Genomic DNA, 53,114 nt, shown 5'->3' on the forward strand with positions numbered 1-53,114 from the left:
GACAAAGTCAACATACGACGGTCAACAAAAATGAATGACTTCTCGTCTTCTCGTCCACAAGAAATTTCTTCCTGGCAATTAAGGGAATCAAACCACAACCAATCATGTCCGCGCGCCGTGAATCTTGATGAACAGAAATGGTAAAATTCGTCTCAATTTTTTTTTTATTGTTTTTCTTTCTACTTCCTCACCATTTTTTTCACGTATAATTGAATGCTATTGAACTAGCAAGTTTCGGGAATCCATTCAAGGGGCAACACAATCGCGTTTCCTATGCGGAGGGGTTATTTCATTAAGAAATTGAATATGTATTCATATTTTTTAGTTGGGTGAGGAGAACACATATGATATGTACGTTCTCACTAAAATTACTAAAATAATAGTTTTTTCTCCATTTGTTTAAGAATTAATATACATGAAACTATAGCGGCCAACAGTAGATTTCAGCGAAATCCGATGATTAGAGGCAAATTTTGGTGAATTCCAATAAACTTGGACAGTGGCCAGCAGTGGATTCCGATCCAGAGAAAAAAAAATTTTAAAAATTGTATGACTATTCCTTAAGTTAAAGAATAACCATTTTCATGGAATGACTACTCAAATGCTAAAAATCTTATCAAAGTTAGAAATAATTATTTCATTTCATGAGTTTAATCCTTATACCAAACCTACGTTAAGTATCTTTTTCTTTTTCTTTTTTTCCTTCCCATTTTTCTTCTTTTTGGACCAAAGAATAAATACTACTACAAGGACCAAATGGTTCCGCTATGAATATAGGAATTACGAAGGCTTCTTAATTGACTTAATTAATTAAGTTTAAGAGGTCAGAATCTCAAGTCTGCATTCAAGACTAGTTTACCAGTGTTTCAATCAAAGGTGACCTTCAAACCAAAAATATAAATAAAAGTAAAAAGTTAATGTTTGACCTTTACTCATTCGGATGGGTGAAAAAGACAAAGCACACAAGTAATTGAGTGCCAATAATCAAAATGTTGTGTTTTAATGAGAAATGATTTTCCTATAATTTTTGGTCCGAATTTCATTAGATTTTGGGCATAAATGTGAGAGAGAGAAGTCGAGGCCTAAAGTGCCTCGAGTATCATAGGATATAGGGTTCACTTGCTCGGAGTACCGGTCCATGGGCTCCCAAACAAACTTGAATGTATGGAGAGACCTTTGGTGGTAATTATTAGTTCCAAGCCTTTTTAATCTCCAACGCAAGGCCCCGTCCGGACAGGAAGATAGCCCGTCCGAACATGAATTCCAGCAAGTTAGTTTTATCCCCATCGCAAGGCCCCGTCTAGACGCCTTGTATGTTTTATGTACAAATTGTGTATTTTATGTGGGCCCAGGTCTAAGGTTTTGCAAATGATATAAATACATCTTTATAGAGAGAAATGTACGATATTTCACCCTAAGTTTTGTGAGAGGCTATGCTTAGAGAGAACATTTGTTGTGAGCTTAATTGTTCCTCTTAGAAAATTATTGTAAGTTTCATTTAGAAGTCTATTGGAAGGGTCTAGTAAATGAGAATCACATTAAAGGAGATTGTGAGTGAGGAGACGAGTTGGAGGCTTGTCGATCTTACAGAGTCAAGGACTTACATCGGGTAGTAAGTGTTCATCGTGTTTGTAATCTCTAAATATCTTTCTGATAGTGATTTCCTGAGTTTGATTGACTCGGAGAGATTTTACTTTTAAAACATTTTTTAAAAGATTTTCTCTTCGTTACCAAAATTCTTGTGTTTGATTTTACATATTTTAGTGATTATATACTTATAGTTAAATATCTATTAATTCCGCATATTGTGTGATATTTACCTGCGAAGCGTTTCTCAGTAATAATCACAAACTTGAAAGTTTTGGTAAAGAGAAATTAAAATATTGAGAGGTGGTGGTTTGTGTAAACAGTATGACCAAGATGTTCAGAAAAAGGTCCGGATCCAACCAAGTGACCCGGTTGCGGAGACAGAGAGGCCCGAACCGAAAAATAATCTTCAAGACGGCCCATTAATTTACGAGCCCAAAGCCAGACCAAATTAAAAAGTGGGCTCACCATATGAGGAGTACACTTTTTCAGTTTTGACCTACCCCCTCCGCGGCACGATGATGCTTCAGTTCAGTTCTTTGCAGTTGGACAAACGACAGATCACTCTTCCGCCTTCTTCCTCGCCAGTCGCATCTTTTCAGGCCTACAGCTCGCAGACTGCACTTCTTCTTTCATCACAGAGTAGTGACCAGCCAGAGATGGTCATACCAGTACGACCAATCAAATTGGAAATGAAAGTGTTTTAAGGTAAAATAACATGATTCTCCAAGCATTGCGAGGTTGCGACAAAATTACAAATATCTAACGCTCACATCACATGATTTAATTTGTGTATTGATATCTGAATGATTTTGCTCGCATGAATATTTGTCTCCAGTTCATACGAATTTAGACTTTGAAGTTCTCAAACGAGTACCTTAAATTTGGCTCAGAAAAAACAAAAAACAACCTTAAACATTTGATATCTGGTGTACCTTTTCATAAGTGGACTGGACGGTTAAATTGCAGGCCGTTCAACAAGATAACAGTGGTAGTGCAAAGAGTCAAAATTTCGAAAAGGCAGACAACAATAACATAACCTGCTGTTGGGCAATTAAAGACGTGAAATCTTAACTCATATGTATGTTTTTATCAAAAGATCATACCGAGAAAATGTAAGCTTACTTTTTGTTAGTCTATATCTAGCCATTCCTTCATCGAATTATTTATTTTTGTTGATTTTGAATCGAGTTGCTTGTAATCTATGTTGAGGTGAGAATTCTTATTAAGCGCATAAGTGGTGATGCTCCCACATATAACGTATGAGTATGATGTTGTAGACCATCTTGATGGCTTTCTTGGTTTTTAGAATTGCACGATCCAGTGTTGGTGCTCCCATCTATAATGTATGAGAAAATTACCCTCCGTGATATGCTGAAGATCACATAGTTCCAAAGTTCAGAAAATGTACAAACAGCTTGAAACAAATTAGCAATGAAAAGAGAATATATTGGCGGAGGAAATCAAGTCAAACATGGTTGGGTCATTCCTCTTTTTGATTTGTCAGTATAATGCAAACGGATTACATTAAGATGAGAGGCAATGGATATTGCTACCACAATTGACTTTGGTTTTGTAACCAATTATTAACCTTTTGAAGTCATTAGGCATAGATGAATTATTTTCTTCTTTCTTGGGCACTGTTAGGCGGATCATACTTGCTTCTTTTTTCTTTCTCCTTCTGTAAATTCAGTATGGGAAAGGATGGTGAGAGGAATCCCGATTTTTTCAGTATGTATGGCAACAGCTTTTAAAATATATTACAATGTAATACTTGTTTCAGCATGTCATTAATGCCGCTTGGTTTTCGTATTTCATGTTATTAACAATGCTGTTATGCGATACCCTGCTGATGAACAGCCTCCAAACCCTGTTACCAGTCAACCTTCTCAACTCCACAAGTCAAGGAGCATCCAGCTTTCACGTGATAGATGGAGACCCTGTGCTTCACAATCCTGCTATGGGAATTGGGATACCCTGCTCATGGACAGCTTCTAAACCATGTTACCAATCAACCTTATTTCAGCTCCACAAGTCAAGGAGCATCCAGCTTTCACAAGATAGAAAGCCCTGTGGTTGACAATTTCCATTCCTTGAATGCTGGAAACATGTGAGATTTTTTTTTTCTCTGTACTTTTTTTTTTTTTTCATTTGCATATTCTTTAATTGCAAAGTCATCACGCCCATTTGGTCCATGTTTGTGCAAGTGGTTACATATGCTTTTTATATTAGTATAACTTGTAAATGATACTTAGTTCATAATTCATTTATTTGATAGTCTTGTCGAATAGAAAAGGCCTTTCATTCTGATTCCAATATGAAAATCAGGCAACCTACTTTCCTATAGATGAAAAAACTCCGAGTAATATTTTTGGCTCCATTTGTTCAACCAACTAAATCATCGGTGTCCAGGATACTTGCAAATGCTTCATCATAATCAATGCCCTATGTCTTTCATTGAATTGGACGCATCACAAACTGGAGTAGACACATCTGAACTTGGGGTGACATCTACTTCTAATGGAGCAAGTTCACAAGAGCAGCAGCTTACACCGAATAGTCAGGAGGTAAGCATGGATGACATTTGGGATTATCTGTCAGGGGCGACATCTCAGCTTGCACCGAATAGCAAGGACAGCTTCTACGCTGATCTGCCACCGCTGATTGACATCTATGATTGGTGGGTTTTAATTATATCTTAGATAGAATTTGCATAATCATAACCTCTTGTTTTTATAACTAGAAGACCCCATTAAAGTTGATGGAATACCTCGTCTTTCGGAGTAGAAACTTGTACACCATTTTTCTTAAATATTTGAATATGTGGTTCTTTATTTTTTTGGTGGTAAATACCTTTCTATATGGTGCAAGTAGTTAAACAAACCATATACGAAAAAAAAATGAGAACCACTTTAGGAAGCCAAATTAATTTCATGTAGAATCAGTCAACTTGTAAGAGAGAATAGAGTTTTGATTGAGGGTAGTGTTAAAGACAAGAAATAGAATGACGGAATAGATAATTTTGGCATTGAATGTGGAGAAAGTGCATTTTCATTATTAAATTAGAGAATATATTAATTAAATCTTTAGCAGAATGTGCTACAAATATCTTTCTATTGATTCAGACTGAAAGTGTTTCTATTAGAATTTAGATCTATGCTACCAAGTGGAGCATTAGTTTTACTTATACTATTATATGACGCGGTGTATGTAATGCTTATTTGGTGTACTATTACATATTAAATTTAACTTACGAAGATTTGAAATAGTGAAATTGTCCCAAAAGTTATTGACTTTTGTCTCTTAAAATATGAGTTTCTAACATTACAATTAAAGTCTTGAGTTTTACTCGAGCGTGAAAAAGAAGTATTTTTGTCAAGTTTTCTATCCAATCTTTAGTGAAAAAATTGGCATCCATGAGCGTGGCTTCACTCCTAACCACCTCCACAGGGTTGGGGAATTATCCCCTCTCTTCATCCCTACCCCTTTGTGGGGTGGATCCTCACCCCTACCCTTCCCTTTGTGAGATTGGCGGGGTTAGAGCCACCTTCATTGCCTCTCTAAAGGGCCTTCCTCTGTGGTGGGGAGGGTGGCGGTGGGTGAATCTATGCCTCTTTTTTTTCGCAAAAAAAAAAAAAAAACTTTTTTGGCGTAGTTGGTAAAAAGATTTGACAAAGACCTATTTGTCATTTGAGCAGAACTTTTAATTTTTGGGACAAATTTTTTTTTTTTTTTTTTTGGATAATATTGTATAATAGAATGACTCCCCAATTAAATGCTGCCGATTTATAAAATAGATTGTGGTTGCTCGTATATTATATGAGTAAAAGATAGTTACCTATTGCTGAGCTTTGATTTCTTCATATTTGTTTTTTCATGAATCGTGAAGACAGTAACGAGGTATTGGATTTTTGGTGGATTTGCACATTTCAGTTTCCGACGTATGCGCGTGGACTCTCGCAAGACCGAGCCCACGTGAAAACCGGTTTTCTTTGAAATTTGGAAACAGTAATATTTTTCATGAAGACAGTAAAGATGCAGTTATTCATACATCTCACCTGCGAGTAGTGGAACTTTGGGAAGTGTGGTAATATTACAAGGTGTATTGTCACGCATTCATATAAATTAAAAACAACAAATAAAATGAAAAGAAATAAAGGCTTCTCGTCTATCACGCACTCATGGAGACAATAAGGCGTGGACTGGCCACCTCTCGTCTGTGAAAGACGCTTCCATTGAGCAAAATTGTCCTCCAGTGCCCCCCACTGTAACAGGGAACATGATCTTCCACATAAATATTCTATTGTCTAGATTATTTATTTATTTATTTATTTGATTAAGTAATGGTCTAAATTAAATTTTATAGCAGGTAATGGTGTACAAAATGTTAATAATATGAACAATGAACCATGAAATTGTTAATCAAGGATGCATTTCCACAATCAGAACTAAATTATTAATGGATGATTTAAGGAAATATTTGTGGGCTAAAAGGAGAGCAGATCACTTGTCTCCCTGTTTTAGGCTCTTGGTTTTTGGTAGTTAAATCAACTTCTCAGTTGGGGGGCCATTCTTTTAATGATGATAACGACGTCCTTTTTTTTTTTTTTTTTTCTGATGCTCCTGTATGCATTTTATATCAAATGCCAGCCGCTTAAATGATTATCTAATTAGTGGCTACTGGCTTTTTTTTCTTTGACTTGTGATCAATGGAGGCTTCCATTCAACTCTTTGTTAATCTTCGACTTCCATTTATCACGGCGTGCTGCCTACATGAAAGCCCTTTAAGTTTATGGCAACAAATAAATAAGTAAAAGTATATATATATATATATAGATAGTGGAAGATCAACTTCTCTAAAGAAATCTTGCATCCATATTGTAGTTGGTTTCAAATTGTTGTGCTTTAATCCATTGAGAATGTATATTATCTAAAAGTAAAAGTAAAAGTAAAAGTAAAAGTGATATTTTGACACGAAAGATGATTGTAAAACGGCTCCTATAATTTGCTCACCAGACACAGGATGAAGTTTAAATGGCGTCTAGTGGTTGTCAGATTCTGAATTAAAATGCAGAATTTTCAAACCAAAATCTACATTCGCATATATATATATATATGTATAATAATAACAACTCCTGTTGTATTGTCTGCATTTCTGTCAGAAGCATCCAAAAGGACAATGGTTTTATGACGACTTGTTTTTTTATTCTTTTGTTGAATGGTTGACAGCTCTATTAAATTTTCAATCCAAATGAGTTTTTTGAGTAATTAATTTGGAAGTAGACCCCCATATCTTTTTTGAAAGCTACTTTACCTTCAACTTCAATGATTCAAATGCTCTTACTTGTGCTCAGAAAAAATTACAAAAATTCTGTTTGGCTGTTTAATGCCAATTTTTAAGTCAGTAAAAACAAAAACCTTCGTCTCCTTTCTCTTTGGTAATTTTACCGACTTGAAATTAGAAACTAAATTCCCCGGCCGTTCCCGCAACTAATTTATTTCTCTTTGCATTGATAGACTAATATCAATCTGTATAGATGTTGACGTCATCAGCTCATTTCCCAATGCAAAAGCTTGTCCCATACGTTTTTTTTTTCTTTACTGTCCGTACATTCTCGGAATTATTGGGGGTATGATTGTTGGGTCTTTTTAGGGGAGGAACGAAGGAAGTTCTTTTTATTGTTGTTGGCAACCTCCCCGTTAAATGCTGTTGCTCCCTTTTCCCTCATACCAAATAAAATATGCACTCCAAAAGCCCCCAAGTTCCTGGAGCCTTCACTAATAAGTAATAATTTGTTAACATGAAAATTCACGTCACCTGTAAAAGTAAGGTTTTCCTATTTTTTATTTTCTATTTTCTATTTTCTACCAGAGGCGCTGTACACTTATTTAAGTTAAGAGGTAGAAAAGAAATATATAGGGGAATGAATATAAGATAAGATAAGATATTGATTGAAAATTAGTGTTGATTTGGTCAGGGGTTGAATATTAATTATTAGATTTTTTTTTATGTTTTTTTCCTCCTTGTCTCTTTCTTCCCATTGGTTGGGCGGAGATTACGATATTTTAGTGGCATTTTGTGGCCAACGGGGACAAGGAAGAGATAAGGAAACCATTACCTTTGTTCATCAAATCGATATATTCAATTAAAAATAATTAACCTGCAAGAATAAACAAATTAATACATTAAAATAAGGAAATATATATAATTGATCAGTACAAATGTACAATACCGGCCGGACAAATGTTTTTTAAAGTCCCACTAGTTTATAGGATAAAATGAAATACATTTCTGAAGATCTCTTCCGTAAGATGCTCAATAACTTACTTATGGACATAAATATCTTCCAAATTTAGAGAATTCTTTATAAAATTGTCAAGTGTATTCTTGAGCATGCTAAAAGTAAATAATTCTATTAAAAAAAAATCAAAGTCAACTTTGTATATTCAATTAATTAATCATAATTTGAAGAAATATTTTTGTCAAAGACCAATTACTACACGTCTTAGATACTACGAGTGTGAAAGGGGGTGATGTAATTTGGTGCCACGTCAACCACTCGATAAAATCCAGCTGGTACAATGAAACCATGCCAGCACATCTTATGAAACTCGATCATGAAATTAGACTAAAAAATTTCCTACGATGGACCCGAGCCCATGTTGACAAAACTCACTAATGGAAAAATGGATTGATTAGAAGATATTAAAAAAAGAAAAAAAAAAGGCACATATATGATATATGTCATATATATATATATATATATTATATATATGATGGCCCCGTATGACTAAATATCCCCAACTTCATTATAAAACGTCAACAACCGAGAAGAAATTGTAGAGACGAGTAAGATTGAAGGATATTGGGCGGGTAAACTAAGATCCGTCGAGGACGCCATGGGAGATGGTGAGGGTGGTATGACGGAGAGGGTGATGGTGAAGCCACACTTTGTGCTGGTGCATGGTATAAGTGGGGGAGCTTGGTGCTGGTACAAAATCCGGTGTCTCATGGAGAATTCCGGCTACAGGGTGTCATGTATTGACCTCAAAGGCTCCGGAATTGACCAAACCGATCCCACTACCCTTGTTTCTTTTGATGATTACAATAAGCCGCTCATGGACTTCATGTCCAATTTGCCCGACAATGAACAGGTGCTTGTCTTTCTTGATCGTGTTTTTTTTTTTTTTTTTAATTCACAATCTCTAATATTGATGGATGTTTTTGATTGTTTTACAAGTCAGGTAATATTAGTGGGGCATAGTGCCGGAGGACTGAGTGTAACTCAGGCGACTCATAAGTTTTCAAACAAAATTCGGCTAGCTGTGTATGTTGCAGCAACGATGCTAAAATTGGGTTGCTTGACAGATGAAGACCTCAAGGATGTAAAGTCTTTTATCTTTCCCATTAATTATATCACTCGATCTTTGTCTCTTTGGCTTTTTCTATATATATATATATATATATATCATCTACTTAAATGATGAAGCTGCTAATAATTAAGGCCTTCAGGCTTGGCTTTGGTTAATTTACTCTTTAAGAGTTGTAGCGATGGTGAGCAGAGTTTCATCTTAAGAGCAAGTTGGTTGTGGTTGTGGAGGCAATTCAGAATTCACAGTTACACTGTATCATTATCCACCTACTCTGCCGCAGAAGCGTAACGCCGTTACCCACCCCCCCACAAGAAAACAAAAATGAGTGGTTGTGTTGCCTTAACCACCTTTTACCAATTAGGAAAACTCCGTAAGGCGGCCAGGGTGTGAAATAATGTGAATGCTGTTCCCATAGGCACGTGGCTCGCATGCACCTCATATATAGGATTAGGGGATTCCAAAATACCAACGCCCCTGCCTCACCCCTATATCTATCCATCCGTAGAGTTAATTTTAATTGGATTCATTTAATTAAGTAAATTAATTTATTATTTTTACGTTAATTTTGTATCTAATTTATTATAAGTCGTGTCAAGATCATAACGGTGGTGTTGAACATGTAATAAGGCCTTACTCTAAAATTATTATTGTGTGTACAAAGAAAGTATGCTGTTGCAGGGAGTCGAGCTGTCAATTCAATGACTCAGATCTCCATCATGCCGACCCAGAGATACTAGTCACTGTTAACGAAAAATCAGTCAGTACGAAACTCGCTTTCTTTCTCCATTGAGTTTCGACCACCTTAATTACATTCCTCTCTTCAATTATTATTATGGCTAAGGCCGGGCATGTCTGATCCTCATCTCGTCCGATGATGACCACCAAATCTTAATTTAAGCTTTTTTGTTCTTTTCATTGCCTGCCCCTAGCTAGCCTAGTGGAAATGCAGAATCAGAATGGGTGTCAGCTGCTCGCTCGTGTGCTACTTTTGGTTTTTTATTTTTACCCCCTCTTCCCTTCCCTTAACTAAGTAATTGTTGCCTATATTTTTTTTCACTGTTCTTCAGGCTACGTACCTCCAATGATTGAGAGGAGACAAAATTCAAAAGTTAATTAAACTGATTTCAAAAAAGAAACATGAAATTTAATTAATCCCTTTATTTTTTATATATAAAACGTACAGGGAGTACCCGATTTATCTGAATTTGGCGATGTATATGAGCTTCAATTCGGATCGGGTCCTGATCAAGCTCCGACAACCGCCCTGGTCAAGAAAGAATTCCAACGCAAAATTATCTACCATATGAGCCCTCGAGAGGTAATTTTGTCACCCATTTATTTTGCTTCTTTTTTTTTTTTTTTTTTTTTTTATTATTATTTCCTGACATGGGTTTTTCAATTAATTAGGATTCCACACTAGCTAGCATGCTTTTAAGGCCAGGACCGATCAAAGCATTACTGGCTGCCCGTTTTGTGGACGATCATAACGTGGATAAGGTGCGGCGTATCTACATTAAGACTACCCATGATCGAGTGGTCAAACCGGAGCAACAAGATGCGATGATCAAGAGATGGCCTCCATCTGAAATCTATGTCTTGGATAGTGATCACAGCCCCTTCTTCTCCGCACCATTTCTGCTCTTCGGCTTCCTACTCAAGGCTGTCACTTCTTGTGGTATAAAGCTATAATTTAATTTAATTTTTTTTTTTTTTTTTTTTTCTCTTATTGGGGTATTGGCAAATTAGTGAAGCAGTTTGTGTGTGTGTTTTTTTTTTTTTTTTTTTTTTTAACTCTATTGACATTATATTGGAATCTAAATAATTAAATAACATTCTCATGTGTTGAGATAATACTAAAATTTCCAGTACAACAATGGCCGGATTGCAACTTGCAACAAAGATGGGCTTTTGTTAAGCATATCGACCTGATTCTAATATTTGGTTAATGTTCAAACGTGCCCAAGCAAAGTGGACTAGATGTTTGAAACTCATGAAAACAACTAGCTATTCAGATCCAACTCCCAAGGCAACAGCTTGATATGCAGCAGCCAAGCCTACACATATTGTTTATGTTGGCATCCAAATTGCCTACACATACAGCTACAAATTACTAGCTTGCTTTTCAGATTTGAGAATTAAATTAATAGTGAAATTGTTCTGATGGAAGTAATACTAATTAAGAATCTTAAAACAAGACTAGAATTGGACATTATTTCACGGTAACATGAATGCACAACATGTAGAAAGCCTTACCACAACATATATCCATATTGCCTTACAAATTAGATGAAAATAGCTCTAGATAATCAGTACCAAAACAGTCTTAGTTCCATGTAGCAGAATACTAGAAGCCTTCATGGGGTTTGCAAATTAGACTCGGATTCAGAAGATGGGCGGTTGGTCACCTCAGATTGCTGAACTTCCTCTATCATCTTGGCAACATCATCCATGTTGGGTCGCATGTCAGGCGACTTCGACACACATGCAAGTGAAATTTGAAGCATCTGCACCATCTGCTCTTCCACATGTTGGTGCCTCAGCAGCTCCACATCAAAAACCTCAGCTGTCCATTCCTCGCGGACAACAGACCGGACCCATCTTGGGAGATCAACAACCACATCATGGTGTCCTGGATATTGGAATGGGACTTTGCCTGTCAGCATCTCGAGGAGGAGCACACCAAAGCTATAAACATCAGCTTTCTGAGTGAACTTCCGTGTCTCGACCACCTCCGGCGCACAGTATCCTGTGGTTCGGGACATGGTAGCAGGAAAGTTCATTAGAGGAGTCAAGCCAACATCAGAGATGCAACCATCGAGGTCTTGAGTGAGTAGGACATTGCAGGACTTGATGTTGCCATGGCTACATTTACCGCCACTCTCAGAATGGATGTGGGCAATTCCCCTAGCGATTCCCAGGAATATCTTAACTCTTGAATCCCAATCCACGGGAGTCCTTCCTTCACCCCTGTTTCCTGTTTTATGTGTGGAAACATTAGAGTGTGACAAAAATATACAATATCTTTACCAATGATGGTAGACAAAGCATACACTTGACTGAACGTTTCATGTGTTTAGCCAAGTAATTGGAAGCTGCAAGTGCAAGTTTAAGCAGAGAACAACAAAACAAGCATAGGGTCTGCATATCATTATCTAATTGGGTGATCTTTCCCAATTTAGTTGGGCATTGATAATCTCACTTAAGCCAAGCTGCTCTACTAGTTTAATTCAATTTCACTATGAAAATGATGGGAAGAAATACGATAGTTCTTTGACTTTCACAAGTTGTTTCTGTAGTTTGTGTCAGAATTTTGTAGCTATACTTCACTTGGTTGGAGGAGGTCATATAATTTTCACAGAAAGCTAATCTTACATTTTGTGGAAAAGAAATGCAAAAAAAAAAAAAAAAGGGCTGACTAATAAAATGATAGGATTTAACAAGCATACCATGCAAGAGTGTAAACAAGCTGCCAGCAGGCATGTAGTTGGAAACCAAAAGCTTCTCATCCTTGGAATAGTAATAAGCGCGGAGTGGAACAACATTTGGGTGCTGCCCGAACCTCCCTACAACTTCCATCTGTTGCTCAAACTCTCTCTTTCCGGCAACAACTTCCTTCAACCTTTTCACTACCACTGTAGTCCCATCGTCCAAAACAGCTCTGTAGGCTGTTCCATAGCTCCCCTTTCCAAGAACTTCGGCTGATGCCCTCAATAAATCCTCAAGATCGAAGTTATAAGAGCATCCTTCAAAGAAGAACAGTTTGTTCTTCTCAGCTTCCTGAACCCCGCTCCCAAAGTCCATAGGCTTCTCATTCCTTCCACTATGAGAGGCCTTCCCTTTGAATACGCCATTGCCATCACCAGTATCACCAGCTTTCCTCTTCAGGCAGCACATGAAAATGATCAGAACTAGGAGAGAAAGCATTGCGGAGGCCCCAACAGCCACAGCAATAATAGAACCGAGGCCAAGTTTCTTGCTGGATATAGAATTATGGTTTTGTTGGGTCGGTGGAGAGGTTGATGAGTAATACGGATATGGGGAAGGAGTAGGAGAAAGTGAAGAGCAATGCTTGAGAGGCGGTCCACATAATAGAGAATTCCCAACAAATGAAGAAGATGGGAACTTTTGGAGGGACAACGGAATTGAGCCATTCAAGTTGTTATAGCTCAGATTCAGAAGCTTGAGGTTTGGGAGATTCAGGTTGGGGATGGCTCCAGAGATGAAATTTTTTTCGACATTCAGCACTGTGAGCCGTGTCAGATTCTGAATTGTGAGTGGCATGTTACCAGAGAAGGAGTTAAAGGAGATATCCAGCACACTGAGTTTTGGGGAGAGAGAGGCAGGAAATAGACCAGAGAAGTTGTTATGTTGGAGGTACAAGTATTGGAGGGAAGGAATGGAGGGGATATCAGGAGGAAGGTTTCCACTGAGGTAGTTGGATCGGAGGCTGAGGATTCTAAGTGCATCCAGCCTCCCCATGCTATTGGCTGGGATGGAGCCATACAGTCCAATTGCTGGAATATGGATGGCGATCACACGGGATCCATCTGCATTACAAGTAACGCCAATCCAAGAGCTGCAAATTGGAGCTGCAGAATTCCAGTTTAGTTTTCTGACATGAGGGACAGCTGCAGCAAAATCAAGGAGGGCTTGTCCGTCGGATTTGAGGTCGGCAATAATAATCGTGGGAAAGATAGCGAGTATGAAGAGAAAGAGCATAAGCATGGCAATGAAGGACAGGGACTTCATGGATATATATATTTATTCCGTTTGAAAATGAAGATATTATGCTGAGTCTTGACCTCAGCAATTCTTGATGTTCTCCTGATTCAGCAAGAGGAAAACCATTAGACAAAGTTAGCTGATCATGTTTTCGGGGTTGCTTGCCACCTTAAACAAAAGCAATGCCCAACAGTTTACTCTAAACATGCAAAGAACCACTCAAGGTGTGTTTGTTGGAGAAATTCACAGCTGATGTTGCCTTAATTTGAAAGCCTAGTAGTTACAGAGCAAATTATTCACTCTTTTCATACAGATACAGAAATCATAGCTTTCTATTCTATTAAAGGGAGAATAAAAGAAGCAGTACTAGGGTAATTTTTTCCTTACAAGGAACAAAATAAATAGAAGAAATCACCATGATATTTGAAAACACTTACAAGAGTCAGGTTCCATTTGAGTGAAGGATCCTCCTTAAGCTTATATGGAGAATGGGCTCATCAAATTGGAGTCCCTAATTACGTTTAAAGAATAGAACGCCTCATTCATGCTGTCCATATGAAATCAAATAATTGTCCAAAAATTTGAAAAGGAGTATCATCATGTACATGTACTGATCGAGGTTTTCTAGTTATTGGGATGGAACATTTCCAAAGCTTCTTTACATGGGGTGGATTTTTCTTTAAACAGCTTTCCAGCTCAACTCTTTTTTTTTAAAAAAAAAAAAAAAATGGGAAAAGCAAAGTGCACCTTTTTATAAAAAAGAAAAAAAAGAAAGAAAGAAAAGTTGCAACTCATATTCAGCACTTGGAACTTTGCAAAAAAATCTAAAAAATTAATCCACATACAAAAAGCAAAGTGACCGATCATAAAGAATCCAAGGAAAAAAAAATATATATATAAACAAGCAGGTCATGATAAAGAAAAAGCAAAAGCGTGATTCTTCTTTGTTGGGTAAAATGGGAAAGGCATCGTCTGCTAAAAATAGCCTGTTTTCTCCTAGCATTAAAGAGAAAAATGTCACTATAGTAGAATAAAAAATAAGGTTGTAAACAAGCTTATTGCACCTGCTAAAAAAGAAAAATCTGAGTGATCTATCAAAAACAAGTTTTTTTTTTTTCTTTTGTTGTTGTGCTGTGTGAAAAGTGACACTATAAAAGTCTTGATATAACAAGGTTTCCGGTCACTTTCCACACCTTTAAAAGGATTAGTCCTCCACTTTGTTTAAATCTTTCTTCCCAAAAACAAGACAGACCCCTGTTTTTATTAAGACTTGAAAAACACATGGCTGAGTCTCTCCGCTTGTAACTAAAAACATTCCCATGCATTCACAACAATATAGAGGTAAAAATTTGATCTCAAATTACTCACTTACTAATCAGTACGCCTGCATGCCCAGTTGAAGCTCACGGATTGACCACTATTCTTCCATCCTCAACAAGTAACCACGTTGCTTCTTCCACTATCAGCGAGAGAGAGAGAGAGAGTCTGGAAGGAAAACAAACCAAAACAAAAAAAAAAAGACAAATTTTCCTCTCTCAGCAACAATGTCGGCAAAGGTAAAAATATGGAAATGCGCCTTTAAAGCTGTTTACCTAACCAGCAAGCAGTAGTGTTTAAATGTCTTTGCCGTTGTAACCGAAAATAATAGGGTAGCATTATTATTTGATTGAAGAAGAAAAGAAAGCATAAGCATGCGTGGCTATCATTGTATTCCAGAGCATAGAGGAGTAGAAAGAAGAAAACGGACATGTGATGTGCTGCCTTTTAAGGTGACGGTTCTTTGTTGGTTGAACTACCTTATTATTGGCTGCTATTCACTCCCCATTTATTATTTATGAGAATGTTAAAAATAAAATAAAATAAAATAAAAACTCATCTGATTTAGGAAGATAATTGAAATATAGCTTGTGTTCCTTCTTGCCCTGTGCCTACGTGCCACCAACTCGAAGCAGAGAGAGAGAGAGAGCGAGAATGAGAGAGGTAACTTGTGCATACGTACGATGACATGAGCTAGTTAATTCTTTTACGTCTTCATCTGAACAAATCTTGATAGTACATAACCCTCTTCCCAATTTCTTTTACAAATACTCCAGAATTCAGAAAAATTCTTCAACATCATGATGAATTTAGACTTTTATTAAACGAATAATGGTTGATTAAAAACAGAGGAAAATTATTACGCATTATTCCTTGCTTTGACTTAATGCTCCACCAAAAAAAAAAAAACAAAAGCCTATAATCACGTTTTTAATAAAGACAAACTTATTTATTTTTTATTTTTTATAAAAATAATAATAAAGACAAAAGCTCACATGGTAGGACCCTTAAAAGTAATTTTAGCCAATTCCTTCATGCCTTAATTAATAGATTATACCTTGTCATAAAAAAAAATTAAAGGGGGGCAGCCAGAGCTCCCATATATATGTTAGTTTGTGAACTTTGTTGTCATGCATTTCATTTACTACTACGGAGTAGAGAAGTTAAGGATAGAGAGTTTTGAAACCTACCCGGAGAGGGATATTTAATTATTAAGCTCGTATTCGAGTGAGAGACTCAACGATAATGCGGCCAACCGCCATCTGTCTCTATAATAGAAGATGGTAGTTGGGTGTTGGCACCCAACCGGTTGTGACTGTGCTGTGAGAAGGGGTTCAGCATAAAGTACAAAAAGAGATCCATTCACGAAATTATTAAACCCTTTCCCTTCCATTTTTACCCACTTCCCAATTACAAAGCGAAGTTTTTTTTTAAAAAAAATAAATAAATAAATAAAACGAAACGAGTGTCTTCCTTCCTTGTCCTTCCCTCCTCCTCCCATTTCCATATAATCATATTGAAAAATAAATATCCTCTTCTGGAAAAGATGAAATAAGAATAAAAAATTGGGCCTGCCAATGAAGATGACTGACAACTACCGCGAGCTCTAAACTAAACAGACTCGGAACCTGAAACAAATACTTGCTGCAAGTAGTTCAACCTGTTTTTACCTCTTATCAACAGCTTCTATTAAGATCTTTAAAAAGTTAGCCTATAACAATTAGTCCCAAAATGAGAAATCACCTACTTTTGGGACTAGTAGAAGGATCGTTATGGAGGTATAACAATATGCTTCAGTTGGAGTAACAGTGTCTCTAACCTCACCTTCTCCCCCTACAAGACATCCGAAGAGGTTACTGGAAACCACTGCAGGACCTAGCTGCTATTATTCCTAAAAGTCATTTCCATAACTTTGTAGAGCAAAATGTTCACAAAATAAAAGAAATGTTCATACAATCAGTAAGATGATATCAGTAATTTCAAAAAATAATTTCCATGTCAGTTGTAGAGCGCGTTACCTCAACTGTAAGCTTTATTTGTCTCAGTCCATCTCAACTTAACACTAAAAAATGCATGAAATTTCCAAAAATGGAAATAGCAGCTCAAGGTAATGTAGACCTTGAAAACTCAACTCAATACAGATGCAAGGTACCCCTATACCATTCCCATTTATCTGTGATAGTCAAAACCTCAAGAATTCTTTAGAGAGCTCCAGCTGTAAAACAAAACAAAACAAAACAGAACAGAATGGAAAGCTAGGAAAATCTTAAGAAGCAATCACTGCGATCCCCCTTTTTCAAGCTTCTCAATTTCTTCACGGTGCTTCCTTTCTGCTTCCTGGAGTGCTCTTTCAGCGTCCTCCTCTTCTTCAATTTGGTCAAGATCATCAAACTCCTTGCTTGCTGCCATTGCTTTCACTACAGGATCTCTTAGCTCAGATACTAGCCCACCACCAACCTTGTACTCTTCTTCATCCCCAATCAAAAATAATCGCTGGTCAGGTCCTGATGCCATGGGAATGTCGACTGCTAGTAGCTTCATATCATGCTGCCAAAAAAAAGATGACACCAAATACTTACATAAGCATAATCAGAACATTCAAGTGCTTCCCCCTATATACATCCCTTTTCCTCTTTCTAAAACAAAATAAAACTGAATTTTTCAAGTTCCTGGCTCCATATCAGAAGAAAAAGACTGCAGATCCTAGTGATTTATGCAAAGACAGCTTCTAGACGTTTGTGAATGCGAGGATGCTGAAGAAAATTAGTTAAAAGTTCTAATTACAACATATATTTAAGTTGAATGTAATGAACCGTTATCTATCTTTGTCTATTGGTATGTCTGTCTAAGTGTGGTGGTGTGCACGTGTGTATGTTGTATCTCTGTGTGCGTTGCATGCCTTAGCCTGGTTATCAATCGGTTGGGCTCTCAAATATCCATCTCCTATTAACTAAAGCAGTAGTAATATGCAGGTTACAGTTTGAGAGAAGGCATTCAATATCTCTGCCTAAATCAAATGAAATATAGAATTAGCAGGGACAATTGAAGTTGCCAGTTGGTTCGACTAGTAAATCTCTTGCCATCATACCAAATGCTTGGGATCAAATACGCCATTCACTGGGATTGATTGGTTAAAATGAAGAGAGAGGGCTACCTCCCATTATATAGTCCATAGGATTAATGTACCCCTAATTGACCAAAAAAGGAATTAATAGCAGCAAGATTTGAGTAGAAGAATCTGTGGAACCTAACGCTTGCAACATGACATGAAACCATTCTAGCGGCTACATGTCTCAACAATTGGAACTTCAAGAAACACTCCCATTTGATGTTACAAGAAGATGTTGAGGCAGAACAAAAAGCACTAGCATATCTGATTTATACAAACACAGAATGTTCCACTGTCTCATCTGAGGTGAGAAATGAAGGGAGAGTGGCTAGCACAGAAGCAAACCTGGCCTTTTTTCTTCTTGACTTCAACGCTGACAAGACCTTTTCTCTCAGAACCACGTATTGGAAAGATGAGGAAACACCGCTTGCTCCTACGACTTGGCTTGAAGTTCTTTAGTGTAAGCCCACCTCCTGACATCACATAGGCTCTCAAGTCGCTTCCAGTAAGAGGGGCACCCATAACCTCAAGGATCCCAGCAGATGTATTAAGCCTCCTCATGGCCATTCGATAAACTTTATCAGGATTGATTGTGAATCTTGCGCGGATATAAAGGCCCTTCAAGTAACAAAAAAGAAAACTTATGATCTATAATAAAGGCATTCAACAGCAAGAATGCCAACAGTAGTTTATCCACTTTTTTTTTTTTTTTTTGCTGGTAACAGTTGATCCACATATATTGGCAAAGAAAAATTCAAATTTCAACTCCTACATATGGGAGTTACATGAGTGTTTGTGTCTGGACTATAAAGATGCACTTACAGATGAGACCCAAATGATGCAACGGAATGACCTACTGAATAATGTGGCTGGAGGTTTTGGATTCAAAACTTATTATTTGCAAAAAATGTCATTCAGTTTGCCTTTGGAGGTTAAGCATCCCATCAAGAGAGTTCAGCCAATCAGCCCCAACTGCTAGCATGCACACCATACTTAGAGATTTTCATTCATCTGTGAATGTTTGCAACCTATAGCCCAGAAAGTAAATATGAAATTGATTGCTGCGGTAAATTTCTGAAGTACTTCTATATCCAAAAAGTCCTAGCAAACCTTACAAAATTACATTTCAAAGTTTTAAAGCAAATCATTCATCACACAACTTGCAAGTTTTTGCGGCTTTTAATAAATTAAAAATGATAAGTAGACACTATTCAGTAGGAAATCAGAAACAAACCACAAGAGAGCGAGAGAGAAAGAGAGACCCTCTTCTCTTGTTTGACAAGACAATTTTCATTGATTGCTCAACTTCAAATAGTAGAAAACTGCAAAAAAGTTCATATATATCCCCTAACAAGTATTATGTGAATTCAGAGATCAATTTACGAGATTATAGTGCCCATTGCATAACAAAATAAATCGAAGTCGCGATACTGAAAACCGTAAAAGCAAGACAAGAACAGAACTTGCATTGAAGCCTAAAGCTTGTTTCTAAGGGAGCTAGGTTGCCAACGGAGATGGAGAACCATAGGTAGCAAACGCAGCAAAACATACCATCCGTTAATCATTTCTCTTAAGAGAATGGGAGTTAAAAATTTATATTTGCAGACTGATTGAAGATACTAATAATAGCAACAAGAAGTCAACAATAATAACAGGAGTGCTTTGAATTAAAAAGAACTTACGGCAAAAGCGACGATAGCAGAAGAGAGGGCGAGAAAGCCATACTTGGCCATGCCTTCGGAGAAGCCAACGAAGGTGCTCGCTACGCCGAACATAATCCGCCAGAGCAAAGCACAAACTAAGACTCCTCCAGCCCCAACCAGAAACAGAGAGTTCCTCTTAAAGAAAGCCTCAATTTGCAACCCAATTGCCTCGCGGTAGCGGGAAAAGGTGGAAGAAAGAGCTGTGGCGGGCTTATCGAAGAATGCCCTTTTGCCCCACTTTGGTGAATCCACGGAGAAGAACCTAAACCCGATCCCATTTCTAAAAGAAATAGGGTTATGAGCTGGTTTTCTCAAGAGAAAGAGCAAGCTCCTGGGAGAGGAAGAGAATGCGTGAGGATTGAGGGCATTTGAGGAAGTGGGATTTGAGTGGAATTGGGAGATCAAGGTGGTTCTTGAATTGGAGGGTACAAGAGAAGAAGAGTAGGCTCGAATAGCAGAGGTGAAGACATTATTTGCGTTTGAAGAAGAAGACGACGAAGAGGAGCGATTTGATTTTGGCAGATGATGATTATGATTGTAGCGAAGAAGCCTGAGAAGACCGCCTTGGATCACTCTTGGCGAGGGCTTTGACATTTCTATTCAACTACGCAACGTATAGTTTTGGAATTAGATTCATCAGACACAAACTCAACTTTCACCGGTGCCCCAAAAGATATATATTACAACAACAATTTCTTCTTTTTCTTCTCCTCTTGTTAACAAATGGGAAGGTCCCACTACTTATTTTCGTGCCTTAAATTATATATGAAAATGAATATTTAGTAGACTCAGAGAATTGTTATACAATTATAATGACGTAGCAATATATATATATATCTATATATTTTCAACGTGCAAATTTAAGAGTTGAGCCGAAAGGCAAGTGTCTATGCAGATCAATGCAGTAAAGATGGGCTTTTGTTAAGCATATCGACCTAATTCTAATAGTTTGTTAATATTCAAACGAGCCCAATCAAAGTGGGCTAGATGTTTGAAACTGAAAACAACAAGCTATTCAGATCCAACTCCCAAGGCAGCAGCCAAGCCTGCACATATTGTTTTTGTTGGCACCCAAATTGCCTACGCATACAGCTACAAATTACTAGCTAGCTTTTCAGTTACACGCAAAAGCTGTTTTAAAACACTACTGTTCTCAACACTCGGGGGAAATTGTTCTGATGAAAGTATTACTAAGAATCTTAAAACTAGACTCGAATTGGACATTATTTCACGGTAATGTGTGCATACACGAATGCACAACATGTAGAAAGCCTTACCACAAAGGAGTGGCAGTGGCATATGCATATATCCATATTGCCTTGAAATATTACAAGGAACAAAATAGAAGAAATCAATGAAGAAACCACCATGATATTTGGTCATGGTGCTTCTTTTCTGCCTTCTGGAGGGCTCTTTCAGCGTCCTCCTCTTCTTCAATTTGGTCAAGATCATCAAACTCCTTGGTTGCTGCCATCGCTTTCACTACCTGATCTCTTAGCTCAAATACTAGCCCACCACCTACCTTGTACTCTTCTTCATCCTCAATCAAAAATAATCGCTGGTCAGGTCCTGATGCCATGGGAATGTCCACGGACAATCGCTTCATATAATACTGCACAAAAAGATGACACCAAATACTTGCACCAAATAATTACACCAAATACTTAAAACTTTTTTTTTTTTTTTGCTGGTAATAGTTGATCCACATATTTGGCAAAGAAAAATTCAAATTTCAGGTCCTACATATGGGAGTTACATGAGTGTTTGTGTCTGGACTATAAAGATGCACTTACAGATGACACCCAACTGATGCAACGGAATGACCTACTGAATAATGTGGCTGGAGGCTTTGGATTCAAAACTTATCATTTGCAAAAAATATCAATCAGTTTGCGTTTGGAATCATGGGGTTAATAAGATGGCATCCCATCAAGAGAGTTCAGCCAATCAGCCCCAACTACTAGCATGCACACCATACTTAGAGACTTTTATTCATCTGTGAATGTTTGCAAAAAGTCCAGAAAGTAAATAAAAAGGTGATTGCTGCAGTAAACTTCTGAAGTACTTCTAAATCCAAAAAGTCCAAGCAACCCTTATAAAATTACATTTCAAAGTTTTAAAGCAAATCATTCATCACACAAATTGCAAGTTTTTCCGGGTTTTAATAAATTAAAAATGACAAGTAGACACTATTCAGCAGGAAATCAAAAACAAACCACAAGAGAGCGAGAGAGATACCCTCTTCCCTTGTTTGACAAGACAATTTTCATCGAGTGTACAACCTCAGATAGTAAAAAGTGCATATATATATATATATATATCCCGTAACAAGTATTATGTGAATTCAGAGATCAATTTACGAGATTATAGTGCCCCTTGCATAACAAAATAAATCGAAGTCGCAATACTGAAAAACCTAAAAGCAAGACAAGAACAGAACTTGCATTGAAGCCTAAAGCTTGTTTCTAAGGGAGCTAGGTTGCCAACGGAGATGGAGAACCATGGGTAGCAAACGCAGCAAAACATACCATCCGTTGGTGCATGACTAGATTGGAAGCACTAAGGTTAATCATTTCTATTACGAGAGTGGGAGTTAAAATTTATATTTGTGGACTGATTGAAGATACTAACAATAACAACAAGAAGTCCACAATGATAACAGGAGTGCTTTAGTTAAAAAGGACTTGCGGGAAAAGCAACGACAGCAGTAGAGAAGGCGAGAAAGCCATACTTGTCCATGCCTTCAGAGAAGCACTTAATGGTTGTACTGTTTGGCCAACATATTCTTCCACTTGTCCTTGAGATCAACTGGAGTGCGAGCCTCAGTGAAGATGTGCTGACCAAATTCCAAAATCTTCCCCCACAGAAGATTTTTGTTCGCTGTAAGTGAAAATTTGTGCACTCCTTCCTTCAATATATTTTCCTTTTCAGCTGTCCAACGTAGTCTCTTACGCCTTGATACCTTGGGCTCTTTCATCTTAGCTTCCCCCTCTTTTTGCTTCTGTCCATTCTCACTAATTGTGTCTATAAAATTGAGAAAGGCTTTCCTTGCCAACATTGACTTTTCCCTTGATTGTCGTGTCTTGATTGCCAATTGTTTGCAAGCGGTTGTGGAAACTCTGAAGTTGAGGGAAAAGACCAATCTGGCGAAGAAAGCTTGCAAACAATTGGCAATCAAGACACAACAATCAAGGGAAAGGAAAGCCTTTCTCATGGAATTCAGTAAAAACAAGCGGGGCAGTAAAAACGTCCCAAGGCATCAAATTCAGGTTTTCCATGCGTGCAATTCTCATGGAAAACAAGTGGGCAGCCAGTTTCAGTACAAGCCAACACCCGTCCACCTCTATTGCATATTATACAAGTCTCTTTCTTTAACCAATCCATCTCCACTTTATCCTGTGCAAAGATACATTTCATGATTTTGCAAAATAAAAAATGGCAATACATAATGAGAATCAATAAGTCTTCATAACAAATTATGGAAATCAAAAATATGTGTACTGACTGCAGTTTATTACAAAATTTGATAGTTCGATAAATATGTTCAAAGTCAGCCAGTTATAAATTAAAAAGCCTTAACTTTTAATTTACACACAAAAAAATGTGTATCGAAGACAAAGAATGAAGGAAAGCACTTCACTAGCGAAGCACCTTTTGATATAAGTACCTTTGAACCAGGGCAATTCAGATAAGAAAAGCTCCCTTTTTTCTTTTCCAGTCTTTTCAAGTTCATGTAAAATAGTTCCTGAATGGGGAGGAGAGGAAGAGGCCTAGTAGTAGCCATAGTAGCCTAGTAGGCCACAAGTAGCAATACTGGTTAGCAGCAATGATGGAACTGGGCGATTCAAGTTTGCATTCTTATCAATTTTGCTCTCTATTCAAAATGGTAGCCACAGACCCAGGCTCTATACGAATATATTGAGAAATATGACATATCACCGTTTTGTAAAGCTCACCAAATCCAGAATATTGGCAAATGTTGTAATTTAAATATTTTTCAAAACGCTCACTCTCATGGGTAGCGCGTGAGGTACTTGTCGGTGTGTGAGGAGGGAAGTGGAAGTTTACCATCAAAATTCTGCTATTCCAATGGGTTATTTGGGCCTTTTTATGTTGAATCAAAGTCTTATGAGCTATGGTCTAGAGTTGGGAATGAAGGTTTTCGACTAGCTGAGTGGAGCAAAGGGCTTTTCCGGTCGGTGGAGATGAGCTTTCCGAGCATGGTTACTTAACATGATGGAGGAATTGATAACTGGAACTTCGTCAAAGGAGTTTTGTAGGACTCATCATGTTGGAGATTTGGTGCTCATCTTGCAGAAACGGCAGAACCATTACAGGCAGTTTTTGAAAATTACAAAGTATGTTTGTGGAGGGAGGCATAGTTATTACAAAGATAGGATATTTTATATATGATATGATTTGTGATTGCTTATCCATAATTCCATTGGTTGAGATTTTTGTACTCTTGAAAGAGTGTTTCCAATCATTATTTTTGGTACAAGGTATGTCGATTTTTCAGTTTATGTTGTTTTACGTTTTTTTTTTTTTTGTTTTGCACTACGTGCAAATTGTTTACTGCTTAGTTGACAGACAACATTGGCTTTCAAGGTTTCATTGGACCCAGGAAAAGTTTAAAGAAAAAGAGACAATTCTTTTCTATTATATTAGTATTTTTAGTGTTCCTTTTTTTGTCTTTCTTTTCAGTGGTTCTGTTCTTCTCTTTTCGGTTTTTGTTCTTATTTTCTATTCTAATTTATATATTAGTATTTATTCACCTTCCTCGCTCCTGCAGGGGCCACCTTTGTCTCCAACATTCCAACCGAGGTTCCTCTCCAATCTGCTACAGTTTTTAAATCATTGGGGATCTCCCACGACCCTTCTATTGGACTGAGTTTTTTGCCCATTTCTGGTCGTATTGTGTTCTACCAGTATTTTTTTTGTTAGTTTGATATTCTAGAAGGGATTACACATTATGGCCTCACATTTGGCAGATTCTAGAAGGGATTACACTATGCTCAAAACAGAAGAAAATTACATAGCTGAAAATATCATTTTTTATAATTAAAAACATGGTGACAATGGACAGTATCAATTACCTCAGCCACATCTCTCAAGACAGAAGTGTAAGATCGATCATGATCTCCTGTTTCCTCATCCTTTTTTGTCACTTCCTTGTCAATGAGAGATTCTCCTCCCCACAGATCAGGAGCATGCCAGGATTCCCATTCTGCACTGGTCTGGGCTGGATGAGCATCCCATTTTAATGCAGGCATCTAAATGCTACCACCTTCCCGCACAGATGAAGCTTTGAATAGACTGCTCCACTTCTGTGTATTGCCTGGGAGAGAAGGATCCGCAATGATTGGCAAGGATGAAAACAATGAAATCAACTTGTTTGTTTGATCCCGGTCTAGTTCAACCCAAAATAGTCTTGGTTTAAAGTAGTTTTCAGCAATTACAGGTTTGAACTAATCTTCCAGCAAGGGCTGGCAATGCATTGGAGTTCGAATCTTGACCTAAAATCACAAACACCATAAAATATGTGAACATTTATTGAATTTGATATAGTAAACACAAAAATCAAACATCACAACCCAGCTACTGGACATAATGGTAATAATCACATTCAATACCTGTGTCACATAGTGGGTACATGAACCACCTGAAGTCCATCCACATGGATAAATATTCATCTGTCCTGAGCTTGCAGCCTCGAAGATTGCATGAAGCTTCCTATCACTGTAGTTGAATGAGAAAAGCGGCAAAGCAACACTAACATTCTCTACATAAGAGAAATGTGTAGCTGTTAATCCTGTTAAAAAATGTGAATCGCGTTTACAAGTATGACTCGAATAGTATGCACAAATAAATTTTCTAACAGAGACAAAACTATGCATGCAAGCATATGTGTCTAGATCAAATATTTCCACCTCAGAAACAACGAGCTTTAATTCCACCACCAATTGCAAAAAAATTCTGATTCGGAAAAACTCCTCCTAAGCCTCCCCTCTTTTGATTCAATGAAGGAAAGTAACCCACTTATCGCTTAGTGGGTTGTATGATTCAACTTCAAACATGAAAGATTCATCGACTTGTCAATAAAGCAATGCACAAAATGATAAGTCAAGAGGAGAGACCATAACTATTACCTGTATTGTACCACATATTATCATATGCACCGCCAAACAAATAAACTTCACTATTTGGCTTTGCAGCTGAGGCATGTGAACGTAGAAAACTCATTAGACAAAGTGATTCCATAAGATCACGAGAAGGAGAGTAACAATTGAAAGCCGGTAACAACAAAGAACCATCATATCCTCCGGCAATAAGTACTTTCTCATCAAGGTCTGAATGAATTTCATTACTTTATTCGACTTTTTCAGTAACATGTCCAATTTCAGGAAATGACACGTGTTCTAAAATCTTGATGTCCTCTTTTATACTTTGAAGTTTTGTTCTTAATTCAACCTAAATTGCAAAATTTAATCAGGCATGGATTCAAGATCATTGCAAGGAAGATTCAGATAAAAACAAAAAAGTAAAATAAAATAAAATATGTATACTTCGCATGATATTATTGTAGTTGTCGGTTTCTTCATGATAATTCATTAGGAAACGAAGCAAGAGATGTTCTTTTCAGAACATGAAGAAAAATAAATGCACAACTTGCAGGACATTTGGCAGATTAAAGAAAGCTACCTTAGTGAAGCAGTCAAATGTAAATGCCTATGCTCAAAACAGTAGAAAATTGCACAGCTGAAAATAACATTTTGAGATGAGAACCATACCATATTCTGCAGCAAAGAACTTCCTGTTTCTAGTTTTTTAACAGGAATGATTTAAAATCCCTCTTTGCTTGCTGTGACCGTACAACACACACATGATACCAAGTTAAAAAGGTAATTAGATGAAAATGGAACTTAAAATTTAAAAACATGGTGATAATGGACAGTATCAATTACCTCAGCCACAAGAAACTGAAGTTCAGAGGACTCCATTTCTAAAACCATTTGTGCTTCTGATGCCATCCCAAGTACCCTTCTTTTTTGTGGAAAAGAAGTCCTCACATCTCTCAAGACAGAAGCGTAAGATCGATCATGATCTCCTGTTTCCTCATCCTTTTCTTTCACCTCCTTGTCAATGAGAGCTTCTCCTCCCCACAGATCAGGAGCATGCCGGGATTCCCATTCTGCACTGGCCTGGGCTGGATGAGCATCCCATTCTAATGCAAGCATCTCAATGCTGCCACCTTCCTGCACAGATGAAGCTTTGAATAGACTGCTCCAATTCTGTGTATTGCTAGGGAGAGAAGTATCCGCAATGACCGGTGAGGATGAAAACAATGAAATCAACTTGTTTGTTTGATCCCGGTCTAGCTCAACCCAAAATAGTCTTGGATTAAAGTAGTTTTCAGCAATTACATGTTTAAACTGATCTTCCAGCAAGGGCTGGCAATGCATCCGGATTCGAATCTTGACCTAAAATACAAACAGCATAAAATAGGTGAACTTCATTTATTGACTTTGATATAGTAAACACAAAAATCAAACAACATCACAAGCCAACTACTGGACATAATGGTAATAATCACATTCAATACCTGTGCAGCATAGAGGGTATCTGAACCATCTGAAGTCCATCCACATGGATCAATATCATTCATCTGTCCTGGGCTTGCAGCCTCAAAGATTCCATGAAGCTTCCTATCACTGTAGTTTAATAAGAAAAGCAGCAAACCAACACTAACATTCTCTACATGAGAGAAATGTGTAGCTAGTAATCCTGTTCAATAATGTGAATCGTGTTTACAAGTATGACTCAAATAGTACCCACAAATAAATTGTCTAACAGAGACAAAACTATGCATGCAAAGCGTTGGTGGGAAGTCAACTAACCAAACAACTGTTTGGAATAACATTTGTCAATAGTGTTATATGTGCAGCCAAAGATAACTCCACACAGGTTGCTCTTCCTTAGATTCCTTGCAGTTACACTGCAATTCTCTGTCCACTGAGTTTTAGATGCTTCCTTCATCTTGCGTATCTCTTTCTTTCTCCCTGTATCCATTCTGTTATTCCAGAAAATCACATGACATTAAGTCCTCTACCATAAATTTCAATAATTTGAAGTAATAACCGAAGGTAGATAAGGCAGCTCCTTTAACCATTTTCCCTATTCCGCATATGCCAAAATGATACTAAAATCTTTTCAAGTGGTTTACAGATTTGATTGAAGCACCACTCCCAAAAATTACAGATTCTCATGCAAAAAATCAATTGCTACGAAATTTGTAACCAGAAGAAGAGCGAAGTGAGAATTACACATTTTTTAGATGGTAATTAATAATACAAAACAATTCCGCAAAGTGAATAGTTCAGGAGGAATTTTAGAGCATACACGTATGTGTTAATAAGAATATAAATTCTAGAACATTTACTTTCAACAACTTAATGAAATATTTATAAACCTTTTAGGCGAGTTTTAGCCATTCAGGATCATGACAGAACAATTATTAGTTCAGCTTTAACTTAGTTATCTATTTGGTCACAGCCAGTACTCTTCTTAATATAAGCTTTTACAAGTTTCCTTCCTAAGATTGAGGTTCAACAATGCGTTAACGTAAGAAACTTTAATCTAGCACGGAAATAGGATGGAGAGGGTTTAGGGTTTGGGGTTGATCAATAACACAACCAAAACAAACAGTAAGCTTGAGATTTATCAACAAACAAGCACTCGGTTTAACGAAAAACATGTAAACAAGGATTTTAACTATCATCATCAACGATATTAGTTTATAAGTACTGAAACAAAACAGCAATACTAACTCCAGAATTGCAGCTTTCTGGAATTGAAAATATCCAATGAATTTCACATAACTCAAACAGTCAATAATAAGGAAAATTAATCAAAATTCGTCCAAGTAACAAGAATAACAACAACAAAAAAGAACCCTCGGTTATAAAAATTACTCGACAATTGAAAATATCAAATGAATTTCACATAACTCAAACAGTCAATAATAAGGAAAATTAATCAAAATTCGCCCAAGTAACAAGAATAACAACAACAAAAAAGAACCCTCGTTTATAAAAATTTCTCGACAATAAATTCAAATAATAATAATAATAATCACGGACAGAGCAACATAGATCAAATGCTCTTCGTCGCAAGCATTGTTCATTCGGAAGGTACGAAAAAAGTAAATTAAAAATTAAAAAGAGCGCCATTTGTACCTTGTAAACATACATTATAAAGTAAAAGTAGTGAACGTCGTTTCCTCACCTTGAGACCAGAGGTTGTACGATCGATCCTCAAGTTAGATACGTGAAAGCAGTACGGGAGTTCCGGTGTTTGTTTCTCGGGTTTAGAATCGAGAACGTGAGAGAAAAAGATATTGCTTAGCGTCGTGAGGTGTCTGAAAACTGAAAAAGTCTGAAATGAAATGCCTATGAGCTATAAGGCGGGAAGCTACGAAAGTACCATGTCCCTATCGAGCTGTTTGTTACTTTGCTTTGGGCCTTTTGGCGTATACAGTTGCTTTTCGTGCCCATGCCACATAATAGTTTAGCCGGTCCCCTTTTTTATAATTGAAAAAACTACATATATCTCCTCAAAAAGACTACTCTATTATTAGCGTTCTTTTAAATTATTAATTATGTCAATATTTTTTAAAAAATTATAAAAAGAAATTGTTAATATATATTCATATTAAAATAATAGACATTGTCATCTTAAGATTAAAGAGCCAAAATTATTTGGTTCCTTTCGTAACATTTTATACGGAGTTTTTTTTTTTGTTTTTTAATTGCGACGGTAAATGCAAAAATGATTTTGATTGTTTTATAAATGTTTTGCATGTTAAATTTTTTTATTAAAAAGCAAAAAATTGTTTTAAAAGAGTTGCCAAACAGCCCGTAAGATAAGACTCAGAAAACTAACCGGCAGGGGCGGACGTACGTTGATGAGTGGGGGGACGAATGTCCCCCCAAAAGTTTTCAGAAATTTTATATTAGCATGTGAAATTTTATATATATCCCCTAATTTCAAAATTTGTCCCCCCAAATTACTGAAGTTGTCCCCCCAAAACTCTCTCACCAAAAAATTCTTCAACAAATTGTCCCATCAAATTTTTTTTATTCTTTTTATCTTCAGCACTCTCTCTCTCTCACCAAAAAAATTCTTAAATTGTCCCCAAAATAATTTTTTATTCCTTTTGAGCTGCTTTGGCTGGATCACCATTTTCACCAAAACAAGAAGGAAAGTCTACCTCAAATCACTGAAGGTGAAGTCAAGCACCCAACCCAAATGCTTCAAAATTAGTTTCACAGCGCATCAACTTGATCTGGGTATCTGGTTTTTGAAGCCAGCACTTGAATATGAGAAAGAGAGAGAGAAAGACTCAGATTTGCTTCACTGGCAAAGTCCCTGCCAAGTCCAAGATTACTCAAAAGAAAAATAGGCTTAGAAATAATAAAGAAAGAAGAGGAAGAATGGGTAATAAAGAGAGAGAGACAGCAGCTTGCTAAGTCACATGGTAGGGAAATACGAAGAAATGGCAATTACTGTGTATTTGTTTAGGGTATTTGCTGGATTTGGGTATTTCCAGATTCACGCATGGAGAGAGAGAGAGAGCCCTTGCCGGAGTGGATTTGGCTTGTCTCAAAGTACTCTCATATTTTCTTTTTTCTTCTAGATAATTTTCAAGGCCTTTTATTTTTATTTTTATTTTTTATGAATAATTTTCATGGCTTACTTGTTAAAGATTAAAATTAACATTTTGACTTATCTAATTTGAGATTTCATAGGATTAAAATTTGGGTTATCTTAATTATTGTTGGCTGTAGTATTGTTTTGGCTTGTCTCGTACTCTCAAGCTCAACATTATTGTAGTTGGGAGCCTCATGGCATTTTGTTAGGAGAAACAACTCATGCTCAAAGGTACAATTTTTCTTGAATCATATAGATTGTGCTTAGTTTATATTGCTAATAATTTATGCTAATGTGTGCTTGTAATGCCATAAGATTAAGATTTTGAATAAGTATTTGCTGTATTTTGATGTTATACAAGTTTTGTTTTTAGCTTTAATTGTTGGTTAATTTGATGGGTTTTAATTCATTAATTTATTTGTCATTCTTTCACTTATCAGTGGTAATAAAAATTATAATAAAATTCTAACAAAAATGACTTGTAATTTACTATGAAATTATATAAGTTCGGTAGATGCTGCTATATTCACTCCCAAGTAAAATAGTCACAACTGATATCTCCGGCTTACCCTTTTAATTAGAAAAAAAAAAAACAAACAAAAAAAAAATGTCGTCCCCCCACACTCAAAATCCTGGTTCCGCCCCTGCTAACCGGCCGGTCAAAGGAAAGACTCTCCAAAAATCAGCGTGATGAATCGAAGAGCCCTGCGCCAATAGACTCGAAGACACCATTTTCGCATTTCTCTCCAAGGTATCTCTCTCTGCACTCTGCAGTCTACAAAATCCCAAAGCACTAAAAAGCTAACTTGGGACAAATCCAAAGAAAAACAACCAATATGCACGGTATGCACCGGCCACCAACTCCCAGTTCCTTCCTATTCCTGCAACGTGAACCGGCATGCACCAACCCAGTTCTTACGAGGAGCTTCAACGTTCTACGGTACAAGGTTTTTTTTTTTTTTCCTACTCGTTGAACCATATGAACCAGCGAAAATTCCAAGGAAACCCACCCCGACACTCAAGATTCACTTCCAGCTTTCACGTTAGTCACCATTTGTCTGAAAACCTACCCCCAACACGCAAATTCACGTCCAGTTTCCCTCAAATTTGCTTATAAGTGACGTGGACATGCTATGTCAGTGCCACGTTCCCTTGTAAGAGTTTCCATGTTTGTACCCATATCATTTCTCAAGCGTTTTAGTCGTTTTTTTTTTTTTTTTTTTTGATAAAACTATATATATATATATACTTAATCACCCAAATAAACGCGATTTACAAAAGTGCCATCAAAAATTAAAAATATTTTAAAAAATGATAAAAAAATGTTATATTTCACATTTTTATTATACAATATTGATGTGATAGTTTAACTAATCTTTAAATTTTTTTATTTAAAAAAAATAACTAATTCAAAGGTTAGTTGAGATTGTCATATTAATATTGTGAGATAATTGTAAGATAAAAATATAATTTATAACATTATTCTACTAAAAAATGACACTTAATTTTCTCAAACTACAATGCTTATAAATTTTATAATGGGAGTGACCAAAAAATATTCTCCATAACTTTGTAGGTTGTTTAACCACTCCCTTATGGAGCCACCCATAGTCTTATGGGATGGGTTGGCTAACCATATCTTGCCGAGTGGATTGCAATCTTTAGGTTTGAGATTAACTGAACCATCTTCTTATAAATTAAATATGAGAATTTATAAGAAGAAACAAATTAGTCAAATTATAATTAGAGGTCTTTAGAAGCCTAATCCCACCTAGTAAGAAATTAATGATGAAACTTATCATCCATGAGTGTCTTATATATAATTTATAACTCTATATGAGCTATTTATCTTTTCAATGCAGAAGTTAGGTGTTGCAAATTAACACCACCCGACCCCAACCCCTAACCTAGCACATAAACACACAAACACACACAGAGAGAGAGAGAGAGAGAGAGAGAGAGAGAGAGATTGAAAAAGATTCCATTACGTACAACTCTAGGAAATTTGCAGCTAAAATGACAAGAATTCAGAGCTATTCTCCCACAGAGGAGGCACATCGATCTACGCACCCCAATACCTGTGCGCCAACTTCTCCTCCTCCCGGTAATGTTGAACATACCTGCATTCAGTTAGGTAAAATATATAGATAAGCTAATGTTAAAGCACATTTGCAATAGTAAAAACAGATTGGAGCTAAGAAGTTCAAACATATATACAATTCCAGAAATGAAAGAGCAACTTCTATTTCGTGAATGACTCAACATCTTGCATGAGCACTCCAAAATACTTGCTTGATTATTTACTAAAGCTTTCATACTTTCTGAATTTTGGCTCATTTTTAGAGCCTAACTCATTTAATATATATATTTTGTGTTCTTTGCTGCTGCCATGCCATGCCATGCCATTCCATTGTAACATAACGCTTTAGTTTTGTACGATTTTTGGTGTAATTTGATTGTAAGAAAGTGTTTGTGGAATAGAATGAATGGAATGGAATGGATGATCATAAGGGTGACTGATTCGAGATACTCAGTCCTCCAAAGAAAGAAGGAAGGAAGAAAGGATTCTGTGATATTCATCAGTACTGATCGCTAGTGTTGAGATTTATACCATTGATCTGAAATGGCAACTATTAATATGGGCCTAACTACTCAACTAACCAAACAATGAAAAATGGGCTACAATTATAACAAAATGATTTACAACCATATCAGTCATCAGACCCGTTACACATTGAGAAAAAAGTTTTTTTTTTCTGCAGCTAAAAGGGGGATTGCTTGGAGCTAAAGGTGCACCACGCTAAAGGCTTCAAAGTTCAACCTCACCGGTTGTTTCCCGATAATCTCCAAATACCTGTTTCTTCACAGTTCAAACACCGATGAATCGTACATACTTCCGTTTCCATCTATCTCGTTGTTTGACTGCCCGCAGTAGAGGGTCCTGTCGTCGGAACTATTTTATCCGTGACCTGCGTGGAGTACAGACTGACGTCTGTAGCCAAACACTCTCTTTAGCTTGCGGGACGTGTCAGCTGGGTGATGACGTGGCACGTTATTGGGCTAGCCTTCTATCTATTGGGCCACAGCCTATGTCGATTGGCAGTTTGAGAATAGAATTTCAGCTGTCGGGCCTTGGGGTATTGGGTCATTGGGTGGTGACTGGTGATACCCGAAGGAAGATCGCAGTGAGACTTGGTGCCAATCGCCGGCAGACTCAAATGAAAGTTTTCCACGTTCCTTGCTTGGAGGATAACTACTCGTATCTGTAAATGGAACTCACTTTTCTGAATCAATTTTTCGAAATTGCTGTTGATTGGGTTGGTTTTTCTACTTTATGATTATATGTTGCTAAGAAATATTTGTTGTGGATTGCAGCATCGTCGATGAGAGTTCGAAAGAAGCGGCAGTAGTAGATCCAGCGGAGCCCGAGAAGGTTCTAGAAGCTGCCAAACAACACGGCGTCCTTCTCAAGCTCGTTCTCACCACCCACCATCACTGGTATCTTCATATTTGTTATGTAATTTTCAGTTATTACCCTCGCGGTTTTGTTATGTGCGATGATTTAGGGTTTCTGTCTTTGTGATTCTGTGAAATTTAGAGCACTGAATCTTCGTTTCATTTTGGGTGGTTTTTTATATTCAATTCCCGCCGATGTTACTGTAGGGATCATGCAGGTGGAAATGATAAAATAAAGCAGCTGGTACCTGGGATTAAGGTCTATGGTGGTTCCATTGATAATGTCAAGGGTTGCACTGATAAAGTGGAAAACGGTGATAAGCTCCATCTTGGCGCTCATGTCAACATACTGTGTCTTCATACACCTAGGTATGATTGTTCAACTTGTTCCCTGCTTATTTATTATTCTTCCTTAATTAATCTTGTTTATTTGTTTTCTTATGGACTATGTTTGGGATGGAATCTAATTCCTAGTAGGTATATTCAGCCAATCAGAAACTTTTCTATGAGGGGAAAATACATTTTACCCCCTATGGTTGGGCCACAAAATACATAGCTCCCCTAAGTTTTAGTTTATCACTAACCCTTTGTGCTAACTTCCTGAAAATGTAGCTTGTAAACCTTAACCCCTTATGCTCATGTCATAAGTGTGAAAGTCAACATATAAGCGAAACATTACCTCTAACCAATCAGAAAATGCTGTCACCTAACATTTTTACACATTTCCCCGGGCCCATTGTATCAGTTATTCATTCATAATAAAAAACTAAATACAATAATATAGTTTTTCCATTTTGTCGTTATGATCATCACTTGGCTATTCAAGATGATAGTAAGGGGTGAATGTGTATAATTATGCATGATATGACATAATGTGATTGGTTATAGCCTAGATATGTTGACTACACACTTTGAACCTGACCACAAAAACGTTGTGTGTTAGAAGGCAAGCTTTAGGGAGCTTCCGTATTCTACGGCTTAACCCTAATGGTTAAAATGTATTTTCAGCTCTCTCTCTCTCTCTCTTGATGTTTGCATATGTGTTACCCTAGATGCTTTAGTAAAAATCAGCTTGCTAAACATGATTGGAAAGTTGAAATAAAGAATTTGCACTTCCGAGATTAACATGTATAAATGTAACACATTTTGCAAATCTATCTTTTGTACCATCTGCTTCTGTATTTTGTGTCTGCTGAACCACTTTTCTGTACTAGTCAGTGTTCTTCAGAAATCTGCCTGTTGTCTTACCTAATCTTTTGAATCTTGAGTTTTGATTTTGCTTGGCTAATAACAAGGAGTAATGTTAAATTCTCAACTACCATCCCACTCCCATACAACTGGGCTAATGTGGCAGTACCCATCAGTCTTTAGATTTTTTTTTTTTTTTTTTTAATAAAGGGTGATTCAAGAGCTTATGAGCACAGCCACATCAGTCCAGTTATATGGGAGCGGGATAAGAGTTGAGTATATAGCATTACTCAATAACAAGAGATGCTTTTGATCTTCCTTTAAGGTAGAATTTCCTTTCTGTATAATTTGTATGATATGCTGGAGAATTTAAACCTTGCAATAGAAATAATTGAACCGTAGAAACCTGCCTAGGGGTGTAAACGAGCCGAGCTTGAGCGAGCTTCCCTTGTTTGGGCTTGGTTCTTTTAAATTTTACTCGAGCATGATCTCGAGTCGAGCTTAAGGACAAGCCAAAAAATCGAGCCCGAACTCGAGCTTATAATAAGTCGAGCCAAGCCTGGCTCTTATATTTAATTTATTTATTTTATTATAAATTTAAACTTCAAGTACTCTTAAACGTCTTAAAAAGCCAGCTTACATATGAGCATTTGCTTAGCTTGGCTAGCCAAGTATGGAGCCTGAGTCAAGATAGCAAGATACTTGGTTTCGAAGAGAGAGGATATGTATCATTTTATAATAAAATGATGCTATTAGGAAAAAAAAATCATCAATTTTTAATATTAAGATGAGCAACTATGTGAACAACTACCAATTCGAGCCTTAAACGAGCTGCTCACGAGCCTAACCGAGTCGAGTCGAGCTTGCTTCGTTTAATATTCGAGCCAACATTTGTGTTCACGAAACGCCTCATTTAATAATCGAGCGGAGCCGATTCCGAGCTCGCTCGCGAACGGCTTGCTTGTTTAACACCCCTGTCCCTGCCCTTGTAAATCCTTACCTCAATTCTATGATGACCTCAGTAGATTCATTATTCACATACTATTTTTTGTTCTTGATTGTTTATTTAGCAGAGGAATCTTTCCTTTACCTTTTTGTAGAGGTATGCTTCACTCCTTTCTTGTTTTTAACTTTATATCTGTCTTTGACTTGCTTTCATCAGCCACACCAAAGGTCATATTAGTTATTATGTGACTAGCAAAGAGGAAGAGGACCCAGCTGTTTTCACTGGAGACACATTGGTAAGTTAATGGGAGACTTTCTTTTGTGGGGTTGTGTGTGTTATCAGTTTTCATGAAAAATTTAAATGAAGAAAACCTTTTATTTTTCTGTTCTGGTATTTTTCTTTGTTGGGGAGGGTTGGGGTAGTAAAAATGAGGGAAATCAATTTAGCTTAGCAATATGAATGTACTCACAACGGATCTATTTTTTCTCCTTAGTTGAAATAGTGGGCAATTGCCATCACCTTCATTTGTCAAGAGGGGAAGAAAAGGTGAGAAATCTTTAAGGTGGGATGCCTAGAATTTTTGGGGTTAGGAAATATACTAGGTAAGGCTACATGCGTTATTTGTCTTGCCTTATGAAGCGGATATCATATCTGTGGATATGAAACAATGTAAAATCAGTTGAAGTCTCAAATTCCTAAATAATTCACTTATCAAAAAAAAGAAAAAGAGTCGATAATTCCTAAATAATGTCCTCATGGGAAGCTTTTTGCCAATTACAGTGAGTCTCTTTATCTTCTAAGTTTTGTATCTTTCATTTATAGTTGTATGGTAACAGGCAGCAAATAATTGTCTCTTGTTTATATGTAGTTTATTGCTGGCTGTGGGAAATTTTTTGAGGGAACAGCGGAGCAGATGTATCAATCATTATGTGTTACATTGGGCTCGTTGCCAAAGCCAACTCGAGTATATTGTGGCCACGAGGTAATTCAGCTTTTTGATTTCTTTTCTTCTGGTTGATCTTGAAATGATTAGATTAAAATTTTCCAAATATTTGTGGACAATGATTTGGGCGTGATTGTACCATGTGTTTTACATTCTCTAAATTGTTGATGTATGTTTGAGATGTGTAGCATCTCCATTTGACATCATTACTATCAAGAATCCGTGGTTAGTATCTACAACCACTAGGTGTGGACATAGGCCTGTTTCTGTTGGTTTTCGCCGTCACCTGACTTCATCGTGTTGGATTGAGAAAAGCGGAAAAAGGTTTGTAGAAAGGGGCTTCTTCAAATATACCATAAATCCAAGTAGGGGCTTCAAAGCTTGTAGTTTAGGGGTGCGCAAGTTTGGAACCCTATACAGGGGGCTAGCACACCATGGCTTTCTCTGCTAGGGGCTCGCTTTGATGCTGATATAAAACCTGTAAAATCGACACGTCGAGCTCTTTTGGGTGGTTGAGTTGTGTCGGTCAGATCTGTTGGTGGTCAAGGGCTTAAGTTACCAATTAAAATTTGATAAATCCAAAGAAACAATTTCCTAACAACTTGTTTTCATGTAATTGGGAGTAATTCCACATTTATTTATGAAGGATTGATTAACTTCATAATGTGGGTCACCAGATTCATTTATCAACATGAAGTTTCTTCAAGTGCAAACTGGAGTCTGGAAGAAATTCTGCAGTCTAGAGAAGAGTAATAGGTTTGCAGAACGTTTCTGCAGTCTTTGGAGTGAACTAGGAAACCAGCATGAAAAAGTTCGCCACTTTCTGCAGTTGCTGAGAATGCCCAGCTGAGGCCTCATTCAGACCCACAAATGTGTTGTGACAAATTAATTTTAGGATCCCCAAAGAAACAAAAAAGAGCAAAATAAAATTAACCCATTGAGTAGGGACACCGTGATTTACGTGGTGGAGTACAAAGAGTAGTAAGAAGAAAATCACTCAAAATCCGAAGTCCCAATATACCCAAAATATTGGGGCCCACTACAAGACTTGTGAAAGACAAGTCGCACGACACAACAAATGTAACAAAAGTATCAACATTTTCATCTTGCCCAACCCACAAGATTCTTGTGTCTCTGAGAGAAATGCCAAAGGAGATCCTATTCTTTTAAAATATGGCCATATAAGAGTGGGACAAACAGGCACTGTTGATCATTACTCATTAGCATTTAGTGAGATGGAAAATTGAGGAAGTAGAAACCTTGAAAGAGAAAGGGAGATCCCATTCCTCAATCACATTTTTTTTCTGGGTTAATATCGTATTTGACTGAGCTTCTTTGTTACATCTGTGCTCCCTGTCAGACTTTCCTTTGTTTGAAATTTTAACACTTCTGTTGTTTTGTATTTCTCCAGTACACGGTGAAGAACTTGCAGTTTGCTCTGACAGTTGAACCAGAAAATGTGAAGATACAGCAAAAGTTAACTTGGGCTCAGCATCAGCGGCAAGCAGGCCTCCCTACTATTCCCTCAACTATTGTGGAAGAACTGGAAACAAATCCATTCATGCGGGTTGATATGCCAGAGCTCCAGGTTCACTTTTCTCTACTAATTACTAGTTCGTGATGTTGAATGAAATTAACAAGGAATATATTGTAGGGGGTTGCAATATATCTGCTTATTGTAGAGTTGGAATTCCAGACACATTTATGATGTGTTGCTACCTTTTTTGGATGAATAAAAAATTTATTGCTACGAAACAAAGATAACATACACTCCAGCCACAAGCCAGATAAACAAAAGCAACACAACCAAATCAAAGCGCCAACAACACAACTAACTACCCAAGCAAAACAAATTGTCAACAAGACAGAAACACAAGAAAAAAGAGTAGCCAAGACAGCCATTACATCAACCCAAAACAGAAAGGTCAATACCCCTCAGAGAACAAATCTCAGCATTCAGAACATTCCTCTTAAACTTACCCATACCACCAATACACATTCTGACCTCCCAGGAAATCAGCTGTAGCAACTTTTCTTCAGACTTTGGAACAGAACCATGACGGATATCATTCCTCAATCTCCAAATATGGTAGACAGTAGCGCTCCAAGAAAGCTTGCAAACAATAGCTTGAAGACATCTAGACTTCAAATTTCGTAAGCCTCTCAACACCACATCTGACCACAGAACAGGGATATCAGAGATAAGACATTTTACCATAAGAGATTTCCAAACCTTCTACTCAATCCACACTCTTAAGAAGAGGTGATCACGACATTCTGTATAACTCCTGCAGAAAACACATTTGGTTTCACCCAAGTATCCCCAACTTAACAATCTATCCCCTGTTGATAAGCTATTTCTAACAGCCAACCAAAGGAAAAATGCATGTTTTGGGATAGTGAAAGGGGAACCAAATGAGCCTCCACCAATCCACCTTAGGTCTAAAAGACCGAATAACGTTCCAAGTGTCTCTGCAAGTGAAAATTTCCTTCCCCAAATAGCCACATCACTAGCACCAATATGAACCATGGGAAGCTGGCTTTGAATTTGCACAACCTGGTCAGACCTAGCTGGAGGCCAAATCGAAACCCCATCCGACATAATGAATATTACAACCATCCCCGCTCTAAATTTCAGAAACTGCCTTACAACAGTCAATTTGAATAACCTTTTCCAGCAACAAGAGCAATCTTGAGGAATTTTCAGTTGCCAAAAACTCCTCCGTATGTCTCTTTGTGATATACAACTTAATGTTGGCGTTGTCTCTTTTACAGGCGAGGGTTGGTTGTCAGTCTCCTGTGGAAGCTCTCCGGGAGATAAGACAGCGGAAGGACAACTGGAGGGGCTAACTGGTGATCTGCATGATGCTGTTCTTTCTTTGCATGTGTGCCTTGGTTTGTATGTGTGTGTGGTTGTGAATATAGTCATGCAGTTTATAAAATACAAGTCCGTGCTGCTTTGCATGGGTTGTGGTAGTTCTGACGTCTGTGTTTATGATGGACAGCTTGAATAAACCGCTTGGTTTGTTTTTCATGATACAATTTTCATAATTGCATGTAGTTTTGTATTTTGCTGAAATGTTGAGGTCCATTACCCCTCCACAGGAGAAAGTGAAAATGGTGCTCCCGTCTGTTTGGTACTCGCAGGACAGGAGAGAAAAAACCGTCGCATGATTTCTCTGTGTCAAATTTATGTCATCTTTTTTTTTTTTTTGTCCTGAGAAATTTATGTGAGTTTAAATCTTTGTATATATGCTTTACAATAATGTCCAATGATGTGCCAGGTCTTTCAAAAACTTCAAGTTGAAGCATCAGAATCGAGACAGCAAAAGCTTTGGGATGAGTTAATGAGATTTGTGCTAATCAGCATCCATTAAGGATGCTGGTTCGCAACAATTCTCTCCTATGTGGTATATTGAATAGAGAGCAATAAGGGTTGTGACACCAAATTCATAAAAGCCTAAACGCTGTGATTGGTATTTCTTTGCTGTGGCTTTTTTTCCTTCGTTTTTTTTTTTTTTGGCTTATGCGTGGATAGTCTGGGGAAAGTATGATGATTGATTTCACAGCTGTGCTCTTACATAGCGAGTGTCACATAAGTGAGTGAATTTGTACGGTAAAAACAATTTTCAGCATGATAATAATACTTGGGCTATGTTTGCGAATCTACTTCTTTATTTTTTTTGCCTTCTGTTTTCAATTTGAATTTTCCATTAATATATTATTTACAACAATATTTCAATAACGCATGCGTGTAACTTTTGTTGTAGTAGTAGTAGTTTTACTTGCTATTTAGAAAAAAAACTAATGAATTAGAGGGGAGTGATGGCTGGACAACCATTGTTTGTCCGGGGCGGCAGCACAGTCATTCCTCTCCTCAATTGAAGTGGTCATAAAGTCGGTCTCTTCTTTATTTTTTGAAAAAAAAAAAAAAAAATGATGTATCTCATATTTGAAATTTGGAGCGATAAAAATAAAAAATAATATTTAACAAACTCTTATACAACTGTTAAATGCAACTATAAAAATGTGGTAGGGAATGGTAATCATTAAATTTTATTTTATTATTAATGATGAATTTTTACTGTTAGATTATCGTAATTTAAAAAAAAAAAAATTTTTTGAGAGGATCATGTTATGGGTTGTATAATAATTATATAAGGGTTTAATAAATATCATTCCTCGATAAAAATTGATATAAAGTAGGTTGATCCATACGAAAGTAGATTTTGTCTGAAGCGGATAACTACGCTTGTCGGATTCAGTTATTTACAAGGAAAAAGAAAAGAAAAAGCATCCAGCTGTATTGAAAATAAAATACAATAAAAATGATCAATCATAGACATTTCCTCCCCGTCACCTGGGGTCAATTACCGCGTCGCTCTCTCTCTCTCAGCCTCAGCTTCAGCCGAGGAGTTGCGCACTGTTGAGAAAACCACCTTTCGATTAGACCGAGTAACTTTCCAGTTCATTTGTGCATAAAGAATGAATGAGAGAGTTGGGGAGTAAAGGGGGTTAGGGCTTTAACTTGGGAATCGAAATGGAGACGAATTCTTCGTCATCCACATCCCAAACACAATCCCCATCCGGAACTCCTCTTGCTAGAACTAGTACTAGTAGTAATTCAAATTCAACAACCAGATTCGGTGGCCTGCTGCTGCCTTCTCTCAGTTTCTTCCAATCGCCGCTTTCGGTTTTACTCGAATATTCCGGTATTCTTTCGGCAAGGTCAAACCGCGACCACGATACCGAAACCGAGACTCTCATCGTCAACACCCCTGATTCCACCGCCACCACCGGCACTTCCGGCGAGGTTTCTATTCGCATAATTGGTGCCGGAGACAATGACAGTGAAGAGGTTGGGGTGGCCGAGAGAGTCCCCGCGGTTCCTCCGTCAACTGGGCGCGCCCAGGAGAATGGGCTGGAAGATGGCGGCGTCTCTAGCGATTCTTCTCACCAGAGATATGATATTCAGCAGGTTGCCCGCTGGGTTGAGCAGATTCTACCTTTTTCATTGCTCTTGCTCGTCGTCTTCGTTCGTCAGCACTTGCAAGGTACCCTACCCTACTCCCCTTCTTCTCTCTATTCTATTCGATGTCTCTCTTCTTCTTGTGTGAACTAACACATTTCTATAACTCTACGGGCTGCAAATAATGTCTTGTGCTCATCCAATCAACAAAGGAAACCATGAGTAGCATTTCTAACATATATAACAAATTCATAATGCCTACTTCTCAGTGTATTGAATGCCCTTGCCACTGTACGTAAATTTAATGCAACGGACCAAGGTTTATACAAGATATCTTGATCATTAAGAGCTTCCTTTTTTGTAAAGCTAGTGAAGAAGCTAGGAGAGAAGGAACTTCTATTAGTGGTAAGCTTGATGGAAAATTGTGCTAATGCTGAGCTTAAGATTTTTCTTGTGAGTGGCTTGTGTTGCTGGCTCACTAACAGGAGATGAATCAGATTTCTGCTGTCTATGTATTTGGGTCTTGAATTTAATGCCTGGATTACATTGAATCAGTGAGGCGTAGCCAAGTTTTGTTAACCAACTCCGGTTCTATAATGACTGAGCAACACGCTCATCAACTCCTCCCTCTTCATAAAAATACTTGTACTAAAATACTCAAATCCCTGACAAGGGTGTCAGGAATTTGACCGAGGGAGATTGTGATACTTCAAATTGTCAAAGTTAAGTTTTGCGTTGGATGGAGCATCAATGTGCCAAGTCCCATATTGGTTGTATATTAGGTGAGATTGGGTTATGTAAATCACTTTAGGGTGCTCTAATTGTAATTTTGACCAATTCTTTTGAGGTATGGTGCATATATGGATAATGCCTTCCTTTCATGACAAAGATTGATGACTACGATCTGAGGAATTCAAAATACGTAATTAGAAAGGCATTATTTTCGTAAGTGGAATTGGGAAGGTCAATGAATGCACCCTTGTTTTTTCTATTTAGTACTTGTACAACTCTAATATAGTATCATGGGTAAAAAAATCATTATTTGATAAAGGGCTTTAGGGTAGGTAAAGATAGCATACCTGGGCGTTTGCAGTTCATGATCAGTATCTATATGATCCTTTTAGAGATCAATTGGCATGATTTTTTTTTTTCCTGGGCAGTCAAGGTACATGATTGTTTGCATTTAAAGTTTACTTAAATTTTTACATTAATGAAGACCTTTTCTCTAGTCGTAAAGGGTTAGAGTGGGGTTGAAGTAGGTAGATGTATACGTACTTGTGTATGTATGTATGAATATATGCCTACATTTTGTTAGTATCAGGTATGATAAACTTTTTCATTACTGATCTAAAAAAAAAAAAGAAATGTGCTATAGAATATACATTATAGTGTAGTTCCGTTGGCATATGATAGACTGAGGCTTTCCTTTACCTGGAGATCCTACTGATCTGGCCATAGCATTGTTTAATCGAAGATTGGTAAAATGAAGAAAGATTGTATATGCTTGGGAGGGATTAGAATTATAAAGTTTGATTTAGCTGATATTTTTTTGCTTCTTATCCTTGTTTAGGATTTATACTAGTGTGGGAAGTAATACTGTGAATACACCAAGTGATGGACTTAGTTTGGAGGGGCATATGCACGGTGGATACAGTTTCTCCAACATTATTTATTTACCAGTTCAAATTTCCTGATTACAGGAGGTATTTCATCCTTTTAGGAAATCATGGACAAGATTAGGTATTCAGGAATTTCCATATCTTGGATTACATTATCCATCAACTTAGTTTTTGTTTTTTTATATAAGTAATCAAGACATCATTAAACACGTAAGGTACCTCCAAATACACAGGAAGTATACATCAGAAAACACCTAGTTAAAAGGAGAAAAAAGAATATTGTCCATCAACTTAGTGCCAGGGTTGTTATCCAAACAGAGAGCTTCAGTATAATTGAAGAACTTAGTTGATCTGTTCTCTGTCAGTTCGGCTTTGCTGGTGCTAATTTTCTTCCTGTATGGAGGTTTTCTCATCCTTCGCTCTACTTCTTTTGTGATGAAGTTTTTGCTTATCATCAATGGCAGAAAAAGAGAAGGAGAAAATTAAAATAGAAAAAAGGAACTGGTATTTTGGTAGTTTGACACCTTTATGCATATTGATTTCTATCTCTGGAAATGGATAAACTGGTGAAAGTTGCTTTGGAAAAATGGTGTCCTTTTGCTCCTGTCCTGTACTTATCATTCTTCAAACATTGTTTGGTTGGTGACAATTTATTCTTTGATAACTTGCAGGTTTTTTTATCACAATTTGGATCTCGGCTGTCATGTTTAAGTCAAATGATGTTGTTCGGAAGCAGACAGCTTTAAAGGTGTTATAACGTATTCATTTTTTTTCAAACAAAAAATTATGATATTTGTTCCCACCACTCTAAAACCCATTGTAATCAAATAAAGAGCCTTGGTAATTGTTCTTTTGTGCAGGGAGAGAGGAAAATCTCTGTTCTTGTTGGCACCTTTATTCTCTTTGCGCTGCATGTGATAGGTGTTTACTGGTGGTATCGAAATGATGATCTTTTGTATCCATTGGTAATGCTTCCTCCAAAAGCAATACCAGCATTCTGGCATGCTGTATTCATCATCTTGGTAAATGGTATGGACTTCACTAACTTTATTGTGATTAACTTGGCTTTGGTAGATGTGTGGTGGAGACTTCTTGATCTCTTACAACCTGCATTTATGCTTCTAATTTATATGTTTGAAATGAAATTTAATGAGGAATTAAGATCCTTGTTTGTTGTCGTAATTCAAAATTTCTTCTATTGTCCATAGTGTTCTAGTAGTGTTTTTTTTTTTCCCGGATGATTTTAATTATTTTGTGGACAGATTGCTTCCTCATCTTTATCAGCTCTAATGTTTTTCACTTTGTTAAAGTGGTGTACATCAAGTTCTGTTGATAAATTTTTTGTGCTTTTATCCTTGTCTTGGTCGTTTGTTCTGCCTTTTGTATTACCTGTCAGGTCTTATATTCATAATCCTATCCATTATCATGCCCTCTATCTTGCATTTGTTGGTGCTTCTGGGGCATTTTGTGTAAATTCTGTTACTTTCAGATACGATGGTGAGGCAGGCAGTGATGGCTCTCAAGTGCTTACTTCTAGTGTATTATAAGAATGGCCGAGGCCATAATTTTCGTAGGCAGGTACCATGATGCTGAAGCATTACAAATTTCAGTAAGAATATTACATGCCATTATCTCTTTTAATTTGTCAGAGCTCTCTGACAGTTCTGATGTTGTCTTTTAAGGGTCAGATATTGACTCTGGTTGAGTATACACTGCTGCTGTACCGTGCCTTGTTACCTGCGCCTGTCTGGTATCGATTTTTCTTGAACAAAGAATATGGTAGCCTCTTTTCATCACTGACTACCGGGCTATATTTAACTTTCAAGCTAACATCTATTGTTGAGAAGGTATTTATTTTGTATTGCATTTCTGTGCTCTTTCTGAATTCTTACTTGAAGATGATGAGATACTTTTTGGCACTGAAATTAGTTGAATGTGCCATCTTGAACCTATGTGTTGCTTTTTAGGTCCAATCCTTCTTTGCTGCCCTAAAGGCATTATCACAGAAGGAGGTCCATTATGGTTCTCATGCCACATCAGAACAGGTAAGTGCTTTCCTACAAAATGCTTTTAAGTTGGCTTTTGAAACCAGATTAACACAGTCGAGAACAGTTTCTTCCTCTTATGTTATGACATCTTGCTATTTGTTAAATACTTTAGGAGGAACTGTAGCCCATGGAGAACTACTACATCCCTCTATTTTTTAAGTTTGGCATCTCGTTTAGCTTACTGGGATGGCATTTGTACTGGCGTCTAATTTTGATGGACTTACTTGAACATCTTTTCTTTTGTTAATACCCATAAGACATGGTTCACTGTCCCTGGAACTGACACGTCCTCTGTCTTCTTGGTATTAGAGCTCTCCTATTCTTTTACATAATTCATACTGAGCTATCAGTTAGTCAATATCCCTTCATGTCTGATCAATCAAGTCAACTTCCCTGCACCTGATAAGGATTTTATTTATCTTCGAACTGCTTGCAAATACTCTAGTGCATTATCTTGTTGTCTGGGGCAACTTTGATGGGGGCCTGGGGTCTACTTCTAGTTATACTTTCACTAGCTCAACCTATCAAATGCTTAGTATCTCTTTTCATATTAGCCATTCAGCATAGCAATATGGTTTCCCATGTTGTGCATGGTTGAAAAAAGTGAAGCTATCTAATTATTACCACAAAAAAAGAAAGAAAGAAAGAAAGAAAGAAAAAAAGAAACTGTTCTGTGGTAGAGGAAATAGTTAGAATGCCCAGAAAGAAATGAACTTTAAAGCAATTTAATGATTTTGTTTGCTAGTTGTTTCTGAGGTTCAAACAGAGCCTAATAATTTGCAAGGTGGAATTTTGTTCTGTGGATTTGTTATGACCCCTTGAAATATCTCTCCATGTGAGAAACTGAAATCTGTTCTAGCGTTTTCTGCTTCCAGAAGTTTTTCTACTTTCTGTGTACTCCTACAGCTTCATTCTTGAACGAGGAAGTTGATTTTCTTATTCCAGAACAGGTTTATAGATGTTTCACATCCCTTGTTTGTGCTTGTAGTCTTTTACCCATGTGTACTGGGCATATGTCTCAGTAGAACTGTGGTAAGGGGGGTCATTTAAATGGAAGTGTATACCTGCCCTCTAGGTTTAACAAGTTCAGAGATATTTTAGTGCATGAAAAGACTGTTATTTCAAAAATTGAGCATGGTCTTTAGGTAGGGGATGGGCAAGAGCGTACTTTCAGAATATGCCATGATATGCCTTCTATTTTTAGGCATTGTCATATATTCTTTTTCTTGTGGTACATTCCGGAATTTCATCATCTGGTTCAAACTTTTCAACCATTAAACAAAGCAAGTGTCTGTTGTCATAACTCTTTATTTATTTTATTGGCAAGTTGCACACGGTAGGTCTTGAAACGATGAACATACCATCCACCTTGTTCTTCAAGGTGAGTAATTGTCGTTTTAGCTAGAGCTCATTGATGCCTCTTGGTGTGACTTTGCTCTTCTGTCATCATATTCTTCTCTTGGTTATGTAAAGAAGTACCTGAATTACTTTTTTTCATGTCTTGACCCACAAAGAAGCTCCGAAATTATCTTTTTTTCATGTTACTTATCGAATCAGTCGTTCTTTTTGTCACAACAGTCTATCATACCATTAAGATGCATCTCAATGCAGGTAAATGCAGCTGGAGACCTTTGTGCTATTTGCCAGGAGAAGATGCATGCTCCAATACTGTTGTGCTGTAAACACATCTTTTGTGAGGACTGTGTATCAGAATGGTCAGTTTGACACATTTTGTTTCTCACTTTTTATTTTTTATTCAAATAAATGTTGTTCTTGTCATTGTTTTTAATGTGGATTGTTTCTTGCATACCCATTTTTTTGGATTATCAAATGAACTTGTGAATTTTAGATTACCACTCATAGCTTCTATATAGGGGCTATATAGTGCTAAGTAGAAAGAGGAAAGAAGGCTATGTAGCATTTTTATATTAGCTAGTGATTGTTAGGGGAAGGTAAGTGTCTTTTAGCTTTTTCTTTGTCACTCTTGTGATTTGTCTCTTTCATCTTTGGAAGGAAGAAGTAAAGCGCAAATTATATGAAAGCTTCCCTTAGATGCTTCTAGATATTTAGTTTAGAGAAGAGAATGTGAAAGCAATAGAATGGGAATTGTGTGCAATTAGAGCTACACAATTTTACTTTTAGTTGAATTTATGATTTACTCTGGACGGAAACCCTTTATAACTCGTACCTTGTTTTGTTTTTATGGTTTTGGAATATTAATCAAGATTATCCTACATTGTGGAATATGATTATTAGGGAAAGAAAAATAAAAAATGTATGTGATCATTGATCTGTTCTCGAGGCAAAGAAGTCAAGGTGCTTTTAAGTTGAGACTCTTATCTTTAGGATTTATATGAGCATTCTCTGAGCGTTATCTGTTAAATTCTTTAAAAGAAGAGGGTCTTTTGACAACATCACGCTTTTGTTTTTTAATCCAACAATGATGTGTTTTTGCGTAGTGACCAGAAGCATTGGTTTAATTGAATTTCCATTGTGATGTCTTAAGTGGTTCCTATCATTGATTTGTCTCTTGACAATAAACACTTGTTTGTCAGGTTTGAGAGAGAAAGGACTTGCCCTCTATGCAGGGCGCTGATTAAACCTGCGGATCTGCGAACATTTGGGGATGGATCAACAAGTCTGTTTTTCCAGTTGTTCTGAATTCCAAGTTGTCTGTTCCATTGCATATTTTGAGAGGCGTTCTCTCGGAAGTTTAGTCTTGTTTCTTACATAGTTAAATGGTGAATGTATTTTGGTTTCCTTATCCCATCATTGGATTGGTAGAAACTCGGATGGAAGAAAACTTTCCAAGATTGCGGATTCTATACATACGAGAAGATTTACTAACTACACTTGTATACATACGCAACAATCTGTGATGGGATATGTTATTATCCTTTATAAAAAAATGTTCATCTCTCTCTCTCTCTCTCTCTCTCTCTCTCTCCAGTATATAGCGTTCTTCTTTGTGAGCTGAAGTGGCTGTGTATTTGGACAGTAGTATTAGTATGTTTCTTGTGCACCGGAGGTGTGGAAACAACAATTCACGTGTTATTGGCGCGCTTATTACACAAATGATGAATTCACGTGTAATGAATTTGTTTAAACAAACTAAGTAATTATGATTAGCCCTAGGTCCTCAGCAGTGATTCATATTGTTATGTATAAGGATGTTTCATTATTTGAGCTCCCAACTCTCTCTTCTCTTTTTTTAATTAATTTGCATAGTTTTCATCTTTCTCCATGTTACTCTTGAAATAGAAGTCAAACACTACTGATGTCTGATGATTGTCTGGGGGAAACGAATCTATAGTGATCTAAGAGGCTTTTTTGTGTCCGATAATAGTGTGTGGCTGCTTCTCCCTGTCATAGAGGGTTGTGGTTCTAGTTGCATTACTCTGGCTGTTAACATTCTTGTCATGTTATAGTGCCACTAGTTAAAATGCTTTTTTTTTCTTCCTTTTTTTCTCTTGGGAGGTCTCGCCAGGGGGCGGGGGGGACCTCAGCCTCTGACGTCGGTACCTTTACAGTCATTCGTCCTTTTTCATTCTCATTACAATTGGCATTAATTGGCATCATTACATACTAGTTTTTTTTTTTTTTTTTTTTTTTCCTTGAGCAAAAAAATAATATAACATAAGTGAGATAAATAAGTGTAAAGCTTGTAATTAAATTTAAAAATACTGTTTCCTTTTCTTCCATTGTTCAGAGCCGAACCATCTAGTTCTTCTGTGCTAACAAGATTAGTTGCTACTTCAGAAGTACCACGACAATCACATTGAGACCGGCTGGCGCCAACAACGCATCATTGTCCTTGAGCAGTGAGCACATTGATTCCTGTCCACTAACACATCCCTTAGCAAACATGTATAGCAGCACAGACAATCTACATATGATGAAAACTAAGACTGGGAATTGCACGGATTCATGGGTGGTCTCCACACAGCCACTGTCTCGGATGCAGCTGGCAGATGGCTACTGCTAAAGAAGCAACACATACAACAATTCTTTTATAACCCATGCGTGGCACTCGTATTACTATTCTCGATCAGAGCTTGTTATATTTGTGTGTATGTTTATAAAGTCATCTCTTTTATATCAGTGTTTATTGCTGTATATAACTTCTAATGCTTGCAATTTTTCACTTGCATGCAAAATCATCTACTTTTATCCTATAAAATAGTAACCCAAAGAAGATATCATTTAATAAGTATAAAGACAGAGCAAGGAAGATATCATTTAGTCACAACTTTCAAAGAATTGCAATATAATTATTATTTATTATTTACATCCTAAATCCGAACACAGACAAAGATTGGAATTGATATCTCCTTTTCCAAATCATATGAGATGATGAACCATTAAGCCTTCTCTGTGAAATTCAAACAAAATTTGTATAAAAAGCGTTAACTTTTATATTATTATATACATGGGCCAAAAAAAGGTAAAAATAAAAGGAGAATATTCCATGAATTTTTTTTTTTTTTCCCCTAAGTGGGTTTGAAAATTTTTGTTGTGTCCAAAGTGATGTGAGAATCGTATGTATTTTGAATAAATATCAATTTAATAAACTAAATTTTTTCAAAACAAAATTCTTTATCCTAATTCAGAGAAAAACATAATCCAACAAGAAATTAAGTTTAGATGCATAAGGTAAGAGAAGCGAAACTGATTTCATCAAAAATAGTTTGACGATATTAACGTGGGGAGATCCAAAATTGTGGAACACTATTTATCCATTTCATATAACCGGATGAAAAATATTTGGCGTTCTATAAATTTTACTATAAAGTTATTTATAATTGATGTAACAATTTATATATTTGGGTGTACTACACATTAGTTTGTAATATATATATATATATATATATATATATATATATATATATATATTGTAAAAATTGTAGTACGTACGTATCTCTAAATTATCCAAAGTAATAAAGTGAAATACCGAGCTTGAATCCTTAATTGTGGCTCTCCTTTAAGTGGCCCCGACATTTATATATGATTTGGAATAAAGTGAAATGCTACCCACATTTTTGAAGTATTTACTCCTTAACTTGGGACTCCTCGTAAGGTAAGTAGTAGTAGTACATTTGTTATTTTTGTATTTCACCCGACCCAAGTTAGGGAGGAGGGAGACGTTGGTGGGTGTCGGTTGTCTTTTTTGTCTCCCCATCCTCAAGGAAAGACTAAAGAGAGAGTTTAATGGTCAAAGTTAACCCCATACACACATTGCACACATACACATACAAATACACATACATAATACGCCCACTCACCAGTGTGAAAGTGAAAGTGTCACTGTTTTTGACAACCTCTTTTTTCTTGGCATCATCATCATCCGTTAGAAAATCTCCTGCTGACAGAAAAGCAAAGCCCCTTCATCTCTGTCCCCCCACCCCCCCTCCTCTCTCACTCTCTGACTCTGTCTACTGTGTTGGATTCTTTGAGATCTTGAGTCGCTTTCCTGTCTCTGACTCTCATGGCGACAATGACTCATCAATCTCCCTTTGCATTAACCAAATTAAAGAAAAATCAACTCCCTCTCCCTCGCTCTTTCTTACAAATACCTAGTCGTATTTTTCTTCATCAATACGTCTTTTCTTTCTTTCTTTCTTTCTTTTCTCACAGAGATGTGGAGTGACATAAACATCATGATTTTTAGGGTTTTAACAACAGCATATCCATTATCCATATCCCTTGAAATGTAGGGTTTCAACGTACATGGAGGAGACACTCACCTTTACATGTGAATCTTAATTTGCAGCTAAGTTTAATCCTTATTCTTTCTAACATCTCTTATCTAACATCTCTTATTATTACCATTTTCTTTTACAATCGTGTTCTTATTATATATTTTTGCTTCCGGTACTGGTGAGGCTCTGTGAATCCTTGTCAATGTTTCCCGGATGTGGGGTTTTTTTTTTTTTTTTTTTCTTTGAATACATTATTTCTTTATTTATTGAATATTGCAATGTCCCCGAATAATGCATTTAATTTCCTTACATGGCCTTGCTGTTCATAAAAAATATCAATGCATTTGATCTGTTTTTTTTTTTTTTTTTTTTTTTGTTTCCTTCCTTTGAATACATTATTTCTTTATTTATTGAATATTGCAATGTCCCCGAATAATGCATTTAATTTCCTTACATGGCCTTGCTGTTCATAAAAAATATCAATGCATTTGATCTGTTTTTTTTGTTTTTTTTTTTGTTTCCTTCCTTTGAATACATTATTTCTTTATTTATTGAATATTGCAATGTCCCCGAATAATGCATTTAATTTCCTTACATGGCCTTGCTGTTCATAAAAAATATCAATGCATTTGATCTGTTTTTTTTGTTTTTTGTTTTTTGTTTTTTGGTAACTGATCCAGGTTGAACAGCTGGAAATGGGTTACAAACAATAACGCTCTCTATGGTTAATTACAGTCAATCTTTTTTTTTTTGTTTCACTTTTTTTGGCTGCTTGTTAATTCTCCTTTTTCTTCTTATGCTCTTCTGGAACTTAAAAGGGTTTCTGAGTTTTTTTCTTTTCTTTTGATTTTTAAACCATTAGGAGGTTGGTTGGAGATTACTAGTATCTAGTATCTTCGCATGTTTGATTAATTATTAATGTGTTTGTTAAGGTAGAGAAGGAAATTCTAAGTTCTGGTATATGTCGATGTTTGTAGTATATTTCTGTGCATTAGGATTCTAATCTAAGAATATATAATACAAAAATAATATGTTGATCTTAATTGTGTTCCTGTTTGAACTATTCTGATGTAATAAAGAAGTTTAATTCGAAGAATTCCTTTTTGTAGTAACACAAACCAGAAGCAATAAGTCAAAAAAATACATTCTATTACCAGTACTTTCTTAATTAATTAGTAAATCCGGCCAATTGATAATCACAATTCATAATCATAACAAAATTTTGCTATCTCCATTAATTCTTTTATTTTCTGATCATTTTGTGTGTGGGTGTATTTGTGTTTGTAATAGGAAGTAATAGTAGTTATTCTTGTATTAATTATTGAGATTTTTAGATAGTAAACAAGTTAAAGAAATGTAATTTTGAAACAGTACTACTGCTTTGTGTGTTTTTGACAGTGCTGGTGCATGTGGCTGCAGCTGTGAGCTGCAGATGAGGAGATGGGAGGTGGGGTTTGTAAATAAGGTATTGTATTATTTGTTAGAGGATTGGAGGGAAGGAGCTTCCTTCAGCCCACTCATGGATGGGAGTATGGGGTTGTTGAAGTAACTGCCGACTCATTCATTCAAGCACTCAGTAGAAAAAATGGTAGATTTGTGTTTTGCTACTGTGATTGCGTGAATGATGCGGGAGATATTTTGAATCCCTCCTTCTCTGTGCTTGGACTGAAGGGAGCTCCTTCCTTAATTTTCTCCATTTTCTTCAGTTTAATTGCCACATCACA

General features: G+C 36.8%; 7 protein-coding genes and 1 long non-coding RNA gene across 14 annotated transcripts; 4 read left to right on the forward strand and 4 right to left on the reverse strand.

Annotated features, from left to right (window-relative positions):
- Positions 1-2,103: 2,103 nt before the first annotated feature.
- Positions 2,104-4,482, forward strand: LOC132188573 (uncharacterized). The gene is made up of 3 exons (XR_009440896.2): positions 2,104-2,295; positions 3,448-3,697; positions 4,000-4,482. It is a non-coding gene; the product is annotated as an uncharacterized LOC132188573 (long non-coding RNA).
- Positions 4,483-8,381: 3,899 nt separating this feature from the next.
- Positions 8,382-10,664, forward strand: MES17 (methyl esterase 17). Its single transcript, XM_059600326.2, has 4 exons — positions 8,382-8,742; positions 8,833-8,973; positions 10,145-10,279; positions 10,369-10,664. The coding sequence occupies exons 1-4, from the start codon at positions 8,488-8,490 to the stop codon at positions 10,648-10,650; spliced, it is 813 nt and encodes a 270-aa protein (XP_059456309.1). The 5' UTR covers positions 8,382-8,487; the 3' UTR covers positions 10,651-10,664.
- Positions 10,665-11,146: 482 nt separating this feature from the next.
- Positions 11,147-15,199, reverse strand: LOC132186382 (putative inactive receptor kinase At5g58300). 6 transcript variants are annotated; one of them, XM_088517436.1, is made up of 4 exons: positions 15,056-15,199; positions 14,121-14,194; positions 12,408-13,782; positions 11,147-11,935 (listed from the first exon to the last, which is right to left on the reverse strand). In XM_088517436.1, the coding sequence occupies exons 3-4, from the start codon at positions 13,708-13,710 to the stop codon at positions 11,316-11,318; spliced, it is 1,923 nt and encodes a 640-aa protein (XP_088373562.1). In that variant the 5' UTR covers positions 13,711-13,782; positions 14,121-14,194; positions 15,056-15,199; the 3' UTR covers positions 11,147-11,315. The 6 variants fall into 6 exon arrangements, with proteins under 6 accessions (XP_088373562.1, XP_059456306.2, XP_059456305.2 ...); XM_059600323.2 differs by having other exon boundaries at positions 12,408-13,785; XM_059600322.2 differs by lacking the exon at positions 14,121-14,194 and having other exon boundaries at positions 12,408-13,785; positions 15,052-15,199.
- A 1,771-nt stretch (positions 15,200-16,970) lies between these two features.
- LOC132186949 (uncharacterized) lies at positions 16,971-20,495 on the reverse strand. The gene is made up of 3 exons (XM_059601077.2): positions 19,792-20,495; positions 18,455-18,727; positions 16,971-17,547 (listed from the first exon to the last, which is right to left on the reverse strand). Exons 1-3 carry the CDS (start codon positions 20,404-20,406, stop codon positions 17,278-17,280), a joined length of 1,158 nt encoding a protein of 385 aa, XP_059457060.1. The 5' UTR covers positions 20,407-20,495; the 3' UTR covers positions 16,971-17,277.
- A 4,591-nt stretch (positions 20,496-25,086) lies between these two features.
- Positions 25,087-29,200, reverse strand: LOC132187740 (uncharacterized). The gene is made up of 8 exons (XM_088517791.1): positions 29,098-29,200; positions 27,711-27,883; positions 27,416-27,597; positions 26,778-27,293; positions 26,604-26,674; positions 25,962-26,283; positions 25,446-25,594; positions 25,087-25,328 (listed from the first exon to the last, which is right to left on the reverse strand). The coding sequence occupies exons 2-5, from the start codon at positions 27,880-27,882 to the stop codon at positions 26,633-26,635; spliced, it is 912 nt and encodes a 303-aa protein (XP_088373917.1). The 5' UTR covers position 27,883; positions 29,098-29,200; the 3' UTR covers positions 25,087-25,328; positions 25,446-25,594; positions 25,962-26,283; positions 26,604-26,632.
- On the reverse strand, positions 25,281-26,055 carry LOC148585177 (B2 protein-like). Its single transcript, XM_088517725.1, has 3 exons — positions 25,962-26,055; positions 25,446-25,624; positions 25,281-25,328 (listed from the first exon to the last, which is right to left on the reverse strand). Exons 1-3 carry the CDS (start codon positions 26,053-26,055, stop codon positions 25,281-25,283), a joined length of 321 nt encoding a protein of 106 aa, XP_088373851.1.
- A 4,425-nt stretch (positions 29,201-33,625) lies between the features above and the next one.
- Positions 33,626-40,127, forward strand: GLY2 (Metallo-hydrolase/oxidoreductase superfamily protein). The gene is made up of 7 exons (XM_059602735.2): positions 33,626-33,787; positions 33,898-34,020; positions 34,186-34,347; positions 36,329-36,407; positions 36,981-37,094; positions 38,467-38,643; positions 39,831-40,127. Exons 1-7 carry the CDS (start codon positions 33,741-33,743, stop codon positions 39,903-39,905), a joined length of 777 nt encoding a protein of 258 aa, XP_059458718.2. The 5' UTR covers positions 33,626-33,740; the 3' UTR covers positions 39,906-40,127.
- Positions 40,128-41,398: 1,271 nt separating this feature from the next.
- Positions 41,399-48,610, forward strand: LOC132187514 (uncharacterized). 2 transcript variants are annotated; one of them, XM_059601851.2, is made up of 8 exons: positions 41,399-42,109; positions 44,315-44,391; positions 44,504-44,672; positions 45,133-45,221; positions 45,326-45,490; positions 45,611-45,688; positions 47,303-47,406; positions 48,247-48,610. In XM_059601851.2, exons 1-8 carry the CDS (start codon positions 41,596-41,598, stop codon positions 48,350-48,352), a joined length of 1,302 nt encoding a protein of 433 aa, XP_059457834.1. In that variant the 5' UTR covers positions 41,399-41,595; the 3' UTR covers positions 48,353-48,610. The 2 variants fall into 2 exon arrangements, with proteins under 2 accessions (XP_059457834.1, XP_059457835.1); XM_059601852.2 differs by having other exon boundaries at positions 45,332-45,490.
- The last annotated feature ends 4,504 nt before the right edge of the window (positions 48,611-53,114 follow it).

Source organism: Corylus avellana, chromosome 6 (assembly GCF_965113065.1).
Source record: "Corylus avellana chromosome 6, dhCorAvel1.hap1.2, whole genome shotgun sequence".
NCBI classification, from domain to species: Eukaryota; Viridiplantae; Streptophyta; class Magnoliopsida; order Fagales; family Betulaceae; genus Corylus; species Corylus avellana.

Coding starts and splice junctions, on each gene's coding strand:
- LOC148585177 (XM_088517725.1), bottom strand. CDS start 26,055: ATGAGTTTTCTACGTTCACATGCCTCAGCTGCAAAGCCAAATAGTGAA. Junction 25,625..25,961: donor TAATATGTGGTACAATACAG/GTAATAGTTATG, acceptor ATTTTTTAACAG/GATTAACAGCTACACATTTC. Junction 25,329..25,445: donor GTACCCACTATGTGACACAG/GTATTGAATGTG, acceptor TTGTGATTTTAG/GTCAAGATTCGAACTCCAAT.
- LOC132186949 (XM_059601077.2), bottom strand. CDS start 20,406: ATGTCAAAGCCCTCGCCAAGAGTGATCCAAGGCGGTCTTCTCAGGCTT. Junction 18,728..19,791: donor CTGCTATCGTCGCTTTTGCC/GTAAGTTCTTTT, acceptor TGTTACTTGAAG/GGCCTTTATATCCGCGCAAG. Junction 17,548..18,454: donor TCAAGAAGAAAAAAGGCCAG/GTTTGCTTCTGT, acceptor TTTTTTTGGCAG/CATGATATGAAGCTACTAGC.
- LOC132186382 (XM_088517436.1), bottom strand. CDS start 13,710: ATGAAGTCCCTGTCCTTCATTGCCATGCTTATGCTCTTTCTCTTCATA. Junction 11,936..12,407: donor CTTGTTTACACTCTTGCATG/GTATGCTTGTTA, acceptor CACATAAAACAG/GAAACAGGGGTGAAGGAAGG.
- GLY2 (XM_059602735.2), top strand. CDS start 33,741: ATGAAAGTTTTCCACGTTCCTTGCTTGGAGGATAACTACTCGTATCT. Junction 34,348..36,328: donor CTGTGTCTTCATACACCTAG/GTATGATTGTTC, acceptor TGCTTTCATCAG/CCACACCAAAGGTCATATTA. Junction 38,644..39,830: donor TTGATATGCCAGAGCTCCAG/GTTCACTTTTCT, acceptor TCTCTTTTACAG/GCGAGGGTTGGTTGTCAGTC.
- LOC132187740 (XM_088517791.1), bottom strand. CDS start 27,882: ATGGATACAGGGAGAAAGAAAGAGATACGCAAGATGAAGGAAGCATCT. Junction 27,294..27,415: donor ATACCCTCTATGCTGCACAG/GTATTGAATGTG, acceptor TTTGTATTTTAG/GTCAAGATTCGAATCCGGAT. Junction 26,675..26,777: donor TTCAGTTTCTTGTGGCTGAG/GTAATTGATACT, acceptor GTACGGTCACAG/CAAGCAAAGAGGGATTTTAA.
- LOC132187514 (XM_059601851.2), top strand. CDS start 41,596: ATGGAGACGAATTCTTCGTCATCCACATCCCAAACACAATCCCCATCC. Junction 45,689..47,302: donor CTCATGCCACATCAGAACAG/GTAAGTGCTTTC, acceptor ATCTCAATGCAG/GTAAATGCAGCTGGAGACCT. Junction 47,407..48,246: donor GAGGACTGTGTATCAGAATG/GTCAGTTTGACA, acceptor CTTGTTTGTCAG/GTTTGAGAGAGAAAGGACTT.
- MES17 (XM_059600326.2), top strand. CDS start 8,488: ATGGGAGATGGTGAGGGTGGTATGACGGAGAGGGTGATGGTGAAGCCA. Junction 8,743..8,832: donor ATTTGCCCGACAATGAACAG/GTGCTTGTCTTT, acceptor TTTACAAGTCAG/GTAATATTAGTGGGGCATAG. Junction 8,974..10,144: donor CAGATGAAGACCTCAAGGAT/GTAAAGTCTTTT, acceptor TAAAACGTACAG/GGAGTACCCGATTTATCTGA.